Source organism: Chenopodium album, chromosome 26 (assembly GCF_948465745.1).
Source record: "Chenopodium album chromosome 26, dcCheAlbu1.1, whole genome shotgun sequence".
Classification (NCBI taxonomy): domain Eukaryota; kingdom Viridiplantae; phylum Streptophyta; class Magnoliopsida; order Caryophyllales; family Amaranthaceae; genus Chenopodium; species Chenopodium album.
The window spans coordinates 31,232,836-31,304,924 of NC_137859.1; the positions used below are offsets into that span (position 1 = coordinate 31,232,836).

General features: G+C 34.0%; 6 protein-coding genes across 11 annotated transcripts in view; 5 read left to right on the forward strand and 1 right to left on the reverse strand.

Moving 5' to 3' along the window:
• The first annotated feature begins 1,896 nt into the window (after positions 1–1,896).
• On the forward strand, positions 1,897–8,989 carry LOC145616480 (carotene epsilon-monooxygenase, chloroplastic-like). Its single transcript, XM_081671209.1, has 10 exons — positions 1,897–2,437; positions 3,346–3,642; positions 3,730–3,927; positions 5,740–5,841; positions 5,950–6,090; positions 6,181–6,288; positions 6,937–7,019; positions 7,180–7,342; positions 8,126–8,185; positions 8,695–8,989. Exons 1-9 carry the CDS (start codon positions 1,952–1,954, stop codon positions 8,177–8,179), a joined length of 1,632 nt encoding a protein of 543 aa, XP_081527335.1. The 5' UTR covers positions 1,897–1,951; the 3' UTR covers positions 8,180–8,185; positions 8,695–8,989.
• A 1,974-nt stretch (positions 8,990–10,963) lies between these two features.
• On the forward strand, positions 10,964–14,146 carry LOC145617240 (nicotinate N-methyltransferase 1-like). The gene is made up of 3 exons (XM_081671932.1): positions 10,964–11,850; positions 12,155–12,219; positions 13,593–14,146. The coding sequence occupies exons 1-3, from the start codon at positions 11,070–11,072 to the stop codon at positions 13,890–13,892; spliced, it is 1,146 nt and encodes a 381-aa protein (XP_081528058.1). The 5' UTR covers positions 10,964–11,069; the 3' UTR covers positions 13,893–14,146.
• Positions 14,147–22,667: 8,521 nt separating this feature from the next.
• Positions 22,668–27,182, forward strand: LOC145617478 (uncharacterized). Of its 4 annotated transcripts, none has more exons than XR_014107741.1 (5): positions 22,668–22,922; positions 23,327–24,896; positions 26,236–26,348; positions 26,579–26,794; positions 26,898–27,182. XR_014107741.1 is itself a non-coding variant. In XM_081672181.1 (3 exons), the coding sequence occupies exons 1-2, from the start codon at positions 22,901–22,903 to the stop codon at positions 24,886–24,888; spliced, it is 1,584 nt and encodes a 527-aa protein (XP_081528307.1). In that variant the 5' UTR covers positions 22,668–22,900; the 3' UTR covers positions 24,889–24,896; positions 26,236–27,182. The 4 variants fall into 4 exon arrangements, 1 of the variants encoding a protein (XP_081528307.1); XR_014107742.1 differs by having other exon boundaries at positions 23,327–24,891; XR_014107740.1 differs by having other exon boundaries at positions 26,236–26,794.
• A 10,732-nt stretch (positions 27,183–37,914) lies between these two features.
• Positions 37,915–39,005, reverse strand: LOC145617017 (uncharacterized). Its single transcript, XM_081671723.1, has 3 exons — positions 38,854–39,005; positions 38,562–38,801; positions 37,915–38,467 (listed from the first exon to the last, which is right to left on the reverse strand). The coding sequence occupies exons 1-3, from the start codon at positions 39,003–39,005 to the stop codon at positions 37,915–37,917; spliced, it is 945 nt and encodes a 314-aa protein (XP_081527849.1).
• An 8,105-nt stretch (positions 39,006–47,110) lies between these two features.
• On the forward strand, positions 47,111–53,042 carry LOC145617902 (uncharacterized). 3 transcript variants are annotated; one of them, XM_081672662.1, is made up of 10 exons: positions 47,111–47,318; positions 47,403–47,463; positions 47,769–47,822; positions 48,314–48,397; positions 48,623–48,703; positions 49,739–49,795; positions 50,054–50,131; positions 52,046–52,229; positions 52,319–52,514; positions 52,618–53,042. In XM_081672662.1, the coding sequence occupies exons 2-10, from the start codon at positions 47,432–47,434 to the stop codon at positions 52,728–52,730; spliced, it is 879 nt and encodes a 292-aa protein (XP_081528788.1). In that variant the 5' UTR covers positions 47,111–47,318; positions 47,403–47,431; the 3' UTR covers positions 52,731–53,042. The 3 variants fall into 3 exon arrangements, with proteins under 3 accessions (XP_081528788.1, XP_081528787.1, XP_081528789.1); XM_081672661.1 differs by having other exon boundaries at positions 47,403–47,459; XM_081672663.1 differs by having other exon boundaries at positions 47,403–47,459; positions 48,623–48,692.
• An 18,300-nt stretch (positions 53,043–71,342) lies between these two features.
• Positions 71,343–72,089, forward strand: part of LOC145618590 (uncharacterized) — a 2,646-nt gene continuing 1,899 nt past the window's right edge. Inside the window, exons 1-2 of the mRNA XM_081673366.1 lie at positions 71,343–71,484; positions 71,598–71,663. Of these exons, the coding sequence (XP_081529492.1) occupies positions 71,378–71,484; positions 71,598–71,663 (173 nt within the window). The 5' untranslated portion in view covers positions 71,343–71,377. The remainder of the gene's footprint in view (positions 71,485–71,597; positions 71,664–72,089) is intronic.

Below are 72,089 nucleotides of genomic sequence, written 5' to 3' on the forward strand. Positions count from 1 at the left end.
ACACATTAATATAGGGTATCTCTATTTTTGTAGTTTGCTGACAAATTTTGAATTTATAATTGAGTTAGAATCCCTTTTTCTAGTAGGAAATGAAAAAATCATTTTATAGATTAACAAATGAAGATTCAAGAGAATATAGAAGATTCTAATTTTTAATATACAATTAAAACTTTTTTAGTTTGGTGATTTTCTATTTGCAACTATAAATTTTTAGTGGAATTGATTTAGAAATTTAAATAGTTAAAAATCACTGATTTATGGTGTGCTCTATTCACATGATTTTTACTTATCTAAACTTATATGATCTTATCTGAACTTATTAAACCTTATTAATACTTTATTTTAATTGTAATTTGAACTTAGGTACCCGTTAACTGAATTTAGGTATTCGTTAACTGAACTTAGGTATCCGTTATTGAACTGAACTTATTTGAACTTGTTAGACCTGAACTAAGTAAAAAAAAAGATGAATAGAATATTCCCTTACTATGAGATATCCATTATTGAACTGGAATTATTTGAACTTATTAGACCTGAAATAAATAAAAATAAGGTGAATAAAACAGACCCTTACTAGCTATGTCTAGGTTGTTCGTTATTTTTAATCTTTTTTAATCAGTAATCTTGTAAAGTAAGAAGAGGGACCCTACTGAGCCGGCACCTCTCACAGGTTTAGCCAGCCCAGCTCTACTGATCATCGCTTGGCATTTTGTAGTTGATGGGGCTCGAACTCGTGACCTCGAAGTCATAAGGTGAGTTCCCCTCCAACTCCACCAAGCAAAAACTTGATTTTCGAATCTAATATCAATATATGTACTCCCTCCGTTTCTTATTTCTTGCAACGAAGGAGGGTAGCGCGGTTCCCAAGTCAAAACTTTTTAAGCATACTTAATAAAATATAAGGGCATGTAAATGATGTAATTAAGGAGGAGAGAGGGTGAATAATTAATCCAACTAAAAAAGCAATTAAGCAACCAAAGTCAAGCACCACCACCGATGAACGCACGCCACCCACAACCATCACCCAAACCACCAGTCTACCACCCAGACTCGTGCCACCAAACCCACGAAACCACAAAAACCACCCCTCCACCCCTGCGAAACTAACGACACCACCAGATCTAGACCCACCGACACCACCAACACCAACTAAACCACTAGATCTAGTACCACCAAAACCACCCAGATGCACGCCCCAAACCTACGAAACTACCAAAACCCTTCATCTATCCTTGCGAAACCACCGAAACCACCGATACCAACACAACCAAGACCAACAAACCCACCCAACGAAACCACCGACACCACCAAAACCAGCAAACCCACCAACGAACCCACCGAACCCACCTAGCACAAACCACCGACGACCCACCAAAAAGAAAAAAATTACCAATCCCGACAAACCACCAAATCCCGACAAACCACCAAATCCACTAAGAATGGTGAACCACCAAACTCGATGAACCACCAATCCCGACACCACTGATGACCCACCAAAGCCACTAACAATCAGAGTTGAAGAAAATCCACCAAACTAGTGATTTGATTATTATATATGAGAGATGAGAGATGCATGAAGAAGATGAAATGAGAGATGGAGGAGGAGAGAGAAAGATAATAGGTTTGATTTTTGGGTCTGATTTTTGGGTGTGATTTCATTGATATGTAATCTAGATTAGGATTATAATGGGTTGTAATTATGTGTAGCATTATGTGTTAACAATTTTTTAGTAAGGGTATATTGGTCATTTTGACAGCAAAAAGTTTTCAAACAAGGAAAAATATGAGTTTGTTGCAAGAAATGTGAACCACCCAAAATGACAAATGTTGCAAGAAATAAGAAACGGAGGAGGAAGTATATAAAGATATTGATAATATTACTCGTGTATTCGTACTATACTACTATGTAACCCCCCCAAACCCAATCCAAACCACCACAAAAAATCAAGCAATGTCCTCTTTCTCTTCTTTCTCTTTCACCCATTTCTCTGTCTTCCCCAAACCCACCTCACCTCGTTTCCACCCCATCAAATTCTCCCTCTCCCAACCACCACAACCACCACCTAACCCAAAACCCACCAAACCCGAACCCAAATTCAAGTCATGGGTTAGCCCAGATTGGCTCACTTCCTTATCCCGAACACTAACCTTCACCCAAGACGATTCCGGCATACCCATTGCCAGTGCTAAGCTCGAGGATGTTTCTGAGCTTCTTGGTGGTGCCCTCTTTCTTCCTTTGTTTAAATGGATGAATACTTATGGACCCATTTACCGTTTAGCTGCCGGACCCCGGAATTTCGTGGTTGTCAGTGATCCTGCTATTGCTAAGCATGTTTTGAGGAATTATGGGACCAAATATGCTAAGGGTCTTGTTGCTGAGGTTTCTGAGTTCCTTTTTGGGTCTGGTTTCGCCATTGCCGAAGGCTCGCTTTGGACGGTAACTTTGTTCTGTTTTTCAATAATTGAGATGATTTTTAAGTTGTTCAGCTTATGTTGTTATTAATGTTATAGTATTGGATTATGTAAATGTGGTTCGAAATTCGAATGTAAGTGGAACTTCGGGGTTACAATCACCATTAGTTGTGTATCTAGTGACAATTTTGTAATAATCCTAAAATTGAAAGTATCGGTAAAATCCGATTTTTCAAAATTTGGTTGATGTTACATATGATATATATAGTCGTTTTTGTTAAACATGTACTAGTACTAATAGTCTGTAAATGGGAATTGAGATCATTTTTTTGGACTTACATGTTACAATGTTGCATATATAATAAGATATTATAGGTTTTGATGATCTATTTTGAAGTGGTGTCCATACCAATTTCGGGTATTGTGGATTTGACATGGGTACTTAGGTAAATTAAAGAGCCAAACAGCCAAAATGTTGTTGATATATTTGTAGTTGCTAAACATATACTAGGTACTAAAAGTCAGTAGATGAGAATTGAGATCATTTTTTTGGACATAAGATAATTTAGGATTTGATGTTCTAAATTGAAGTGTTTAGTGTTCATACCAATTTCGAGGTATAGAGGATTTGACACGGGTATTTAGTTATTTACTTAAATTAAAGAGTCAAAAGAGCCTATAAATGGAGCCTCCTTTGTTAAGTTTACAAGGATGGATTTTAAGGTACTGATTTCTTTTATCTAAGCTGCACTGCTAAAACTATATAGAGTTTGCATATGTCCTTTGTTAAAGCATGCTCAATTGAGCTTCTATTGTTAGGTATGGAAATTAACATATAAGGGCTAACAAGTGTTGTTTGTTTTCGTAAAGAATCTGCTTACTTTCAAGGGTTGTTGAATGAAGATATTAAGGTAGCAACTAATTTTTTGATAGGCAAGGCGTAGGGCTGTTGTTCCATCACTTCACAAGAGGTATCTCTCAGTAATAGTTGAGCGGGTCTTTTGCAAATGTGCTGAAAGGATGGTGGAGAAGCTGAAAGCCAGTGCAGCCAGTGGTACTTCTGTAAACATGGAGGCCGTATTTTCACAACTTACACTTGATGTCATTGGCCTATCATTATTTAACTACAATTTTGAGTCATTGACTACGGATAGTCCAGTCATTGATGCTGTTTACACTGCACTAAAAGAGGCAGAGAATCGTTCCACTGATATTCTACCGTATTGGAAGGCAAGTTCTTGTTTCCGCAACTTGTTTTTCTTTTGCCTCTGTCCTTGATACTGTATGCCACCATAAATTAATGCTGTTTTCTAACAGGTTAAAGCCTTGTGTAAAGTTGTTCCCAGACAAATAAAAGCTGAAAAAGCAGTTGAAATCATCAGAGACACTGTTGAAGAGCTTATTGCGAAGTGTAAAGAAATTGTCGAAGCTGAAGGTGAAAAGATAGATAATGAAGAATATGTCAATGAAGCTGATCCAAGTATATTACGTTTCTTGCTGGCTAGCAGGGAGGAGGTACGTTGATATTAAGTTACTTTCATACTTACATTACCTAGCTTCTAAAATCCTATTTATTTGATAGAGTATTGCCAACTTATTAAATAATAACCTAAATTGGTCTCACTAACTAGTAGTAAGGGCAAGAAAGGGTCGAACCCATGAAAGACATTGACTTAACCACCAAACACTGTTGTGTTACTTGTGTACATAAACTAAGTCAAATATGGTGCGAAAAGGATTTTTAATCCTGTAATCCTAATTACTAATTCAAAGCAGCTTTTTTGGGAAATAATGGGAATTATAATGACAAGAAAGCCTAAATTAAGGACTACACTGCTCAACCTGATCACAAGATTGCAATTAGACATGGGGGAAATAGGACTTTTGGGGATATTTTAGGAGAAGTAATTCAAGATACCCAAACTACCCTTTTGAGCTAGAAGGGTTAGCTTGAATCATGATTGAAATTGCTGAAATTGTCTTTTATAATGATTAAATACAAGTTTCCAAAACTAATACTCCTAATAAGTGAAAGTAATAAATATTCTAACCACAAACTAAGACAAAATGCCTAGAGAAACCAACAGTTTTAAAAAGAGAGTAGAGGGGTATATATAATTATATATAGTCTCTTGGTAACTCTGTTGGCAAAAACAAGAAAAACATAAGCTGCTACAAAGGTAGCACGGACGTGCAAAAGTGGCATGGAAGGCATGCAGAAGCTTTGAAGATTTGATTCCTGAACAGGAGGTATGTTTGGGCGCGATGACTTAGCTATGAAACATGCTGAAGTAAAATCTTTAAATCAGTAGCTTGCTGCTCCTTCTGCCGTATATGCACACATGCTTTTTGTACGTTTCCTTTCAAAATCGATTCGAGAAGAGATTGAGGTGAATCCAAAAATCCAAACACTTCAATTGCACTTAAAACAATGAAACACCCTGTAAAGGACAACAAACACAAATTGCACGAAATAGAGAAATAATGGTCTGAAGAGGTTGAGTCTCACAAAAATAAAGGCCAAAATACACTCTAAATTCAGACATATAAGTATATAACAAGGCATCAAACTCCCCAATGCCTTGTTATTGCCTGCAGCATGCTCATGCCACTTTTGGCACGTCTGTAGTGCTCTGTAGAAGCTTGAAATTTTCTTTGTGCATCAGAATATGGTTTTCCAAATTATGACTTGTTATTCAAGTATTTTACACTTCAGATATATCTTCTTAATTTCAGGCAAGAAATTTTTGTTGCTTGAAAATTTTCAGGCATAAGTGCTATGTTAGAGGCGATATGCCATTTTCTTGTCGTTTCTTCTTTTCAGAACTATGTGATTACTTTAGGAGCCAAACATACTATAAAGTTATCCACTGCTAATTGCTGCTCTTTCTTCAACTCCTTGATACATATACCCTAGAAAAGCCGCCAACTAATGGTGTGAACTACTTTATCGTTTCCCACCCTTCTCGTATATTACTTATCTATGAGCATTATATTCATAGGCATGGCTGCATGGGTATATTGATTACTTTGTTTGGAATACTCACAGTAGATGGTTTTATTGTCATGACCGTGCTCTGCTTAAGGTTAATAGTTTAATATGTTCCTGTTGAAGGGTTAATGTGAGTGTGACAATTTTAAATGATATGGTAAGATATCTTCTTGTAAAAAGAAAGCTTTTTAAAGTTTCTTGGATGCATGGACTAAGGACCGCGCTTTATTCGTCTATATTCTTTCAAGCTCATCTGGATGCCCACCTCAGTTTATTAATACATTTTCCTCGGACTCCAATCTTTCTCAAGTTTCATGTATGGTACATGACTGCAGGTATCAAGCATACAACTGCGAGATGACCTCTTGTCAATGCTAGTTGCTGGGCATGAAACCACTGGTTCAGTGTTAACATGGACAGCGTATCTTTTAAGTAAGGTACTAACTTGCATCTGTTTATCTTAAGACAAATCTGGGATGAAATGTTTTTATAGACCGAACTTGGTTGAGGGGTCAATCGAGAAATGTTTCTGTCACTCTTTTCAGGATCCTTCATCTTTGTCAAAAGCGAAACAAGAAGTCGACAATGTTCTCCAAGGAAGGCTTCCTTCCTACGAAGATACCAAAGAACTCAAATTTTTGACACGTTGCATATTAGAGTCAATGCGTCTGTATCCACATCCTCCAGTAGGTCCTCAATCTGGTCATGCAATATAGACTCATTCCTAATATGTAAATAGACTACTTAAAGAATTCTCTGTATCACTGTTGGTTAAGGTTTTGATCAGAAGAGCTCAAGTTGATGACACCCTTCCTGGAAATTACAAGGTCAATCCAGGTCAAGATATAATGATATCAGTATACAATATTCATCATTCATCCCAGGTATAGATCATTATTCTTTTTGTGGACAATTCTTACCCAGTTACTCTTTGTACACACTACACAGTAACAACAATTTTAATTTTTCACTTTTATTATTTTATTTAATTTTTCATAGTTAAGCTATAATTTATATTTCTTGTTTATTCGGGAAATGCACACTTAATGTAATGAACTATCTTTAACTGTTTTAGTAGCTACACTGTTTCAGTGGATATTAAGAAATTAAAATATCAAGCCTTTCCAGCTCTTAGTTTTAGTTAGTTACATTCAGCATGAGAAGTTATAACTTCAATCATGAAAGAATGCATTCAGCCTTAACCTCCTTATTGAACTCATATTTACACTCTGGAACCCATGTATATTGAATCAATTTGAAGCACTTTCATTATTATTTATTTAAAGTTTTAGCTGCTGTATAAACAATTTTTATTTGTATAGGAGCTAAGTAGTTCCGTTGTACATGAACTTCTGTTTCCTTGTGGTCAGTTGGTCATGTTTATCACGCTATCAGCTTTGTACATGAACTTCTCTTTCCTTGTGAATTGTGATTTTGTATTAATTTGTAATTATACTGTATTAAGGTAGCTATTCCTTAGCAATCCAGTATTTCTACTTATTGGGTTTGTTTCATGTGCTCTGTCTGAAAAGGTGTGGGAAAGGGCTGAAGAGTTTGTTCCAGAAAGGTTTGATTTGGAGGGTCCAGTTCCTAATGAATCAAACACTGATTTCAGGTACACATCTTGTTAGCCTTTTTATTGAAATGATTTTTATGCTTATAGCCTTTTGAATTTCAGAAAAACTAGCTAGCAGAATATAGTATATTCCACATCAAAATCCGCTGGTCGTAACTGATGACATTTGGCATTTACATTTTCTGATCTTTCTTTTCAGATTTATACCATTTAGTGGAGGGCCTCGTAAATGTGTAGGTGATCAGTTTGCTTTGTTGGAAGCAATTGTAGCTCTTGCAATCCTTCTTCAGAACATGGATTTTGAGCTGATCCCAGATCAGGACATTACTATGACCACTGGAGCAACTATCCATACAACAAATGTAATTCTCTTCTTCCATAGATCCATTTGCACGCTGGAATCATTTTGCAAAATTACCTTTTTTTTTCTTTTAATTATTAATTTCAAATTCAAAAGACAGAGGAGTTTTGTGACTGAGACATCTGCTGTCCTAAAAAACCTAATTCATGTATGACCTTACTATCTTCATCTTTCAGAGATTATTATTCTTGTGGCCAAGCACAAGTTGCATGATGATGTTTTATCCTTGCTGGGGAAAATTTAGTTAACATTTGCTTGATATATATCAATATTGCTAAGTGAGAGACACTAAATTCAGCATTCTACACGCTTGTATGTCCATAATATTCTGGTTACAGCCACATTTAAAAACCTTGTAAGTCGGTGTTATCTTATTCAGTTATTTAAATCAATTTGTTTCTTACCATTCCATGGATTGGTCAAATCTTGCTGAAGTATCATGGTCTGTTAACAGTGTAACCTATAAAGCATCATGCTCTTCCTTATCTGTGACTGCCTTCCAAAAGATGTTATTCTTGTATCTAATTGTGGGATGGTATTCACTTACTCAACATAAGGGGTCTTTTGTTTTGCTGGTGTTGGGAAAAGAGTATTAAACAGTAGTTTATAGTCTTTTGACATATCTGACACATTAGATCTATAGAAGAGCTCATAAGATTTTAAAAATACAAGTAATTTTTATGTGAAGTTTCGGTGTAAAACCCTCGTCACAACCATGTGTTTTTTTCCTGACATTCATAGCATTTGTGTTAGGACTAATACAAGTAATTTGATTCTGTTGCAGGGCTTGTACATGAGAGTGACTGAACGTGCAAAAGAATCTATACTTGCTACATGATTGTAGGTAATAACATACTGTTATATAATGGAGCTAGTGGATAGATTTCAGATGATAGATGTCAGATTGATAGTAATCAATATGCTTATGCAGTTATGCCTAGGGAAAAAGTGCTGGTCTCCTGATTTAGTTATTACTTGCTCTTATTTACTTGTAATTATATTTCACTAGATCTTTCACGATTCCACTTATCCCTTGATTGGCTTCATGAATGCTCACAAAAGTTCAAAAATCCTTGCCAATTGATCCACTAGAGTATTGATTGTGGAGTATCAAGCTAATTAGTATTCCATAATATTTAAACCGATGTTTACATTTGTGCATGCATGAGTATTTCAGTTTCATTTCTAATTAGTATGTTATGTTTTTTGAGCTGCATGTAATTTTTTGCACCTCGCATTTTTAAACTATAGTTTTTGCCCATGGTGCTATCTGGCCTTCCCCTCCCCAACTCTCTTTCTATTTCATTTATTTTGTTTATTATTTCCTGCTTTCTGCAATTCTGCTGAAATCAGTACACGTCAAGCTTGTCATTTTCTTGGATGTTCATCATCAAATGAGCTGCTTGTTTCATGCCGTGGAATGCATTTGTTCTTCCATCTTACAACTGAAGTGTTCTGTTGCGTTGTCAAGACCATTTGGAGCTTTTAAATCTCAATTGCTGCTGCAAAGCGGAGTAACCTCAACTACCAACAGTTGATCATTAGTGAACAATAAGAGATTATATCCCATCAAACGGATTAGATGTGTAAAAAATAGAAAATAACTACATAATTTAAGATTCTTGTATACATATTTTTACATTCAAAATAGTTCAGCCATAATTATAAATTTATATTGAGTCTTCCCAAGTCATGGAACATAAAAGAAATGTGACATACTTTGTACATACTACATACTTCATACAGTATAAATTTAGGACACAAAGGGTACATTATAAAATCCTACTTGCATTATCTTCATATTTCAGACATGTTTATTGATCTCAAATACTAATGACTAAGCACAAAGGACTAAAGGAGTGAGACAATGAAAGTAGCTTGAACTCACCAAGGACAAAGATTTGAAACACAATTTCGCGGCTATGGTGGCAGATTCATCCTAGTAGAAAGATCAAGGGAGTGACTTTTCACGCTGTTTGTTTCCTACACTCTTACATGAAGCCCTTTCAATGGGTTGTTTCAAGTAGTTTTCATAATTGAATGCCAACTTATATGATAAAGCCCTTTCTTTTCCACCCATTGAAGTCAACTCTACTACTTGTATAAGGTATTGTCCTTTGGCTTGCCACCTTAGAAATTTAAAGTATTTTAAACTACAAATGCTCTCATTGGTTGGCTACACCACCTTGTAGCTTGCATGTAATAATTTGTACCTATAATTATCCAACATTAATTTCTTTTTGAATATTAGTTTTTCCAAATTTGCCGTGTTGAACTAAAATTGCTTGCAAGCAAATTAATTATTTTGCTCTCCAAAATTCTTAAGGTAAAGCTACATTTTTATCATAAAATACAACGGAGTACTTGTTTTTTATTTTTCTTTTTTTCATTTTAAGAGTCTCCTCAAATCAGAAGGAAAGCTCTAACCAATGTTCCTTACTCTCACGAAAGCAGATAAAATGACAAGCAATGAAGATAATGGAAAGATAAAAAGAGAGTAATGCACTAGTTTTGGTGGCTGTTAATAACTAAAACTAGTTTTGGTTGCAAACGTAAGAAATCCATCTTGTTAGGAGTACCAATAAATTTAGAATACACAGTATGATTTTTTGTGCAATTGAGCATTTAAAACGTGCATGATCCACAATTTAGTCTACAGGACTCTACACAGGCACGCAGCATGCATGTACTGATTGAGACATTGGGTGAGGGGTAGTACCAATTTGAACGTTTGAAGTACAAACTATACCAACTAATTATATTAAGTGTATATACTTCCTCCGTTAATGGTTATTTGCAACAAAGGAATATTTTATATTTCACAAATAATAACCCTTTGTTGCAAATAACCATTAACGGAGGAAGTATATTCATCTCTAGTGTAAGTTTTACGTCATTAGCTCGGAATATTTGAGATTGATCTAAATTCATAGAGAGATTTTGAAAATTAAATGCATTAACTCTATAAATATATGATGTATATGAGAAAATCTTGTCAATTTAGATAGATTATTGAACGTACTTCTAAAAATTATTATAATATGGAAACCTCAGGGAGTTAAACCTATACGGAGTATATAAATAGTAAAAAATGGAAAAAAAAAATGGATTATGAAAATATAACATTAATTACACTGTTTTGCACGTGATTTTACGATATCAAATACTCCATCTGTCCCTAATTGTTTGCTCCACTTGCCTTTTTTAGGTGTCCCTTAAAGATTGCTCTATACTACTTTTGGCATGTTTTTCCACTTGCACTCTTACTATCTCTCTACTCATTGATAATTGTATCAACCCATGTGCATCATTTTTTGCCGAAGCCTTAATACAGTAAATTTATGGTTTGGGACAAACAATTGGAGAGAGAGAGGGAGTAAGAAATAATTAAATACTGCATTACACATCGAAACAGATGTGCACCCCAAGTTTTGCGTTTAGAATTTGTAATCCAATTTAAGCTTTTAACCTAGATATTTTTTTGGCTTTTTTGGATAAATTGTACTATCAACTGCAAATCCGTGACATCTATAAATCTGTTGGCTGACACAGAGGCCCATCATTTTGTTTTGATTAGCACATCTCACACACTCACACACTCACACGAGCGAAAATCTTTCTATTTTCCTCTTTTGACTCATTCATTAGTAATACTCGTACTCCATTTTCACATCTTCATCGTACACTATTTCCCACTAAATCATACGGAGTAGTTAACAAAACAGATAATGTCGCCTGAAAAATCCACAACCACCGCAGTACAGCCGGAAATCGATGACACATCCGAAGCTCGAAACGAAGCAAGAATAAAAATCATGGAGCTAGCTAACATGATAAGCATACCCATGGCATTAAACGCCGTCGTACGCCTCAAAGTGCCCGCCGCAATCTGGTCATCCGGCGCCAACACCCCTCTCACCGCCGCCGATATCATCCCTCTTATCCTCCCCAACAACCCCCACGCCGATGCCGATAACCTCGGCCGCCTCCTCCGCCTTCTCACCACCTACGGCGTGTTTTCCGAGCACCCACCGGCCGCCGGCGACGGTCGCCGGAGATACTCATTGACGGACGTCGGCCGGACTTTGGTCCCCGGCGGCGGAGGTGGTGGTGGCGGTGGTGATGATGGGTTGTCGTACGGGGAGTACGTGCTGCAGCACCACCAGGATGCGTTGGTTCGGGCGTGGACGTTGGTGGATCATGCGGTGGTGGGGCCGACGTCGAAGACCCCGTTCGAGGTTGCGAATGGGGAGCCGGCGTATGATTACTACGGGAGGAATGATGAGATGAATGAGCTGATGCAACGGGCAATGGCCGGGGTGTCGGTACCGTTTATGAAGGCGGTTGTTGGTGGTGGGTATGATGGGTTTGATGGGGTGGTGAGATTGGTTGATGTGGGTGGGAGTGCTGGTGATTGTTTGAAGATGATTATGAGTAAGTATAGTTGTATTAAGGAAGGGATTAACTTTGAACTTCCTGAGGTTGTTGCTCAAGCTCCTCAAATCCCAGGTTAGTTCTCTAATTTTAGTCTTTGAATTGATAGATAAATTAAAAATTTGATAATTAAGTCCTAATCTTGGTTGATTTGTGTGTTGAAGGAGTCATTTGAGTCTTAATCAGATGACAGAATCAACTAGTTCAATTTCAGGTTATTGATCACAAAAATTGAAAGTAAAATTTAGTGTCATAACTCATAATGCAGTGTTAAGGAGGGATTATACATTATAGTTATACCTTATTATGATGATAGTTGTAACTATATTGTAGCGACGAAAGAAGTGATAATTGTTACTTGTGACTTTGTGAGTTGTAGGTGTGACTCATGTAGGCGGAGACATGTTCAAGTCGATTCCTTCGGGTGATGCAATCTTCATGAAGGTATCAATTGTCTTCTTCAACCTTTTTTTACACACTAGTAATATCTGTTTTGTATAATTTTCTACATCTATACAAATTTGTTCACATGAATTGTCTACCTCTATTACATGGCCATTGCAACATTTATTGTTGAAATTAGACTTATATGCATATTAGAGGTGTATGACAATTCGATAAAAAGACAAGCTACTACTAATTATTGGGGTCATGGGGACTACTTATCCATAGGGTGTATTGTTTATGTTCATTTGTTCAAAACTTACTACCACTAATGTAGGATAATTCATGTACTCTTGATTTATCATAGACATTATAGAGTTTCGCCAACGTGTCCATGGTAGAAGGAATTCCTTATAAACGAGTCTAGTTCTGTGAGGATGATGCCATTTGCTTAATATTCTGCTCTGGCTATTAGCTATGGGCTTGCCCCAGTTTCTCATAGTGCGAAACTTGTATTTACCCATTAGCTATAATGCTCTTTGCTCTTTAACCCTTGAGTAAGTTTAACCATAGCGTATGTGGAATCTTTCAGCTGTTTTGGGTAGTGATGTTATAAACTTTGAGCTTATCGTTTGCAATCAACATAGGATATTCGATTTGACAGAACGTGTAGTGTAAGTGTGTAACCAGTTTGTTTGACAACAACGTTGGTGAACTAGATGCTTAAACTTACACTGCCTGCATTATTTAAATCTTACAGTTTAGTATCTGACATAAAGAGATTAGAAAAATAAAAATCTTTAAGTATCACATGTTTTGGTTGGAATTGTTGCCATTTAATATCTTATCTTCGCGGCTGTTTGTTTTGATGGTTGAATTAGTGAGCTCATGATGTAGGAATGAGACCACAAATCTGTATAAAATATTGTACTTTTAGAGGTGATTAACAAATTTGACTGTTCTTACACCTCTAATCTTGTTCATGAAAAGGCACCATATTTCTTTTGTTTTATGAAATGGTTTTTGAATTTGGGTGTTTGTACGCATTTACTTATTCTCTAGCTCAATTGATCCTTGTTTTGATATACTGCAATACAACCCGCTTTAAGCAATTGGTGCACCAGAATGCACATAGCAGTCTTAAATCCGGCCTCTAATGATGTCATTGTAAATTGGATTGCTGACCATCATTTTACACTTATGATTGGAATTGATTCTTTCACTAGATGAAAGTATTTCTGAAAAAACATTTAAATAGTGAACTATGGTAATATGGTATGTGTAAGTATTAATCTCATTGATTGAGGTTTTGAAACCTGTAGTATGTTGGGAGGAAAAGAGTAGCACTTCTATGTATGGAAGAGTCAGATACCCCTAATTTGGATCAAACTTGTTCTTGGAATATGAATATGGCATAAGCTAATTTTGTGCAGTGGGTACTAACAACATGGAGTGACGATGAAATCAAGCTGATCATGAAAAACTGTTACGAGGCTCTTCCTGCAGGAGGAAAATTGATTGCCTGTGAGCCAGTGTTACCTGATACCTCAGATGACAGTCATCGGACACGAGCCCTCCTTTCCGGAGACATATTTGTCATGACAATCTATGGGGCTAAAGGCAGGCACAGGATGGAGGAAGAGTACCGACAGCTCGGAATCTCTGCAGGTTTTCCACATTTCAGGGCAGTACACATTGACTACTTCTTCACCGTCCTTGAATTCCAAAAATGATTCTTGTAATAGGTAATTGGGGTTACATTTCATGTTTAGAGATGTTACATACACAGTGGAACTGCCTTAATAATAGATCAGATGTATTGTACTATCATCCTCTTCATTAGTCATAAATCTTTTCACAGCACTATTGGAGTTTTGGTGCCTTGATTAGTTGGCTCTATCACACTCCCAATTTATGTATACAATGTGAAATGTATTAATTCAGTGGCCTTTTATGCAATTTATTTTGGGTCTGAATTTTATTTTCACCTCTGTATTGTGTCTGTACTTGTTATTGTGCATAACTAATCTGATTAGGGACTTAAGAACACGACTTGTAATTAATCAAAGTGGACGAACAAAAAATTTTCTATGAGACAAATCAACTACGGAGTATTGAACAAATAGTTAATTTTACCCCTAGTTGGCCTAGTATATGAAGTACAGAGAAGTAGTCTTTAACAAATATGTTCTGTTACAAATTGTAGCCCAGGAAGTTGTGTTCTTAATGCATGCATGTCAACTTTCAACAAGATTAATGAATTGATGTTAACCATTGAACACTAGGATATAGCACAATTGTCATATTTTTACAACTCAGCGGGATGCTAGTTCTCCTAAATTTCCAAAGCTCTTCTGTCGTTTTTTTCCGGACTTTTTTCCTTCTGCATCAGCCATACATAGCAGTAGTTAAGCCATCATATGAGTAGAAAGTATTGAAGTATATGCCTCAGCTGCTAGTCATGAAGAATTGATCACAGGCCTAGCTGCTTATTTACTTCAGTCAGCTGAACCAGATGATGTTCCAGGTCATCAATCCGAGACACAAGAATCTCAGACATGTCATCAATCTGTGTGCAATGACATGTCAGCAGGAGTAACAACAGATTCTGTTATTCTTCATAACAGAATTGATTCTGTTTTGTAACTGATTTCAGTTAGATATTCTGAGCTGTAATAATTAGAGTATTAGCTGTAATATTCTAGTATAAAAACACAGTTGTATAACTCATGTAATTCATTGAAAACATTTTGGCTTATTTTTCAATCAATAAAATTTGCTCCTGCTTTTCTCTCTAATTTCTTCTTCTCATTTTTCATGTTTTAGAAGTTCTTCATTTTCTGAGAACTTCATCATGGTATCAGAGCCTGCACGATTAGGAATTTGATTTGTTTCCGCGATTTTTCAGTCATTGAAATTGATTTGTTTTCATCTGTTCAAACTCAAGAAGAGTTTATAAATTTGTTGATTGATTTACAAATTCAAGAAGAATTTGTCGTTTTTTTTGAATCGATTTTATCGAGTTTTTGCTTGAATCATCAATGGCAGCACAAAATATTCCATTGATGCAGGATCCTTCTAGTGTATACTTTATTCATCCCTCTGAAAACCCAGCAAATCCCTTGGTTTCAGAGAAGTTTAATGGAGAAGGGTATTCAGAATGGAAAAGGGGTGTTCTCCTAGCTTTAGCAATCAAGAATAAGGTATGTTTCATTGATGGGTCTTTACCCAAACATTCTGATACAACTAGTCCTGAGTTTAAAGCTTGGGATCGTTGTAATAGCATGGTTATGTCATATTTGCTTCGATCATTGGGTTCTGGTTTAGCAAAGAGTGTGTTGTTTCTTGCAACTGCAAGAGAAATATGGAAATATCTTGAAGACAGATATTCTGTAACTTCAGGACCTCAGTTCTATGGATTACAGCAGAGTTTGGGTGAAGTTGTGTAAGGTGAAAGTAGTATTGCTGATTTCTTCACAAAATTGAAAGTGATTTGGGATGAATTGAGCAGTGCAAGTCCTATTCCAGTTTGTAGTTGTAGTGGATGCACTTGTAATCTCACTCAAAAGTTCTTGAAGATTCAACAAGAAGAAAGGCTTGTTCAATTGTTAATGAAGTTGAATAACAAGCATAGTTCAGTGAGAACTAATATTTTGATGATGAACCCTTTGCCTAGCATTTCTATGGCATACAGGTTGTTAATTCAAGATGAGAAACAACAACAAATGACTTTTCAGTCAGAAGAAAGAGCAATGGCCTTTGCTGTTACAGAAGATAGAAGAGGCAGTTATGCTGGAAATTCAGGTTACATCAAGCCTTATAGACAGAAAACCTTAGTGGGACCTGGAAACAACAAGATTGTTGTACACAAGAAGAATTCTCTTTACTGTGAACATTGCAGAATGGGTGGACATACAATTGATAGATGCTGGAAACTTCATGGGTATCCTCCAAATTTTATGAATAAAGGAAAGGGCAAAAGTTTTGCTGCTGTTGCTCAAGGTGAAGATGAAAATGATGATGATGGTGTTACACACATCACAGCAGACCAGTATCAGCAATTCCTTGATTACTGCAAGAATTCTGAGCAAGAACAAGCTGCACATGCTGCAAATATGGCAGGTACATGTCTGATCACTTGTTCTAATACTAGATGGATCATAGATAGTGGAGCAACAGATCATATATGCAATAATCTAGATTGGTTTGAAAACTATTCTATTTTTGACAAGAATATCAGAACAATTACAATTGCTGATGGAAAAAAGGCAGACATTAAACACATAGGAGATGTTAGAATTGGGAATGGCATCTTACTTAAAAATGTTCTGCATGTCCCAGGATTTCAGTTTAATCTGATTTCTACTCATAAACTATGTAAAGAATTGTGTTGTGACATAGTTTTTACACATGATAAGTGTATGATCCAGGGTCATTCTCAGAGAAATTCAGTGGTTCTTGGTAGAGTTGACTCAGGCTTGTATGCAGTTACAGACCAGATTGGTGTAGAGGATAAGAAGTTTCTTGAGAAGACAGAACATGAAGCTCTTGTGTCAATAAATGAGGATACAAAACTCTGGCATTTAAGATTAGGACATTTGCCCTTTGACAAGTTACATATTGTAAATAAGGCATTGCCTAAAATAGGGAAGAATTGTGATGTGTTTTGTCAAGTCTGTCCTAAGGCAAAACAAAGTAGAAAATCCTTTCCTACTAGTATTTCTAAGACTAGTGAGTGTTTTGAATTGTTGCATATTGATGTATGGGGTCCTTATAGAGTAAACACTCATGATGGTTGTAGTTATTTTCTCACCATTGTGGATGATTTTACAAGAAATACATGGACTTTTCTGATGAAAAATAAAAGTGATTCAGTTGAAATTCTGTCCAATTTTTTTATCTTTGTTTATACACAATACAAGCTGAAAGTGAAGTGTATAAGGACAGATAATGCAAAAGAGTTGTGTGAAGGAAAAATTTTGAGTGTTTATCTTTCCAATGGAATTAAACACCAAAAGAGTTGTGCTGATACACCTCAGCAAAATGGGACTGTTGAAAGAAAACATAGACATTTACTTGAGACAGCTAGGGCACTTTACTTTCAGTCTAGACTACCTAAAAGGTTCTGGGGTGAGTGTTTATTGACAGCCACTTACCTAATTAATAGAATGCCTTTGAGTTCTATTGATTTTGAGGTGCCATATGAGAAACTGAATGGTGTTAAGGTTGATTTGGACCATTTGAGGGTTTTTGGGTGTCTTGGTTATGTTTCAACACTTAAGGTCAATAGATCTAAGTTTGATCCAAAAGCTGTTCCATGTGTTCTGATTGGTTATCCACCAAATCAGAAAGCATATAAAATGCTGAACTTAGAAACTTCAAAAATAATTGTTTCTAAGGATGTTACTTTTCATGAAAAACACCTACCCTTTCATCTTTCTACAACCAAACACAAGCCTGACCCATTTTTCTACCCACAAACACAAATTTTGACCTAGACACATTTTTTGAATATCCTGATGCTCTCTTATACCCAGAATCAGAATCTGATACTGATTCTAATTTTTCTGATCATTCTTCTGAAACTCCACAAAATTCTCAACCTGAACCCTCAAACACAATTCCTGAATCATCAAACACTACAATCACAACCTCTATACCTACACAAAATTCTGAATCTAGCAGACAATCATCAAGACCCCACAAAGATCCATTTTGGATGAAAGATTATGTGTGTCCTGTTCCTGATTCTAGACAACATTGGTGTAATGTTGTTCAGTTTGATGAGTTGCCTATTTCTCATAAAGCTTTGGTGACTGAGGTTATAAAGGAAGTAGAACCTGTCAGCTTTTTAGAGGCTTCACAAGATCAAAGATGGGTTGATGCCATGCAAAAGGAAGTAGATGCTTTGACAGCAAATCATACTTGGATACTTACTGATCTTCCTAAGGGCAAAAAGGCAATAGGGTGTAAATGGGTATTCAAGGTGAAGTTAAAAAAGGATGGTACAGTAGAGAGATTCAAGGCTAGACTTGTGGCAAAGGGGTTCACTCAGAAGTTTGGAGTGGATCATGATGAAACTTTCTCACCAGTTGTCAAACTCTCAACTGTAAGGTGCTTGATTTCCATTGCAGTGAAGAATAATTGGATGATTCATCAACTAGACATTAATAATGCCTTTTTGCATGGAGATTTGAAAGAAGAAGTATGTATGAAAATGCCTGAGGGTCTTCCAAACCCAGACAACAAAGTTTGTAAACTTGAGAAGTCTTTGTATGGTTTAAAGCAGGCTAGCAGACAATGGTTTGCTAAGTTGACAGCTGAGCTACTTTCTATGGGTTTTTGTCAGTCCAAAAATGATTACTCCCTGTTTCTCAAAGATACTCTTGGAGCAAAGACTATAGTTGCTGTGTATGTAGATGATATACTTGTTACTGGACCTGACAGTGTTGTGGTACAAGCTCTTAAGGATAATCTCCATCACAAGTTCAGTATAAAGGACCTGGGAGAAATGAACTATTTCCTTGGCATTGAGGTTTCAAGGATTGCTACTGGTGTTATTCTCACACAAAGAAAGTTTACTAAAGAGCTGCTGCTTGGATGTGAACTGGATGTTTCAAAGATAGCAAAAACTCCCTTGCCTGTTTCTTTAAAGCTCAGAGCAGAAGATTCACCACCTTTTCATGATCCTGCTTTTTACAGATGTCTAGTGGGTAAACTCAATTTTTTGACTCATACCAGGCCAGATCTGAGTTATGCAGTTCAAACTTTAAGTCAATATTTGCATAATCCAAGAGTGTCTCACTTTAAAGCCCTACATCATCTTCTCAGATATGTTGCCTTTACTGCTGGTCAGGGCATCATGATACAGTCTGATAATACTTTGATTCTACAAGGTTATTCAGACTCAGATTGGGCAGCTTGTCCAGATACTAGACGATCTGTCACTGGTTTTGTAATGCTTCTTGGTCAGAGTCCTATTTCATGGAAATCTAAGAAACAAGGCACTATTTCTAAGTCTTCTTCAGAAGCTGAATATAGGGCCATGGCTGCAGCTGCCTCTGAGATCACTTGGCTAGTTAGGTTGTTACAAGAGTTGGGTGTTGATGTTCCAGGTCCTGTGATTCTCAGATGTGATAATATGTTAGCAATTCATATTGGAAAGAATCTTGTTCATCATGAAAGGACTAAGCATATTGAATTGGAATGTCATTTTACAAGGGAGAAGGTATTGGAAGGTTTGATTGAATTGGTTTATGTCCCTACTAAAGAGCAGCTAGCTGACATTTTTACTAAGATTTTGTCAGTATCTCAGCATAATGAGCTCATATCCAAGCTAGGAATGCTTGATTCACAACCATCCTCTAGCTTGAGGGGGGGTATTGAAGTATATGCCTCAGCTGCCAGTCATGAAGAATTGATCACAGGCCTAGCTGCTTATTTACTTCAGTCAGCTGAACCAGATGATGTTCCAGGTCATCAATCCGAGACACAAGAATCTCAGACATGTCATCAATCTGTGTGCAATGACATGTCAGCAGGAGTAACAACAGATTCTGTTATTCTTCATAACAGAATTGATTCTGTTTTGTAACTGATTTCAGTTAGATATTCTGAGCTGTAATAATTAGAGTATTAGCTGTAATATTCTAGTATAAAAACACAGTTGTATAACTCATGTAATTCATTGAAAACATTTTGGCTTATTTTTCAATCAATAAAATTTGCTCCTGCTTTTCTCTCTAATTTCTTCTTCTCATTTTTCATGTTTTAGAAGTTCTTCATTTTCTGAGAACTTCATCAGAAAGTCAAATTAAAATAGGGTGCACTTGAGTGAACTCCGGAGCAACGTCTGCCAGCCATTCATCTTTGCTGTATGGGTTTGGAGTTAGAGTCAGCGAGTCACACTTGGGTTTGGATACTAGAGTCATTAACTCGATTTATGAGTGTTAAAAGTTAAGCTTACGATTTAAGGAGAAGGATTTCCTTTGTTATACGAAGTGTTTGCATTTTAAATAGTGGCAAATGGGTGTAGCGTAGGAGAGCTTTGGTGGTGCGTTCGTGGGTGACTGATACTTAGTGATGCCATGAGGTGTAGGGGAGTGTGGTGATGGTTTAGATTTTGGTCAGGTGAAGTTTAGTGAGGGGCCCAGATGCCCAGTAACATATTTGATGACAGAATATGTTAACTGGTGTTGATTTAGTATTTTTTAAAAAAAAATCGCTTTTTGTTGAGAAACATGATTGAATTGAACTTCACATGTGGTAATTAAAGTCAATGAAGACTTTACTAAGTACAATAATTTGTATAAATTACAATAATGTATATTATTTTATTCAATTATTTTGGCTATATAAATGAAAGTTCACGCATTGTGAACTTGAGGTTGGAAAACAAAAGAAAGAGTTTTCCTACCATTCTACTACTTGCTTCCTATCTTCATCCCCTCACTGATAAATATCTAACTATCAGTAAAATATTTTTAACATTTTTTTTTTATTGTGTTAATTGTCAAAAGGTTTTTTTTTTAGAATGTTTCATTTGAAATATGATCACGACTTTTTAATCTAGTATAGAAAGTAGAAAAGATTGTTAAAAAGACACAATAAATTCAAAATAGCATCTTGCTAATTTGCTACGAAATATTATTGACTTTCGCCTTAACGGGATTTTTTTTAAGAAAAATGTTTTTTTTTTACATTTTAGTAAATTTTTTCCCTTAATATTAGCAAACAAATAAAAATAAAATATTGACACACCATGAAATTTATTAACTTTTTTTTTTATGAAATTTATTAACTTATTGATGAATGATAAATGGAAGATTTTAGTCAAATTTTTTCACCTAATATATACTTATTGATGAATGATAGATTGATGATTTTTAAGAATTGTGATAAACTATTTATCGTAATGTTTATTTATCTTGTTTTGTTTTTGCAACCCGTGCAATAATTAGTCACCCTTTAACTTATAATTTAGAAGATTCGTCCTGTTTTAATAGTCAAAAGATTCTAAATGAGAACATTATTGTAAAACGAAGAGAGTATAATTCAAGTGGGATCCATTGATTCAAAAATCACTAAGGAAGCTCCACAGGTGAATGCCAAGTTTCTAACTACTTCATCCCTCTTTTTTTTATGACAAATAAACTAGCCATTACTATTCATCTAAAAACTAATTAGTAGCTTTTAAACCTTAATTAATTAGGTAAACCCTAGCACCACCTTCCCACCACCATTGCACCAACTCCGGTGACCCCCTTTAGCCCCTTAACACCTCGACAGCTCCTCCACCATGAAACCCACTCCCTACGCTCAATCCCCCACCATGAAACCCACCCTCCCGTTCCCCCACCACAAGATCCACCCTCTTCCTGTTCCCCCACCACGATTTCCACCTCTATTATGCTTCCCCGACACACAATTCCCACCCCCTTTCCTTCCATCACCACAAAACCCATCTTCCTCCCATTCCCCACAACGAAACAAAGCCCTATTACGTGGCTGAGCTGTTTTTGGGGTCTAGAAGAAGGGAGGGGGCGGTATTTGAGGTTGAGGAAAGTAAAGGGATGGGTTTTAAGGGTTGGGGCAAAGGGAGGGACAATAATTGCGATGGATTTCGCGGTGGGAGTGAGTTTCGTGGTGGATGACCAAGAGGGGGTGGATTTCGTGGTGCAAAAGCTACCGAAGGTGGTAAAGGAGGGTTGTTAGAGGTGGTGCAAGGGTTTATTTGATTAATTAAGGTTTAAAAGCTATTAATTGCAATTTGGATGAATAATGATGTCATTAAGAGTTTAAGTATGCTGATAAAAAAAAAAAGGTAATAGTTACTAGAATTGATCTGTTTTAGGGTAGTAATTAATAACTTTTTTTTTAGGGATAATAATTCACAAAGACCCTCTTTTTGAGGTAGTAATTAACAAATTTTCCTTTATATAATTGCATTTTTAATTTATATTATCGTAGTAGTATACTAGATTAAAATCCCGTGCAATGCACGGTTGTTAATAAATATTTTTGACAATAGTAGTATAAAATACTCCGTATAAAGTTATGAAAGATGTGCAAAAATATTTCATTTATGTATATATAGAATATGATTGTTAAAGTGGATAATGTATGATTAGTTTACTTAAAGATTTTGCAAAAAAAAAAAAAAAAAAAAAAAAAGCGAAAGTGGCGGGAAATTTTTTTACCAAGTAATGACAAGTGTTATTGGATATTCGCTTTTAGTATAAGTTAATAGATTTATCATAGAATATAAATTAATGTATTTTAATTCGGATTTTTAGATTGGATTCAAATAACCGATTTTATTTCAGATTGGATTAGATTGAAATAATAATTCGGATCGGATCGAAAAATGGAAAATCGAATTATATTTCGGATCGGATTGGATTTGGTCTCATCTAAATCGAAAATCGAACGAACACTCCTATTCGAGACCCACAAAAACGGATGGAGTTTGGGTAGGGTTTACAGATCAGATCGAAAATTGTTAGGAATCCTTCCACCTCACTCTCAAAACTGATAAAAAAAAAGTAAAAAACTGTGAGGAAATGGAGTGAACTGGCCGTAGATCTTAGATGACTGTAACCTTTTTCTGTATTATTATTTTGACAATGGAGAAAACATACACGAAATAAGGCTACACTCCCTAAAAAGTAAAACTCCTAACTATTAGTGAGAAAGTGAGGAATTACTCCATCTTCCAGATACTCTGTCTCTGATTTGAGCAATGAAGATGGCGACAAAATCTGGTAATCTTCTTCACTGCAATTCTTTTTACAATTTCTTCACCTCTGTACTTGGATTTCGTTGTTTTTCCAATTGCTCTAAATTTCTTGATGTTGATGACCCCAAATTATTTCTGAAATTTGTTAGACAACAATCCAAATTAGGGTTTACTAATGTTGAAATCCCCCTTTCCCATTGAAATCGATGCGCCCTCTTCCTTGTATAATTGATTTCTGTATGTTATTGAGTGGCATGTCCAAGATTAAACCCAACCCCCCTTTCTCCACTGTCATTTCTCTTTACAGACAACTCCATTTCTTGGGTCTGAGTCCCTTACCATCCTTGCTAATTGCTACTGTCGTTTGAACTTTGTTGATTTGGGGTTCTCTGTTCTCGCTAACATTATTAAACTTGGTTTTCAACCTAGGGCCTGTTCATATTTACTTAATTTCAGTTCAGTTCAGCTCAGCTCCAATCAGTTCAGTTCAGTTCCAATCAGTTCAGCTCTCAATTTCCCTCTCACATAAAATATTCATTTCAGCTCAATTCAATTCAGTTCAGTTCCATTCAGTTCAGTTCAGCTCCAATCAGTTCAGTTCAGCTCAGTTCAGTAAATATGAACAGACCCCTAATATTGTCACCTTTACTACTCTCATCAACGGCTATATTCATACTCATCACTTGGACAAAGCTGTTCATTTGTTGGATAAAATTCTCAAGCTTGGCCTCCAACCCACATTAGTCACCTATGGTTCTATCTTCAAAGGTCTTTGTAGGTCCGGTGATAATGCCGGTGCTCTCGAACTCCTTAGAAAGATGGAGTCTTATGGACATTGTACGCCTAATGTTGTCATTTATAGCACTATTATTGATAGTCTCTGTAAAGACCAGTTATTACCTCAGGCTCTCCGCCTTTTCAAGGAGATGAAAGTAAAGGCAATATCCCCTAATGCTGTCACCTATAATACGTTAATTCGAGGTATGTGCACTTTGGGGCAACAGAAGGAGGCTCAAGAAATGCTCACTGAGATGTTGAGGAACAACATAACTCCTACCATTGAGACTTACAACATGTTGATTGATATGTATTGTAAAGATGGCAAGGTTGGTCAAGCACGGGACATTTTTGTTCGCATGACTGAGAGAGGATATGTTCCCGATATCATCACTTACAACACTTTGTTAGATGGATATTGTTTACGCGGTGAGATGGATGAGGCAGAAAATCTTATGGATTTCATAGTTAAAAATGGCTGCAAACCTGATGTAGTTACTCACAGCAGCTTAATCAATGGCTATTGCAAGTCTAAAAAGATTGACAAAGCTCTTTGTCTGCTCCAAGAGATGTATTATAACGGATTAACCCCTAATGTTATCACGTACAGCACTCTTATAGATGCTTTGTGCAAAGACAATCAGCTCAAGCTTGCACACCAGTTTTTCAAGGAAATGGAAGTTTATGGACTAAAGCCACATGTAATAACTTGGAATTCATTGCTTGATGGCATGTGTAAGAATGCACAAATAGATGAGGCATTTGCATTAATGAAGGATATGGAGAATACTGGAGTGGTCCCTGATATTATTACATACAATATCCTAATGGATGGTTTGTGTGAAGCTAATCGCCTTAGAGAAGCGCTGGATATTTTCACTTCTCTGCCCGCGAAGTACTTACAGCTCAATGTATTCAGTTATAATATAATTGTAAAAGGATATTGCAAAGAGGGTTTGCTTGATGAAGCTACTAGTCTTGTAGAGGAAATGGAGGTCAACGGGTGTTCACCTGATGAGTGTACCTACAACACTGTTATTAAAGGATATCTTTATGGCAAGGATGTCAGCAAGGCATTGGAACTAGTCAGTACCATGAGAAGTAAAGGGTTTGCTGCAGATGCTCACACAGCTTCTTCATTTCTTAGCTTCATTACTGATCGTGCTGTTAGCGATTCAGACAAGGCTTTGCTTCGAAAGTATTTGGAGATATGAATTGTAAGGTATTTGACTTTTGATAATTTTAAATTATGGTTTATGTTTAGATTCTACTTCTCTGATTATCTATAGTTTTATATGATATTACGATGTTACTACATTACTTGCATTGTGTAGTACTCCCTCCGTCCTAAATTACATTCCTCTTTCTAGCATTAATTCCTCACATAATAGAGAGAAAGAGGAATGTAATTTAGGGACGGAGGGAGTACTGAGGTTGAAATTTGAACTTTATGATTATGGTTCACACTTTTTTTTTTTTTTTTTTAAACATTAGTGGAGTATTACATTTAGAGGCTTGCCAATAACATCATGTATCTTTTTTTTTTTTTTTTTTTTTTTAGTAATTGTTGCATCAAGTTTCTAATACTTGTCACTCTTGGCATGTCTCTTCTAGTTATATTGCCCTTGCCCCCCTCCCCCTCCCCGACCCTCCGTTTCCGTGGTTATGCTTTCTTCCATAAGTGAAACTATAAGTGTTGAGGCTATAATTCCTGACATTACTAATTACTAATTCATATAAGAGCTGCAGTTTCCCTAGCTCCTGATATGGTGAGTAATTAGTATATTGGATAGAGTTGTATCAGATGGTGTGCTTAAATTACCTTTTATTCAGTCTTGTAATAATCAGTTTGTTATTGATTTTTAGCTAATGTGAATTCTTAAGATAGAAATATACTTTAGGCCTAGTTGATACGCCTAGCTAGCTCTGTCCTAAGAGATTTGTTGATCATTCAAAGACTTAAATTGCTAAATTACAGAACAGTTCCTCACGGTAATAATAGTCGCTTGTTTGGAGAAATCAGAGTATGCTTCAGTGGAGAAGAGCTCCAAACTCCAAAGGGAAAGAAGTAAATGAAAATATAGGAGAAAGATTAATCGTCAAATCTAGGAGAAAGATTAATCATCAAATCTAATATAAAGAGAGAAGAGCTCCAAACTCCAAAGGGAAAGAAGTAATGAAAATATAGGAGAAAGATTAATCGTCAAATCTGATATAATTTACTCGTGTGTGTATATATATACTGTATAATACATTAATACAGCATTAAAAAAGGGTTTTTTTTTTTTTATTTCTAAGATTTTTTTTTCATAACCTAAATTTGTGCTGAGATTATAGCGTTTCATTCTAGGAAATAATACTGGTTAAAATTAGTGGTTGTATACGATACTACTAAAGCATATTTATTCCAAAAAAGAGTATAAACCAAAAAAAAAAAAATGAGAAGAATAAATTGTTTTGTGAAAAAAAATTGTGACTATAATTGTTCAATTTAGTTCATGTCCATGTCTACACGGCGTAGTATTTTTCGTTAATTTGTTCATCCATTTCAATTTTCGCAGTAGCCAACAGTCCAACACTAGCAGTTGTCGTGTCTGATTGTGAGAAGTGACAGTGACGATGATGAGAAGCAAAGCTCTTCTTTTTCTTGGTTCTGCATTTTCCTCTATTATTGGTAATCTTCCTCCTTTTTTCCCTCTTTCTTTATGCTTTTTGATTTTGACTATGATGATGTTAGACAACAATCCAAGTTACGGTTTACTAATGTTGAATTTCTCCTTTATCTTTTCGATCATATGAAATTGATTCGCCCACTTCCTGGTATTATCGATTTCAATCAACTGTTTCATCCATTTGTAAGATTAAACCCAACCCCCCTTTCTCCATTGTCATTTCTCTTTACAGGCAGCTCTACTTCTTAGGTGTTCGTCCAGATCATAATTCCCTTAACATTCTGGCTAATTACTGCTGTCACTTAGGCAATCTTCATTTTGGGTTGTCATTTATAACTCCATCATCGATGGTCTCTGTAAAGACCAGTTATTACCTCAGGCTCTCCATCTTTTCAAGGAGATGAAAGTTTTACACTGATGTAAATTGACTCTGCATCCTATATTTTCGGTATGTTATTGAAATCGTTTATTCGTCTCTTTTTTTATCTATATTATGTGTCTTTTAATCCTGCTGATTTGATTAGTTGATTCTCTTGTGCCTCAATTTACAGGTGAAATTCATCCTACAGATGTAATTATCTTTCATTGCCCGTCCACATGTCGAATGCTTACAATGTGATGAGTATTTGGACATTTTCTACAATGAAGAAGAGTAGATGGCAGTGAAGACGATGTTATCTATATGTGACTAAGTGACTAATTAACGTGTAGATAGACTTATTGTTGCTAATCAAATCAGAATAATAGCCTAATTTGCATCATTTTCCTTTCTCGGAAACAATTAATAATATCCATGTATGTTCATTCCACTTTTATGTAGGGTTCGTTTGGTTTATCATAACACATTTTCCATAGAACATGTTTTATTTTCTTAAAGAAAACATTTTTTCAAGGAAAACCAGAGTTACAAATTTTCTTTCTTTGTTTCTTTATAAGAAAAGCGAGTAAAGAGGAGGGAGGAAATACATGTTTTCACCCCTTCATGACCATGTAACAGAAAATGAGAGAGAATGGAAAAATAATTTTGTATGAAAATATTTTACATAAGTCAAAACACACCTGTAATACCTGCAAGCCTTTCTAAAACTGCAAATTGCAAAAACGTGTTACAAGTATTTAGGAACGATAAAGTATTATTCATACCATAAAATGTAATGTGTCAATGAACCATCACATATTGGTGACGTTTTGAAAGAAAAAAAAAATTAGTGACGTTTTAGGACTTTGGCTTTTGCTAAAAGAGAAAAGATAATCCTACTTTAAGCCTAGTCAAATTGTTATTACAACTAATTAATGACTCTTGAAGTAATTTAAAAAAAAAAAAGTAATTTATATACTACTCCCGCCGTCCCTAAATTACATTCCTCTTTGGAAATTTACACGGGAATTAAGGAGGGAAGAATAAGACAAATAATAATAATTAGATAATGCAATGGGAAGTACAAAGATAGAGTAGTTATTACTATGACATGTCATCAATCCTTTGCAAAAAAAAAGGACCAATCACATGCTCCTAATTGAATTTTTTTAACCAATCATATTTATTGTAATTTGACACAAGGATTTTGAGTGAGATTAGGTAAGGATGAGTGAGAAAGCATTAAATATAAAACAGAAAAAGAGAGTTGATTTACTAAAAAAAAACTTACCAAAAATAGAAAGAAGGAATGTAATTTTGGAATACCAAAAATAGAAAGGAGGAATGTAATTTAGGGACGGAGGGAGTAGTATTTTTTTTTTGAAACCCCGTTTAGGGTGATTTATATACTAGTGTATATATATATACTAGTGGTATATAAATATTGTAAGATGTGTAATCGAAAATGACCTTCTTCAGCTGACAGTTCTAAGATAATCTAGCTTAACATTTTTTGATAATTTAATTTTTACATTTTTGGTAAAGCATACATTTAGGAATAAGCAGAGAGGTTCCACTGGTATCAAGTAATATGCCATCTAAGGTACCAAGGTATATCTCTAACCCAACTTTTAAAGATGCTTTATTTCTATCTTTTATGAAATTTTTTTGAAATTTGTCTTATCTTTTTCAATTTCTATATTACCATATACAAAATCTATTAACTTTTTTTTTCCCCTTCTTGCTGTTTTCCTTTCTTAATTGTTAAATAAATGTGCATGTACTAGCAAATACTGTTTTTTTTTTTTTTTTTTTTCCCCTCCTATTAGTGCCACAATTGTCAGTACTGCACTAATTTTGTACTGCAAAGGAAAAAAAAAGGGCACTACTTTTACCTACTTTAACTAATAATTACAGCGTCTGAAGATTTTTTTTTTTTTTTGGTTATTTCACTAATGTACTTATATTTGTATACCATATTACATTTGTTATATTCCCTACTAATTTGCTCTTTTTGTTTCACACTTATGATCTAGAGAGACTGCCCTCTGTTCGTAATTAGTTGTGACGTGCCCTTCTTCATAATGATTGTCACATTGATCTAGGGCCTGTTCAAATTTACTGAGCTGGACTGAATTGAGCTGAAATGAATATTTTATGAGAGAGGGAAATTAAGAGCTGAACTGAACTAAACTGATTAGAGTTGAACTGAACTGAACTGATTGAAGTTGAACTGAACTGAAATTAAGTAAATGTGAACAGGCCCTAGTCTCGTGTAGCATGGGTAAACTAGAATATCCAATGGTGAACTATGGTCCAGAAGAAGCATCATTTAGTGGTACCTTAACCTCTCTAGTCCTTAATTGGTTAGCACCATATTTACCACAGTTGATGTTACAAAATGGTCTTAGTACATTTTTTTAAAGATAAAGAGAAGAATCCTATTAAACAAAACACATACATTTCAGAAGACAATTAACCCTGTTACAGGTTGCACGTTAATTACTCTATAGTTTACTAGTTTATTTGTAGTTAAAGAATATACCTAGGCAACCTAGCTAGAATAGTTTACAAATGAGTCAAAAGAAAGCAACAAAAAGTCATGAAACATGGCAAAAGCTAAATTAAAAAATCCAGTTTAAACTTGAAATTCAAACAGTTAAGGTAGGGAATGATGATGCTTCTTCTGGACGGTGACTCGTGGGGCTAACCAAAGGGCAACAAAGTGGTTAGATGATCGCGTTTTGTGTAAAAAAAAAAAAAAAAAAAACATGTACTATATGATTTAATAAAAAGATGAATGAAAGATGCACATAATCTGCCGGATTTGGATTGGCTATCAGTCATCAAATTAGGATTTACAGGGCCGTTTCTGACATTTTAAACAGCAGTACGGTATATATTATATCACATGGACTGTCTAAGCTCTAATGAAAATGCAAGGGCTTTCTATAAAAAAAAACAATTCCTCAAAAAAAAAAAAAAAAAAAAAGTCATTACGTAATCAAGAAATGCACCAAATACTAACAGGATATACCCTCGTACCAGTAATAACCAAAAGGTTCCGACAGAAAATATGCTTAAGAAATGAGAAAATCTATTCAATGGAACAAAAACAGCAAAAATTTCTGATGAAAAGGTTCTAAATAGAATTTTATAATTTAGCCAGAAAGTTAATGAAATGTATATGTATTTATTTCAAAAATACTCTTAGCTGATTTGATAATTAGTGTTACTTAGGTATGGAGTGATGCTACAGTTATAGGACCACATCTTATGCTTTCTTGTCCCATTCCCCACTTCACTTGATCTTTAAATTTTACTCACATTAGTTTTCCTTATTATTAGTGATAAATAGACTTGATAAAACTAGTCCAACTCGAATTGGGCACCCATTTGGCCTAATTCAAACTCAAAATTTGTATGATAAAAACCAAATTGAATAACTTACGAAGTATTATCCAACGAAAATTCTACAATAAACGTCATGTACCACTATGTACTACTAAAGCAGCGTACTGCTATGTACCACTAAAATTTTTATATTTTCTTTCTTATATTTTTAATTAAAATATTTTACATCAATTTTTTTAATTAAATTTATTAAAAATATTTTCATATCATCAATTTTATTTACACCGTACAACTAATCAAAATTTTTGAAAATTATTATATATATATATATATATATTTTTTAAAAGCTAATATTTGTTTCATATCATCAATATTAATTTAAATAAAACAAGATATTTTTTACACTGTTCAACTAATTAAATTTTTTCAAATAAAAATTTCTAAATTTATTTAGCTTTTTTAAAATCTAATATTTGTATGTACATAGCATTACACGTCATGTACGGTAGACTCTCCCATAAATTAATAACAAACAAGAAAATGGTAAAAAAAAATAAAAATAAAAGGGGTTGGGGGATTACGTAATCAAGAAAAACATATATATATATATATATATATATATATATATATATATATATATATACATATATACATATATACATATATATATATATACATATATACATATATATATATATATACATATATATATACATATATATATATATATATATATATACATATATATATATATATATATATATATATATATATATAATTTAATAATATATAGCAGTATTTGTCATGTACTGTAAACTCTCCCATTATCCAAATATATCCTCAACGGAATCTAATCCAATTAATAAACTCGTTGTAAACTTAAATAAGAAGCTCACATCTCACCAATTAACTAATTTGAAGTTTTGAACAATCTAATGGAATTGAAAAATCATGCCATTGTTAATGTTGTGAACAAAGAAAATTTATTCCGTTTTTAACAATACCAATGTTTCTAAACAAAATTCTCCTTCCTATACTAAAAGTCAAAATAAAACCCACTTTCTTTTGACCTTTTCATTTCCATAGTCTCAATTGTTAGAGTATATATGAAGATTTAAAATTATAAATTTTACGAACAAATGAACACAATAGTATATTAGTATGTATGTTGGACCTAGACTAATTCATCCTAAGATCTTCCTAGTAATTAATTTAAAAATAATGGGGGGTTGAAATAGTAGGAATTTAAAAAAAGAGAGAACACCAAATAATAATACGACGTAGTAATGATAATATTAATAACTATAATAATAGAAATAAAGTAGAAATGCTGAGTTGAGAGGAAGAATGGTGTTGTCATAGGGGCATGGCATATGCTTGGGAAGATGCTAAGTAGCAAACCCCACTTCTCTTAACACTTTGCTTTTTCATGTATTACTTTAAACCAAAAAGTGTCTACACACCACTACATAAGTCACCTGTCACCCTCTTTTACATTGCTCTCATTGTCATGACCTATCAAGGGGAGACTTAGACTCCCTCCCTTATATATCTTCACTCAATCCCTCTATGGAGAAACCCTCTAACACACACCTCTTCACCACGTACAAACAACTAACTCCGTCGTCGTCCCACCCCGGCCTTTCTTGGCCGGGGTGTATGTACAATGGGGGTTTAGGTATTATCTCCTTCGGAGGATGGTACTGGTGACGGTGTTGATGTTTTCTTGTCCTCTCCTAGTCCATTAAAATTACGTGATGGACTATGAGAAATTTGAGCTGGAAATGATTCAAATAAATAACAGCGCTTCTCACCTTATCCGGTGAGGAGCGCGACTTTTTTCCTACTCTATATAGGGCAACTTGGATCCTTTGGCATTATTCGCTTCCTCCGACGATTCTTATCTATCTCTCAAATCTTATTATCTCTTCATGCTTTAAATGAAGTGGGCCTCGAGGAAATTTTCAAAAGGGCAAGGCAGATTATGTTTATTCCCTCTGCTACACCTTCTATATCTCTATATTATTATTGTAGTCTTTTATAAAAACTAAATGTAGTAAATTTTAAATCATGGTAAAATAAAGAACCATGAATTGTGTATGTTTTTGGGTTAAAGAGTGTGTTTTTGTCTTTATTTTTAACAACTCATGTACCAATAATTGTAAGCCTGTGGCTATGCGATGTACTCGTAATTTCTAGAGGATTATTAATTGAGTGGTTTTGTTTTTGTTTTGTGTGCTATTTAATTTGTTTCAATTGGTCAATAAGTAGTGTTTGTTTGATGAATTAATGGCTTCTCTTTGTATTCTGTTGATCCAATCTACTGTCAGTCTGTTTCACTAAAGTTGTAGAAGGATATTGTATTCTGTTGATCCAATACTAATATTTTACTAAAAAAAAAAGATAGGAAATTAAATAAAAGTTAAAAGGGTTTAACATATAACTACTGGTCAATGGTCATGCATTCCTTAAGTTGAAGTCATTGTTGGGGGTAGGGTACCCGATACTAGAGATAGAATTTGTCAATTATAGAGAGATTAGAGAGAATAGAGTAGTGTAATTTGTATTAGCGTATGCACAAGTATATAATTATATATACAACCTAAAGAGATTAGGGCTCGTAACCTAACAACGGCCCATTAGCTATACATTATATCGCATATTCTTAGGTGCACACTCATGCACCTAGAATTAGGTGTTTCAACAGTACAATATGAACATTAGCTTTTCAGAAAGTGAACATAGGTATAAAAAAATATGAACATTAGCTTTTCAGAAAGTGAACATAAGCATAAAAATGTGTGATTTTCGATTTCATATGTGGTGACTTTGTGATTAATTTTGATTGATTAGGTTATGCTACCTTCGTTAACATTTAGTTGCAACTTTGGGGTATTACTTGAGAGACATAAAATATTCTCAAGTTGCAACTAAATGTTAACGGAGGTAGTATATGATTTTCTTAATTCTAACGAATTGAATTTTATCTGATTTTCTGCATTTTTTTTTATCAATGAATATAATCATGCAAAATATGAACATATGCATAGGCTCCCTTAAATGTGAACATTAGCTTTTCAGAAAGTGAACATATGCATAAAAAAAATGAACTTATGCATTTCAGAATGTGAGCATAACATTTCAAAATATGAACGTAAGCATTGGTTTTCTTAAAGTGAATATAAGCATTTAAAAACATATACGTAAAAAAATATGAACATAAACCTTTAAGAAAGACAACATATGTATAAACAGATTTAATTAATATTTCATGAACAACACTACTACATGTTTACATTATGAATATTTGAAATTATATGTGAACATATAAAATATTATTATGAATATAATGCATTTAATTATTAACATTAAAATTTTAAGAAACAAAAAATAATATGATTATCAAACATATGCATTATAAGTATTTAATGTTCATAATTTTTTTACTTGTTCATTTTTTATTATTAAATGTTCATTTTTTTCATGTTCATAATTTTTTTACTAAATGTTCATATTTGTTTACTAAATGTTCATTTTTTAGAGCATAGTATTGATTTTTTTTTTTACGTTGTTGCACCTATCTAAGGTGCACAAGGGTGCACCTTAGAAATACCCCCCCCCCAAGTTGGACCATGCAAATCACAAATGCCCAACTTGCCAAGTAGATACAAGAATTGTTGTTTGTTCAATGCCTTAGTGAAAAAATCCGTGAGTTGATCCGTCGTTTTCACATATGATGGATTAATAGTGTCGTCCTGAATCGCATCCCTAACATAATGACAGTCAACCTCAATATGCTTAGTATGCTCATGGAACACTAGATTCTGCGCAATGTATAACACCGATTGACTATCAAGAAACAAACTCGTCGCACGTGGATGCGAAACTCCCAAACTGAGAAGTAGAGCCTGTAGGAGTTTATAGGTACTATAATGCGGAAAAACATGAATCATATTCATAAAAGCACCTAATCCCAAGATCGCATGCATAATACACAAGGAAGCGTGAATTCCATGAAGCTATTCGATAGGCAAATGAGGGAGAGAATAGAGCCCCAAGCGTTGCTCCTCTACTTAATCCACGAGATTCGAACGAGCCGTCCACCAATACTAGATTTGTCGAATGAAAGCTAAGGGAAGAATCACGATCACCACCTTTAATGGACAACCGACCACCGCACGAACCACCACCACCACCACAAACCATCGCCGGCGCCGAGGAGGAGGAGAGAGCCGTGAGAGAGAGAGAGAGAGAGAGAGAGAGAGAGAGAGAGAGAGAGAGAGAGAGAGAGAGAGAGAGAGAGAGAGAGAGAGATAGAGGAGTTTGAGAGGGTTAGGATTCGTGTTTGCTAATTAGGGTTTGATCAAACTAATCATTGAATTACACTGAATGTAAAATGCAAACCCTAAGCACCTAGTCTATTTATAATCCCATTATAATTAAACTAGAGTCAGGAAGCCCAAAACCCTCCAACCTTCTCCATATGGTCGACCTTCATAGGGGATAAGACCCATCATGGGCCTCGTCCTCTCGTGCTTGATCTAGGCCCTTTGTGTGACCTTATAAGATCCGTCCAAGTGGGCTTTGGCCTATTTTACTAGCCTAAAGATCATTAGTACCTCTAACTATGATATAACGATGAACCAAATGTACGAACTTTATTATCTCCATAATTTGATCCATTTATATATCTATTAATTGCACACGACGAAGACATAAATCCTTCAGAGCCTTCAACCATTTCAACTCATCTGTGGCATTAGACATTAAACAATACTCTGCCTTTGAAGAATACTTAGCAACAGTTGGTTGCTTCCTAGTTTTCCAAGAGATAGGAGAAGCACCAAGAAATAGCAACCAACCAGAAATCGATCACCTCGTGAGAGGACAACTAGCCCATCTGAGTCACATCAACGTATAATATGTAGATCACAATCAGAGCTCAAAAGGATTCCCTGACCCGGACATCCTTTGAAGTAACGCATCTTACGAAGGGCGGCCTCCCAATGATCTTGACACGGCTGTTGCATAAATTGAGACAAGATATGAACCGCATAAGCCAAAAAGGCCTCGGGAAAGATAAATATATAGATCACACGACCCACAAGACAACGATACATTTCAGGAGTAAAAATAAGAGGAGACTCTGATTTAGCCAGGGTAGAATTCTGCTCAATTGGAGTACCTGCTGGGCGTGCCCCAAGTAAACCAGACTGTGCAATAATATCAAGTGTATATTTCCGCTGACATAAGAATATGCCCTTTGGACTTCGTGCAACCTCAATACCAAGAAAATACTTCAATACACCCAAATCTTTTATGTGAAAGCAGTCAATCAAATATGACTTGAATGATGAAATTGCAGAAGAATCATTCCAGAAATTATCAAGTCATCAATATACACCAAAACACTAAGTAGAATAGACCCAGATTACAGAGTAAATAGAGATTAATCAGAGTACGACTGTAAAAAAACCGTACCTTTTCAGATAGGTAGCCAACTTAGAAAACCAACAACGAGGTGCTTGCCGGAGACCATACAAAGACTTGTGAAGACAGCACACCAAACCCGGTTGAGTACCATGAAAATCAGGCGGGGGGGTGTCATATCAACCTCCTCATCAAGGTCATCGTGGAGAAAGCCGTTGTAAACATCCATTTGGTGCAATTCCCAATTTTTCGCTGCAGCAACAACAAGAAAAGCACGAACAATGATCATTTTAGCAACGGGAGCAAATATCTCGTTATAATCAATACCCTCGACCTGATGGTTACCAAAAATAACGAGACAAGCCTTCAACCTCTCAATAGAGCCAGCAGAATTGAGCTTGACCTTGTAAACCCATCGGCACCCAAGAGCTTTCTTTCCCGGAGGTAATTTCTCCATTACCCATGTTTGATTATTTTCTAATGCAGATATTTCTTTCTGTATTGCCTCTCTCCATCCTGCATCTTTCTAAGCTTCCCTGAAATTACGTGGCTCTACCACTGTATTCACACCTGCAATAAAAACACAATGTCGCACAAAAAATTTATCACAATTCACAAAATGTGCTAAAGGATAGGGAGTACCTGAGGAGCACGGAGTAGGCGATGACGTGAGGAGATAGATGGACTAGAGATAGTGTGAGCAACATAATATTTGTGCCAATTCGAAGGATGCCTAGGACGTTGATCACACCCCAAATCAAGAGGAGGAGAGTTAGTAATAAACAAGGGGCTGCCACCCGGATTGCCCTCAGCAGAATGGTCCGCGGGGTGGTTGCGGTCTGCACTGGCAGCCGCGGGTGGGCTGCGGACCTTGCTGCCAGCAGATGCCGAGGTAGCAACAGAGCCCGAGCTGCAGCTGGCAGAAGCTATACCCAAGTTAGCAGACCTCGAAGCAGCTGTAGCAGTGGAAGAAGAAGGCTCGGGGCTGCAGTCATTAATATCATACCGAATTGAGTTTTCACCAATCTCGGGTACATGCTCAAGATCATCCAAAAAATCAAAATCGATCCCACCATCAACATTAGACACTTTTTCGGTACCAACATGAGAATCATTCGGTTCTTCATTAAGCATAAATGGGAATTCATGTTCATTAAACTTAATATCGCGTGAGACAAAATATCACCCGTCTCTAAGTCATACACCTTCCATCCCTTTTTCCCATGAGGATATCCCAAGAAAACGCACTTTCTACTCCTAGGTGCAAATTTGTCACTCTTGGCTTTTTTATTGTGAGCAAAACAAAGACAACCGAACACCCTTAATGCATCAAAATTAGGTTGTTTGCCAAAAAGAAGTTCATAAGGGGTTTTATTGTCTAACAAACGGGACGGAGTATAATTAATTAAATAAACCGCCTCAAGAAGACACTCTCCCCAAAAAGTTATTCGCAAATTGCCTTGAAACATCAAAGGCCGGCTAACATTTAGGATACATAGGTGTTTTCTCTCTACCCTTCCATTTTGTTGTGGTGTGTCAACACAAGAGGTTTGAAAAAGTATGTCATGTTCATCAAAATAAGAGAGCATGGGTTTGAATTCTGTACCATTATCACTCCGCACACATTTCACAGAGACATCAAATTGACATTTTATCATAGCAAAAAAAAAAAAAAAAAAAAGAAAAAAAAAGAGCAAAAAGAAGAATAAACTTCGGGTTTGTCTTCAATAAATAAACCCAAACACCTCTCGAATAATCATCCACAATAGTAAAAAAATAGTGTGCACCACAGGTAGAAGGTGTCTTATACGACCCCCATAAATCACAATGTATCAATTCAAAAATATGACTAGCTCAACTATCACTAATTAGAAAACTATCCCGTGATTGTTTAGCTTACGGGCACTAACTTAACAATGTTGTCCGACGGATTTCCCACACGACGATGCCACAACTCAAATGTAGAAACCTCTAGATTTGTCACCGCACATGCTTTTGGGATTTGCCGGAAGTAGCATAGTCCATCTATCCGTTCACCGGCTCTAATCAAGCTCCCCAAGTGTTGGTCTTGTATAGCACATAAAGAGTCAGTGAACTGGACAAAACAATGGGAATCATCTATCATTTCAGACACCGATATTAAATTACAAGTTAATGTTGGGACAAATAAAACATTCCTAAGAATTATTCCATCCGCCAAATACACTCGCCCCTCCTTCATAGCCTTAGCATGGGCACCATTCGGGAGACCCACAGGACAAGGAGAAATAGATTGCACATCCATCAAACTAGAAGCATCACCGGTAACATGACGTGAGGCTCTAGTATCCACTATCCAAGACAAAGAAAAAGGCTCATCGGTCATCTTATCTTGTTGCTGATCATTCACCATATTCAAAATCATCCTAACATGTTCGGGTTGAAGGTCAGACAAAAGCAGCAAGAGTGTCTTGGGAGGGCCTGTAAGAAGCCCCAAGTAGGATGCCCATGGAGTTAGCCCGAGCCCTTGGCTTAGTGGACTCCATGACAGCAGCACCCTGTGAAGAAACAGGGGCAACAGCAGCGTGTGAAGTAGGGGCAGCAACATGTGAAGTTCTGTTGCCGTGTGAAGCAGGGGCAGCAACACCCATTTTACCGTAATTTTCCAGCCACCAATTGGGGTAGCCATGAAGGATAAAGCAACCAGAATTTTCGTGGCCCGATCGCTTGTAGTGAGTACAATAGAGCTTCGATTTGTCAATGCGAGAGGGAGGTTGGAAGGAGCGGCGACCATCTCCTTGAAGAGAAAAAACATGAGTCTCAACCTTCTCCATTGTAGCCTTCCCTTGAGCAATCCCACGAGAACGTTCCTCTTGAAGGATCGCTTGATATGCACGGTCTAGGGTCGTCAGGGGCTGCTGAGAAAGAAGATTCGTACGCACAAGAGCATACTTATTATCATCAATACCAAACATAAATTGGTGTATTTTTTCTTCCTCCCTGTCCAATTCACATTTCTCGGCAACGTTGCACGTACACTTGCCGCATTCACAACCATGAGGGGGCTTGAGACGCAATAAATCATCAAAATAACCCATTAATGTTAGTTGTATAATAGTCCTCAACCATCATAGACTTCGATTGTTTGCAAGTAGCAATGGATGTCCGCAATTGTTGGAGACGAGGACCACTAGCCTCGCAATACCTTTTCTCCAAATAAACCCACAACTTCCTTGCCTCCTCAAAGTAAGGAACGGAATTCGCAATTTTGGGGTCGATAGTGCGTAGAATCTTAGAGATTAACATGGAATTAACGGTATCCCAATCAAGCAATCTAATTGCATCAGAAGGTTTAGCAATATATAGTACCGTCAATGAACCCATACTTGCGCCTTGATTTCAATGACAGGGAGATAACATGAGACCGAGCAAGAATATTATCACCCTTTAGGATGACATTAGTGACTTGATTCCCCGGCTGGTCCTCGGCGACGAGGTAATAGGGAGAAGAAGGGTCAATTTTCGTGTCATCCACCATTGTTGATTAGAGAAAAATTTAGAGAAGATTAGAGAAAAAAATTTAGAGTTTAGGGTTTAGTGTTGTTTTGGCTCCGATACCATGTCAATAATAGAGATATTAGAAAGAATAGAGTAGTGTAGTTTGTATTAGCGTATGCACAAGTATAAATACAACCTAGAGAGATTAGGGCTCGTAACCTAACAACGGCCCATTATTAGCTATACATATTATATGGCCTAATAGAATTCCTTTTATTTTCCCAATTCACAATACATGCACTATTTTGATTTACACTATTTATATAATATAACTAGTATGTGTCCCGGGCGATGCCCCGGATTGCTAGTTTGTACTTTGTACTTCTTTAATTTGATAGTTATGTTCAACTGTTGGTATAGCTAGTGTGAAATTCTGGCGTTGCCTTGGATGTTACAATTTTTTTTTGTCACATATGTATTTATTTTCTAATCTTGTGAAAAATAAATAAATTAAAAAACCTCTAATTTAAAAGGAACATATAATGTTAATTATGTGAAAGTTAAAACATTAATAAAAGGCGGTTGAGATGGTAAGTGTACAACCTTTATTTGTTGAAGGTTGCGGGTTCGAATCTAGGCCGAAACATAATTTATTTATTTTGTTAAATGAAGTTGCAAGCTTACGTGTCGCATGTACTTTGAATAGTGATGTGGCATAGTGACATGATGTTATATACATTAAAGAGTGCCACGTGGCACTGTTCCTTTAAAAGGAACGCCTTTTAATATATAGTATAGATTGTATTAGTTTTTATTGTTATTAATATGAGTAGTAAAAATAGATTCCTGATTCTAAGTGTTGTTAAGAGGAAAAAAAGAGGTTATTTCAATGTATGTTTTAATTTTTTAAAAATATAATACGGAGTACATAATACTTCGTATATGTTATTAATGGTCAAAGTCTTTTTGTTGACAAGCATAGGCATAACATAATAATGATACACTGTGGAAAAAGTGTATACAAATATACTCCCTCCTTTTTAAATACTTGTTCTATTTCTCTATGCGCGGAGTTTTTGGAGAATTTGGAAAAAGTAATAAAATATAGAGATAATGGGGTTAATGACTCTATGGAAGGTAAATTCGAGTAAAAGTAATGAAATTGGGTCCCATTAGTTGAGAGTTATGAATTAAATATTTCGGAGTATGATACTTTCCAAATAAGGAAATAAAGCAAGTATTTAAAAACGATCATAAAAAGAAAGGTGGAGTAAGTATTAAAAAAACGGAGGGAGTAACAAAGTAGGAACTTTGAACAAGCCTAGATGTACTTAATACTTGTACTTTTGTTTAACAATTCTTGAACCATTCCCTTTATTCCTGGTGCTACTGCTAAGGTTATTGATTAATTATTCAAGAAATCAAGAGTCAATACTACACAGCTTTTTTGGTCTTCTTTTTGCTTGGTTTGGTAGTTAAATAACATGCTTACATACATTACATGTTTATAATGTGTGTTAGTCGTATCGATTGTATGTACCTTCTTAAGCCAAGCACTAAAATTTCGATCATGATGTAGACCCAATAATCCATCCACAATAGTGTCTTCAGACTTTTTTTTTTCCTTTACTGTATTTTTATTATAATAAGTTTTGTGTAAGGCATACTTATTACATTGTTTCAATAAAAAAGAAAAGCAAACTTACATTAAATTTATTGTAAACGGTTAATATAAAGTATAACTTTAAATTATTACTATGTATCGACTGATGTACCTTCTTAAGCCATGCACTAAAATATATGGCTGAATAAAGTTTATCTAAGAGACCAGTTGTTTGTGACAAGTCTGACAACCGATCTCTGTGCTCGAAATATATAGCTTGGGAAAGGAAAACAAGAAAGGAAAACATACGATTATATAGTATGAATAACATCTAAGAGACATGGTTTTGTAAATAACCTATCTCTTTGATTTTAACAAAAGATATAAGCAAATTGGACTATTGGTTACTGGTTTTGTTTCTATAACAATAGACGTGTTTTTATGCTACATGTAGACTTGTCTGTTTAGGACCTAGAAAAAAGTTTTTTGACCTGTAACCCAATTTAACCCGAACCTGTTTAACCCACAAATTTATGGGTCAAACCCGCCCCGTCGACCCGATTTTATGGGTTTTTATTTATTAAATACATTTATTTGAAAATTAAAATTAGTTTATTAATTAAGTTTGATTGTTTATCTACCATCAGACATTTATTTTATCTCTTTCTCATTTATCTATATCTCATATAACTCTTGTTCAATCCACATCAATCACCTCTACACCAATTATCGATCCAAACTAATTGCATTCGTATAACCCACATCACTGTCATACCACCACTAGTAGAAAAATTGAAAAAGGCAACGCTCATTGGCCACAAGTTTTTGAAAACCGGTGGCTTAATTAAGTGGCGGATGAGGCAAAGAAAAATTGCCACCGGTTCAACCAAACCCGTGGCAAAAATTGGAAAGGCCACCGGTTTGAACCGGTGGCAATAATGAGTTAAAAAAAAACCCGGGCTTAGTTAAAAAAAATAAAAAAATAACGGACCCCCCCTTTATAAACCCCTAACCCTAACTTCTCTCTCCCTCAGCCTCTCTCCTTCACTCTCCCCTCTCCTCCTTCTCTCTCCTGTCTTTTTCTCTCTCCTCTCCTTCTCTCTCCTCTCTTTCTCTATCTCTCCTCCGAACTCACTCTCCTCTCCATCTCTCTCCTCTCTCCTCTCTCCTCTCCACCATCTCGTCTCACCACCACCACCACCACCACACACCACTACTCCGCCGTCTCTCTTCACCCTCGTCTCTCCTTCTCTCTCCTCTCCTCTCCCTCGTCTCTCCTTCTCTCTCCTCACCCTCGTCTCTCCTTCTCTCTCCTCTCCGTCGTCTCGTCTCACCTACCGCCACCACGGCCGCCACCAAGTCCAAACAATAACAACACATTCGCTCAGTGCATCCATGTTTATGGGTTTAATTATTCAAGGTTAGGGTTTATGGGCTTAATTATTTTTGTTAAATGTCTTGATTTTTTTGGGTTTGATTGTTGTAATATTGTTAGGAATTGATGGGTTTAATTGATTTTGATTCGTTTTTTTTTTATTTTTAATTTCTGGGTTTTTTTTTTTATTTTGAATCGATTTTAATTTCTGGGTTTATGGGTGTAATATTGTTAGGAATTCGATTTGAAGTAGATTTTTTTATTTTATTTTTAATTTCTGGGTTTTTTTTTACGAGTTCTTGGTCATCAATTTCTGGGTTTAATCGATTTTGATTCGTTTTTTTTTTTAATTTTAATCGATTTGAAGTCGATTTTTTTGATTTTATTTTTAATTTCTGGGTTTAATCGATTTTGATTCTTTTTTTTTATTATTTTAATCGATTTGAAGTCAATTTTTTTGATTTTAATCGATTTGATTTCATTTAAGTTCTGGGTTTTTTTATTACGAGTTTTTGGTCATCAATTTCTGGTTTGTTTTTTTTATTCTTGGGTTTTTGTTTTTAATTTTTTTGGGTTTTTTTTTCTGGATTTGATTTTATTCGATTATAAAGGGTACATGCAGTTGTTCTTGGTTTTTATTTTTTTTCGCATCTTAATTATTTTAATCGATTTTTTTTTTTTTGGATCAGGTATATTGATTTAGATCTAAAATTAAAGAATCAAGCCGAAGAATCAAGATACAAGAACTTTGATTTTGATGTTGTAGTATTTTTTTTATTTATATTGTAATTTTTTTATATGTTGTAATTGTTCGGTTTATTTTTTTTTAGGAAATACTGATCGATTTTATTGGTCGATCTATATTGTAATTTTTTTTTGATTATATATTATAAATTTTCGATTACATTCATCGATATTGTTTGATTTGTATTTTGATGTTCTAATTTTTTTTTGATTTAATTGTTCTATTATTTTTCTTTTTGAAAAAAGCCAAAAAAAAAAAAATTACATAACATGTACATTGCCACCGGTTAACCGGTGGCATTTATATTTAATACTCGATTTTGCCACCGGTTTTGAACCGGTGGCTTTTTATTTGACTTATTGCCACCCCCCAAATGACCACCGGTTCAAAACCGGTGGCATAGGGGGGTTTTGAACCGGTGCCCAAATGGTTTTTTCGCCTAGTGCACAGATTGATATGTCTACGTACTAATAATATGTCCAATATATTGTAGTCCATATGTATAATTATGTTGGTCTATTTCTTACATTATTTTGGGATGTTAATTATCATTTTATATTAGTTAGAAATTGATGTGTTTTGGTGAAATGGGGAGGATTTAAATTATGTAGTATGTAATGGATAAAAAAATATGAAAAAGTAGAAAAAAAAAAATAGCAAAGTAAGCTTGAAAAATCAGAAATTTTTTAAAATACGCCAAAAAAAAAAATTAAATAAATGTTCTAAACTTGTTGGGTTGACCCAAATCCGAAACTTTAAATAAGGATTGAGCATTTCTCAACCCGTGACCCGAAATGACTCGGGACCTGGAGTGACCCGACCCGACCTACCCGATTAACTAGTCTAGCTACATGTGTTCTTTTTGTTAGCATTTTTTCTTTCTTTTGGGAATGGGGGTACAGTCGTACAAGCGTACAACTCTATTTCTATTTAGCCCCTTGATATGAAATTATAAGTTTTCTTTAATTTAATAATATTTTAGTAATTCTCACATAATCAACCTATAGTGGTCTAATGGATTAACCATAGTTTGATTAATATACGATCGCCACCACACCATCGGACATTCATTGCCACTATTGCTTAGCTCCACCACCCTGCTCCCTAACCCCGCCACCAAAAACCACCCAACCATCACCTAACCTCCCTTTCCCCCTCAATTTCAGATGTTTTGGGGGTGGGGGAAAAGGAGGAAAGAGTCTTAGATGGTGGGGCTGAGGAAGGGGCGTTTTGGTGGTGGGGGTAGGGGAGCTAATGGTGGCAGGGTAGGTGGGGCGGGTAGGGTTAGTTTTAGGTATTACTTCCTCTGTCCTTTAGTTTTGCCTTATTGCTATTATTTGGGTCAAACTTTTAAAACTTTGATCATCAATTGTCATTGATCTATAAGAGCTAATATAGTCATGTGTGATCTTGTTGTGTTCATCTCGTTGTATATATATCTTATTAATATCAAATTTTTAAAATTTTTACATGAATGAAAATAGAGATATATGTGTTTTAAATCACGTCTTAGAGACAAGGTTTCAATAATCACGTATTCTTTTAAAAGTTTTATATATCTTTACAACCCCAAACCACCACTTAACATATTCCATTTAAGATTACGTTAGTGGAGCCAACCATGTTCGCGTTTTTCAAAACTTTTATTATAAGACCATAAAAACATCAAATATTTGATTAAAACACCAATTAATGGATTTTTGAATCGAATTTGTTAGTGGGACTCACCACGTACACGTGCCAATAACCTATTGGTTAAAATAAGAAATAGAAAAATAAGAAATAATCTAAACCCTAACTCAACGCAACCCCACCCCCATCACTAGCCACCCTCCTAGCCTGACCCCCCACCGTTGACAGCCACCCCTCCCCATCCCACCCCACCCCAACCATTGAATTGGCACCCCCCACCCCACCCCACCCCACCCCCACCCCAACCATTGAATTGGCACCCCAAAACACTAGTGAAACCCACCAGAGTCGACCAACAACACGACGCCCCACCCTAGCCCAACCAGAGAAACCCCAACCTAGCCACTACCAGAAAACCGGCAATCTAAACAATTGAAAACCACCCCTCCCTTACCCTTCACCCTTAAACTGGCTGAATTCGACCATGGTAGCCCTCGAATGGTCGATTTCGATGGCTGATGTTGATGGTCGTTTCAAGGGTAGGGAAATGAGGGTGTTTTTTTTATTTTTATTTTTATTTTTTTATGGTAGGCCAAATGAGTTAGGGTGATTTTCGAGGAAGGGTATAGTAAAGGGTGCGTGGAGTCACTAGTTTAGGGGTGGTGGTTGGGCTGATTTTGACGGTCAAGGCGGCTTGGGGTGCCAGCGACTAGGTTATGTTACCGGCGGTAAGGGTCAAGGTGGGGTAGGGCTACCAGCGGTGGGGGTGGGGCTGGGTTACGGTTTAGAATTTTTTTTATTTTTCTAAAAACCAATAAATGAGTGACGCGTGTACATAGTGAATCTCACTAACAAATTCCATCCAAGTATATTGTGAAGTGGTGGTGAAATCCGGTTTTTTTTTTTTAAATTTGTGTTATAATTTTTTTTTGAATTTTTGTGGTATTACTTTGCAAAATTTTCTTTAAATATACAAATAGTCAAAATTATAATTATTTCTTATTTAAATAGTGAAAATAGTCAATGAGTTAAATATTTCAATTATTACTCGAGAACAAAGGGAGTATGACTTTATAGTTCAACAAGAGGTATGTGAAATATGTTAATTAATAAATATGAAATCAATAACTGTAACTAAAGTAGAAACCGCTGATATCACCACCACCTATATGTCACATCTATATCTATATCTATCTATACTTTATTAGTATTTAAAAAGACAAACCACAATCATCTACATGACACATGTCATCATAATTCATCCATATGCCACATAACACATCCATTAATATTTCCTCTTCATAGTCCCTTTTAAAGTAAAAGATAAAATAAAATGTTATTGAATGCTTAAGTCTTTATGCATTCCTAACGTGCAAATTTGAGTAAGAAAACGGAGTGTTCCATTTTCACTATAAAAAAAAAAGTAGTACTCCTCTTTATACCCCTTTTAATGTAAAAGTTAAAATAACAAATTATTGAATGTTAAAATCTTTATGTATTCCTAACTTGCAAATTATAAGTAATTAAATTAAGCAAATTATTACAAAAAATCACCGACACATACAACCCAAATAAGCAACACATTTCAAGAAAAATAAAATGAGCTACAACCCGTTCGTTGAACGGGCCAAAAGGCTAGTTTTACTTAAAAACTAGTTTGTGGACTCGGGCGATGCCCCGGATTTTTACATGCATGGAACTGATCATTAATACATATTGTAATTTATGATTAATATATTTTGTAATTAAATTTGTTGTTCATGTTGTCATTTCCTACATATTAGTATTTTGTATTCAAAAGATTACATAAAATAAAACATAGCTTAGTGGTAAAACACTTAGTTTTAGAATTAGAGGTTATGATTTCAAATCTTGTGGTGAGCATTTTTTTTTTTTATTATAAATGAATGACATATAATGAAGACAAATGGAAGGAAGAGCCACGTGGCGTTATGAGTAGTTTCATGAGTGACGTGGCGTAGTGAGGGGGAGCTTACGTGACACGTGGATGTTGTTGGAAACGCCTTTTAATATATTAGTATAGATTCCTGCCAAAACTATAAGCATCCTCTTACACCTCTTTTTTATTTATTTTTTTTTTTCCTTTTTCTATAAAACTAATGTTTGTAAAAGCTAATTAATTACACATTTTCATAAAAACTTAGTGTTTTTTACTAATTTGACTAACAACACAATTTTCTTAGAGAGAAAAAAATAATTAATTGGTGGCAAACACTTTTATTTTTCCCAATAATGCTAGCATTATTTAAATTTTTTTTATTTTAAATATGAATTTAAATATAATATTTAATCTCTTCCACTCTGTAATATATATAACTAGCTTAGACCCCGTGCCATGCACATTAAGTCTAATTTTTTATTTTTCAATTTTTTTTTAAAAAAAAATTAAAACAATTATATCTAACAAATAAAAAAGAAAAATAAAAAAATGATTAGAAAAGAAAGGAGGGTTATAGAGGGAAAAATATCACCACAATGTGACTCCTAATGCCTATTTTAATATTCCATCCGTTTTTAAATATTTGTTCCACTTTTCTTTTGCGGCCGTTTTTAAATATTTGCTACATTTCCTTATTTGAAAATCTTTTATAATATTTTATTCATTTCTCTCAACTAATAGGACTCAATTCTTTATACAATTTCTCCTAAAACTCCGCGCATGGAGAAATAGAGCAAGTATTTAAAAACGAAGGGAGTATTAAGTTATTGATAATAATTTTTTGCTAAAACCGTGCATGCACAAGATTAATCTAATGAAAGAATAAAGAAATACGCGAAAAACCGCGAGAGCTCGCTAATGAACTCCCACGCGGCCACGCTATTTATATACTGTATCACGCAATTAACGCTTTTTTCTCAATGACTCTACTTTGATCACACTTTGCCCTTTTCTGTTAAACTCCAAAACTCAGCAATTGTGAAGCTCGAGTAAGCGGACGTTGATGGCAGAATTCGTCAACACTGAAATGCATCTAGGGTTTGGCTATTTTCTTTGAATTCCTCTTTGAATTTATATCTTAAATTGTTCCGTTTGATTAATTTTACTATGAATTTCTGCTAGTGCTGAATCTCAGCGAATTAAGGCGGACAATGACAGCGACAGCGACATGGATCTATAGTTTGTATCTCATCTTTGATTCCGCTAATTTGCATCAAATTTATGCTATAATTTTGTAAAATTTGTGTAATTTATTTCATAATTTTTGATTTTTTTTTTCTAAAATTTTGGTGTTGTTTTGGTAATTTTGCGTTAAATTGATGCTATGAACTTGATATTTCGCTAATTGATTGTGGATATCTTGAAAATCAAGTCTAAAAAGAGTGTTTGATTTTAATAATTGCTCTGTTTTCCATTCTACAAGTTGATTGTGCTTTTGTCGATAATAATTGTTGAATTATTATTGCTAATTTGAGATCATAATTTCAGTGACGACATCGTTTTACCAGGGCGTCAGCTTTCCCCTTCATCTGTATCCTCACTGTAAGCTCATATATAATTTCAGCTCCCTTTGTTTTTGGAATATATTTTATGCAATTGATCTCCAATGCTTGTTTGATTTGATTCAAAATATTTATTGATTGAATTCCTTGTGTGTGTGAGCACTCGGGAGTGTCTAAATGTGATTGTGTGGTTAGAAGTGTCAAAAACTGACCTAATTGATTGGAAGAACGACTTGTATGGAACTATGCATGCAGTAATTTAGTATAACTTATTGACTTCAATCTAAAATCAACCTGACTTGACTTCACCGAACTCGACCTGCACACAAAAATTGACATCTCTATGTGTGGCTATCAATTACGTAGTATATTTGTTGTGGATTGTGTAACTGTAACCTGCTACCGGAACTTTTACTTTTTATAAATTGGGTTTGTTGTTAAGAAAATAAGCTAATATCGAAAGAACTCATGTTAACTATGATTGTTAATTATTTTTTGCTGCTTCTTATGGATAACTTGACATTATTTCAGCAAGGATCCCTCAGCTCCACATTCATTGTCGCGGCGTCTTCATCCTGACATGGAACAGCAAGAACAATATGCTGCGTTCTTATAGTAATGCTTTCCACAAAGATACTTTTTCTCTTGATTGAATTATTTATTTTATGTAAGCTGAGATTCTTTGACAATGTAGTTTGACCAGTGCCCAACTTGTAAATTAACTCTGTTAATGACTCTTAATTATTGTATGTGTTGTTTATCATGTTTGAATAACCTGACTAACAGCTTTTTTTTTATTTTATTTTGCTGCTTTGTTTGCATGATTTGACATTATACTAGCCAACATCCTCCTGCACCATTGTTGTGGTCAACTCTTCATCCTGTCAAAGAATTGCCAGAATATTCTCCTGTAAGTTCATGGTAAGCCCATTACAAACGCAATTTGTCTTTTGCCGTTTAGCATGGATGGGCACTGGGCAGACTAGCTGATTGCTTTGTTTACTATTCACCCATTAGATTTTAAATTCCTTCTTCACAACTTGTCATCAGATTAGTCTGTTTTTGTGAATTTATAACATCTGTTATACTCAAATTGAGCTTTTGTATTAGTGAGTTTGTTCTTTCTCTCTGTAGCTTGTAGCTTGACCATTTCCAACTCCGACAATGAGAGTTAAACAACTTGTAGGTAGAACCATCTATTATCTTTGTTTAATCACTCTTAATAATTTTTATGTGGCATTATCATCTATGGATAGGCTTATAAATAGTTTTACATCTGTTAACTAATTATCTTGTCTTCATATTATTCACATTAGCATTGGATAGTTTCTTTTTTCCTCATGTATGATATAAAAATTTATTGTTTCTACAATGAACTTGTAAGTTTGTAACTAGTTTAGCAGACATCTATTGAAAGAGGTTGTGAGCTGCTGACCATCGTTGATAAGCTACGAAGTTCTTAGGTGACTTGCTAAAATGAAATACTTTTGAACTGGAATCTGATCATTAAAAGACAAAAAAAAAAAAGTGGAATCAACCAAAATTTTTGTCTCCATTACTCTTGCTGTCTCTATTTGATTAGAGAGTTGTTTTATACTGCTTATTTGACATAAATTTTAGAGATGTCTTCATAAATTTTAGAGATGTTCTTCTGAAATTATGGTCTTCCTTCATAGGAGGGCAACAGTGATATATGATTATACACATTCTTACATTAAACCCACAACAGCAACACATGTTGGCACATTGTATCTTGATTGTTTTGTATTTAATTTTCCATCTTGGAATGGTAGTCTCGTCAAAATTTTCTGCGCTGTTCTGTATTTATCAATTGAGTTCTTTTTTATTTATGTGAGTTTATCATCATAACTTTTCTTCTGCCCCTTGAATTGTATTTATTCTTATAAAATTGATTACTTGATTTTGCTAATATGGTTTTGTTCGTTCACTATGCAGCGACCTGACCTTTGCCTCTACTTTTGACAGTGAGAACGGCAATGATGATGGGTATAGGTTGTCAATTATCTCTGTTTTGATTGAATCACCCACCATTTTGACCTAACTTGCTAATAATTGTTGTATCCTGCTTGTAAAAATTATGCTGTATATTGGGCTCTTTTGTTTTTCTAATATTTTTTTAAAAAAATAGTTTTTCTAATTAAAACATAGTATAGGAGCAATTGTGGAAGCAATAAAGTACTTGTATGGCAATTAATTTCTTTGCTCTTTTCTTCAATGTGTATTTATTTTATTTTATTTTCTATTTCACAGCTCTGACGACTCTGATTCTTGCTACGTGGAATTAAATAGATCCACCCAAATGCAGCCACTTGATCCTCATGCTGCAGCGTACGCCTTCAACGTCATTTTAATAACTGTTTCATCTAGTTGATTATATGTTTGGTTTTAGTTGATTTTGATTGTTTGCTTAGCTATGTAATGTATGTTTTCATTATTGAAGGTGTTTGTTTCTTTGTGGTGTTCAGACTATTGTGTCAACATATGCCTGACCTTGGTGTGGACATAGAATAGGAATTGGACCTGGAGGGAGAGAATGGAGCTTACACTATCCGCTAAAACAACAATCAAGACCTTAGTTCATTTCTACCTCTTGTTAAGCGAAAACAGCTTGATGTTAGGGTTTTACTTTTCCAATAAGATTAGAGCGTGTAATTGAGTGGGCCAATGTCATGTGGGATGAGTAAAATGTATGCTTTGGACTTATCATATTAGGTACCTCTTTTAAGTTTTCGCATACATATTGCCAACAAAATGTCAATTTTAAAATAGAGAAAAAAATAACTGTGGCCTTGAGACCATATCTTGACATTTGGACACTTCTCAACCACGTCACCATGTCCTTGATTGAAATATTTCTTGTAAGACTCCTGGATCCATAACCGAGTTAGATTTATTCGAGTCTGAGCATCATGAGTTTGTTTAATACCCATGTACAGTTGTCCTACTTTGCATTATGTTTTACGATGGGAAAGGAGTAAGTATGCATCTGTGTGAAAATGGATAAACTTATGCATGAGATCAACTTGCACGGCTGTTAGCTTGTCAAGGCTATAAATTATTAATAGAGGCTCTTTTTGTATATGAGATGCCTAAGTCAAAAGTCCATGATTTTACTTTTCAAATTTTACTAGTAGTGAGTTTGTGACGTTGTGTAGACATCTCTTGTAAAAATTTGCCTGGTGACCGAGCAGCGAGCATGGCTGATATGCTGTAGAGTGGAGACCTCTTAGGTGACATGCTAAGCATAGTCTAAAACACTTATGTTTTTGAATAAGCATGTTGTTCTAAAATATGCTTTGTACATAAAAGGGAACAATAACATTGAATCTAATAAAACCAATGCAACAGAATGTCACTGCTTTTAATTAAAAAGTATCATTGATGTGCAACGTAGGCGGTACATTATGTGGAGGAGCTTTAATAATGTTGATTTGCCAGCCCATTTTTTCATTTCTTGCTTCTTCCAGTGGAAAAGACCAAACAGGATCAGGCCAATTTAGTAACGGAGAGAAATAAATAGAAATATGATCTGCCATCAACTTAATAAAGAACCGCACCTAGGTTTTTATACGCCTCGCCTATGCTTCAGATTTTTTCCTGAAAGAAATTGTTGCCAGGACTCAAGCATGTGTTTGCAGTATAAGATCAGTCCTCCACTGGGAAGAATAAATTAATTTGATCCATTTTTTTCTTCTTTTATATTAACTATTTGATCCATCTTTTTCTTTTACATTAATTAGTTGATCCATATTTTTCTTTGATATTAATTATTTGATCCATTTCAATGCACTCCTATAAATTATTTGATAGTGTGATTGAGTAATGATTGCCAGACCTAATACTGGTGTTAGCAGGATTAGACCATGCCTCGACCTGGGAAATTTCATCCACAGAATTGCTCAATATATGATGTGATTAACAATCTTTTTATTCATTTGCTTTTATTAATGTTTTCCCGTAGCATCATTGTTTGTCATAAGAAGCTTTGCTCATGGGTTACCCATTAGCTTACAAAATTGTTCTCATAAGAATGCTAGACATAACAGAAACACAAAATAGATTTTTATAATCAGATTATCTTTAATAAAAGATGTAAATTATTGATGAAGAGAAATGCAATGCTGATTAAAATATTTATGTTTGTCTGGTTGAATCATATATTTTTGTTTATTGTTTTCAACTTTGTTCATACACTGTTTCAGCTTTTCCTCTGATTTTGGTGCTTCTTTTTCGTTATTTCAGAAGTGATGAACTGGAAGGGGAAAATAACACCACCAGTGGATTGTTTGATTTAGAGCTCGCAAGAAAGAAGTTTTTATGTGCCGTTATGGAACCTCAGCACTCAGACTCAGAAAATGAGATGAATTTGTTTGATCATGAACGTAGATGTTTTGATCTGGCTTTGGCCTTTCTCAAAGAGACGAAGGTTTTGTTCTCCCACCTCGATTTTTCTCCTTTATTATCTGTCATTTCTAATTCTTGACTTCTTAGTTTTCTTGTTCCAAATAATATTAGGGCGATGAGTATAAGTTTGTGCGGCTTGTTACAATGTGCCCTTTAACTACAACAAAAGGTTGGGGCACTCATACATACTTTTTTGCTCATCTCAAAGAAACAAATTCTTCTCCAGAACTCTTTTTTGCCGAGGTGGTGCTTGCACCAGTAAATTCTGTACACTGTTGTAAAGTGGATCCTAGTTCCTTTTCTCTTGGTAAGCTATTGTTTACTTTCATTTTACTGTGTTATAGTGTATCTAGCAACCTCTGCTATCTTGTTAATTTGGTTTGTTGGTTCTCTTGTGCCTCTATTTACAGGTAAAGCTCCTTTCCAGTTTGAATTGATTTCTCATTGCCCGCACGTCAAGTGTTTTGAGTGCGTTGATCATTGTAACTACGAGTTTGAAAGTGTTATTGAGGTCAGCGGATGATCTAGAAGATTTAGAATCTTGCTCTAGGACTTATCTGGATTCTTTTGTCTATTTGAAGGGCCTGTGTTGATTACTGTTGTGAACTTGTTTAATAGCACGTACTCGGCACTCTGGATAGTTTTGGACCTGTATAGGCTATGTTGAGACTTTTCTTTTATGTTACTCATGTATGCTGAATGACATCAGGTATTTAGTCTTTTGATTCAAAGGCTCCCTATCTACTGAAGCCTGATTAATTTTCCCATTAATTAGCAGAAGCCTTGAAAATATTTGATTTGATGAAAATCAGTTTAGTGGATCATATTTCTTCAACGATGGCATGTTGCATATTTGATGCTATAAATTTTATACGTACTATATTTTATTATTGTGTTGTGACATGTCCTTTTTATTTTTTCTCACTAATTCCCTTATTCAGCTCACCCATATTTTGCTTCCAGTTTGTCTCATCATTCGCACCTTTCTTTTCTAGAGGTTTGCTCAATTGCTAGTGGTTGGCATTCAAAATGGATGCAAGACCTAGTTATTGAGACAATAGTGAATAGCCTAACTTGGGTCAAGGTTGAAAGGGTTTTTTTCGTTAGGCAGGACCTTTAATGGATGAGCAAGTCGGGCATTTCTCTAGCCATTTAAGTGTTTTAACTCGTAATAGACAATTTGAACACCCAAACTGAATATACTATTGGGAAACTCCACTAACCATGTTTAATTATTATTGTTTGATGCCTCTGTAATTAACAAAACAAAAGTAGCTATGCTTGAACTTGTCACATTATGTCTTGATATGAGTTTAAGGACCATTCAATATCAATGTATCACCAAATTTACTGCAAACCATCCAAATATAGGGATAAATATACTTGACTTAAACTTAAGCGAAACTTGTTAATTTTGCTACTAATATAAACAACCACTTCTTTCATTAGTACTAATTATATTACATAACGATTTAAACAAACTAAATTGCATACAAATACACTCTAAAATATAAGGAGTACTTCTAATCAAGGAATGTTAGGAATAATAATTTCATTCATTGATGCACATGTCATATAGCATACACCGTCGCCTTGTATAGAATTAACGGCCGGTTGATCACTTTCCAAATACTTGAAGGCTAACTTTTCTTTGTCTTCATGAATCACTACGGTGAATCCAATAACACAAACAGTATGTCTTATGATTTTTGTATTACCAAACTCGTCCTTGAATTCACGATGAACACCATTGCTTACATATACTTCTTCCACACCCGGTTTGTAAGTGATACTCGGGAAAAAAGAACCAAAAACTGGCCCATGACGCTTCAAGTATACAGAAACTTTCTTCAGATTGTCCTTTCGATTTGGATCTTCGCTGTTTACTCCAAGACGAGTACAACCCGAAACCGAAAATGGCTAAAAACACAAAAATAAAAAAAATTAGAAATGAGATCATAATTTCAAAGAAATGCTTTAAAAAAAATAAAGAACTTTTCGTATGGTTATTGGGACCTAAAATAATGATACCAAGTTTATTTTTTGACACCACACAATCTCATTTTATTAAATTAAGGAGAAACAGGCTTCAAATCAACCATTACACTGCTAGAAATCTCTTGAGGGTACTCCTCAAGCCACACCACTAACCAACCCACAAATATACCAGTACGGAATACTGTACAATCATGCGATATGATACATTTTACTGCATTTATTATTATGAGCCCTGACCAATTTTTAATCGGAATTTAGCTCAACCTTTTTTTTTTTTTTTTTCCAAAAAAAGTTATTATATGAGGTAATTTTTGATAATATTGAACTTTAACAAAGTTAATAATGACAAAAAGTCCAAACATAAAACTAAAATAAGATATTACCCATTTTTACAAAAGAAACATGCTCACATAAATCAACAAGAGAAATAATATCCTTTATCACATAGTCAAAGTCAGCAGGAGGAGTGAGTCCCTACTACAACGTAGGTAAAATTGTACGTATTACTTAGAGAGGAGCAACATTTAAAAACTACAAGTAGTATCTATGCTTTTTAAGTAAAAAAACAAGTTAGAAAGGGAAAAACAAACAGCAATTTTAAGCGGCATTGAACCAAGGCCTACCCAACTACGCTTCTATCATAATCATGCACATTACCACTAAACTAACCCACAAATATACTACTATATAATCATGCGATATTATACATTTTACTGCATTTTTATTATCAGGCCCTGCCTAATTTTTAATCGGAATTTAGCTTAACCTTTTTTTTAACATTCTTTTTTTTTATTTTTTTATTTTAGGTGTTTTTTGCCAAAAAAAGTTATTATCTAAGGTAGTTTTTGATAAAATTGAACTTTAATAAAGTTTATGATGACAAAAAATCCAAAAATAAAAATAATTACCCAAGATGAATCTTCTGCCAAAACCAAGCCCTTTGAGTGGGAATTCACAATGGACGAAATCAATCTTGATGGCTTGCAAGGAGGCGTGAACATGTTTACTAGTTGATGAACGTTAACACGAACTAGGTCCTTTGCCCGTTGATCGTTATTGTCGGACCAAATTTTTTGGAAATGAGTTTCCAAAAGGGGACAAAGAGAATGATGCCTGCAACTCACTAAAACAATTAGAAATATAAGTGTGATTAGTATATAATAAAAAATAATATATAAGTTAATATAAAACTAAGGAACTATAAAAAAACACTTACTAGGATGAACTTCATTTTGATTTCGAACCACGGGTAATATTGTAATATCGTTATATACACGATTGTACCATGACTTTTCACGGTCATGTAGAATTATGACCATGATGATTAAAAGTGTAAAAGTTTTCAAAAGTTTAAAGAAAGTTGGGGAAAAAATAAGCAAACCCCTCAAAGGCCTCAACTAAGTTAAGGGTAGAAAGAACGGAAAGGTGTAACCACCTTGAAGATGTAGAAACTAGAAAGATAGAAGTAATAAAAATTGAAGTGCTACAGTGACATTTATAGGAGTAAAGAAGTGCTTTAAGTTTAGGGTAGAAAATATCACAAAAAAAAAAAAGTTAAGGGTAGAAAGAACAAAAGAGTTTAACCAATTTGAAGATGTAGAAATTTAGAAGTAATAAAGATAAAGATTGAACAGTAATATTTATAAAGCCTAGAAAATATTAAAGAACCATGCATGTACTTTGTAATTGGTAGATAATAAATGTATACGTACTTGAGTAGCTTATACGGTTAAGTATTGGCGCATAGCTGCTATTTACTTGTCAAGTAAATAGCAGCTTTACGACAAAAAAATGTTGATTTTTTTTTCCTAGTGGTACAATATTTGTACCATTATTATCTGTAATAGCTATAAATAGTACCAATAAAATAGCTTATACTCTAGTAGTACATAAAAAATTCCACTGTAAGTATAATGGTACATTAAAAATACCACTGTAGCAATAAAAAAATCTCAAAAACTAAGTGAATTTACCAATTAACCCTCCTATATGCATCTTAAACATATAGGAGCTATGCGCCTAGTTGCACTACTTATACATGTAGGTCTTTTGTAATTTCTTGAATAAGAGTAGCTAAAATAGCATGTTGTAAAGTTCTGCGAAGCATTAACTAAAAATTATGATTTTTGAAAGTAAGTATGCGTGATTAAGTAACTTACAGAGTAGGAGTATACTTTATGATCTGTTATTTCACATTTTTTGCTATTTTTGCACTAGTATAGTTACGCAACCATAGGTCAAGAAATTTCTATTGTAAATGGAATCGGGCAACAATGTTGCGTCTCTCGGCTATGGTACTACGACTCATTAAATTATAGATACGATTTTAAATAGTAAAATTTTAATATTTTTACTCCTTTATGGTTTAGGTCACGGTCTTACAAGAAAACATACCTAATTTGCTTCACATATCCTACTCTTAAAAAAAAAGAACAAAAAAAGGTTTAATGTTGTATTTACTCCATATCATTTCTATTACTACCTCCGTTACATATTAGTTGCAACTTTGGAATATTTTATCTCTCACAAATATTGCCCAAAGTTACAACTAATATGTAACGGAGGTAGTAACTATTACTAAAACAGATGTTGTTGACGTCAATATTGTCCATGTGTCGCTTTCTCAATAAAAAATTCCCACCTAAATGGAATGATGATGTCATCATTTTTTTTTTGGGTAGAGTTATCATATTTTAACAATTTTTTTTTATATTATATTGGAAGTTTCTATATTACAACTAAAACCTATCAATATATTGTAGGAAATTGAAACAATTTTAAATAGTACACTAATAAATAACCTCCTACATTGAACTATGGATTAGACAATGCTGAACAGATAATATATCATAATTTTGATGAAAATAAAAAATTTTAAAATTACAAAATATACGTACGTAATTCTTATTTATGTTCATGCATAATAGCGATTTATTTTTAAAATGTACAAATTAAAAATAGGCTTTATAAATTGTGCATCACACGGGTTCTAACTTAGTTTACTTTTCAAAACATCAAATGAATTAAGTTAATGCGGAGCAAGTTTAAACGATTTAATATACTTTTAGTGCTCTACTTTAAAATTGGCTGAACGAAAAATGTATATACAACCCAACGACGATGGATCTAGGAATTCAATATAGACTGTGCTAAAATTTAAAAACTTATACTATATCCGTTAAATGTTATGTGCAACTTTAAAATATTTTATATTTCAAAAATAATATCCCAAAATTGAACATAACATTTAACGGAGGTATTACATAAATTTATTTAACATTTGACTTCTGTGACAATGAATAAAAAAGGTACACTTATACGAGTGCAGCTTCGATTTATTACTATGTTTTGGGATCATGGGGTTGGCCATCCCTCGGATCCGTCCTTGGTACTATTTCTGTTTCATATTATTTACAATGATTTGACATAAAATATGAGTTGATCGTTGTAAATAATATCAAATAGAGGTAGTATTAAAAAAAATAGAGTCGTAGTTGTCAAACTGTCAATGATATAATCAAATAAGCATAATTAAGGGCTTGTTCGGTATAGTTTTTGGTTTTCAATTTCATATTTTTTATTTTAAAATAAAAACCAAAAACAAGAAATAAGAAAAAGATGTTTCCACTTTTCTGTTGTGAGTTTTTTGAAATTATCATAATTTTTATAAATTTAACTATTTTTTATTCATTATCAAACTCTAAAATGTGAGTTTTGTAGCATTATCTAAAGTCTGAGGCCTCTGAGCTTGACATAGGTAGCTAGTAAATTCAATATTGGTAATTTGTTGCTAATTTATCTAGTAGCGTTTAAATTATTGGGTATGCCTAGGGATGTAAGCTCAACTCAAATAAGAGTAATATATAGGCAAATTCCCAATGGTAATCCGCTACCTTTTTAGTTTCTCAACAGTAATCTTCAATTTTTCATATTAGCAAAAATATTCCCCAATTTTTAATAAGTCATTAAACATGACATTATTTAGGGCCTGTTCTCTTACGTTGAAATTCAGTTCAGTTCAGTTCAGTTCAGCTCAGTTCAGTTCAGTTCAGTTCAGCTCCTAATTTCCTTCTCTTATAAAATATTCATTTCAGTTCAATTCAGTTCAGTTGAGTTCAGTTCAGTTCAGTTCAGTTCAGCTGAGTTCAGTTCAGTTCAATTCAGTTCAGCTGAGTTCAGTCAATGAGAACAGGCCCTAAGTTAAAAAATTTATATAAAAAAAAAAAAGTTAATTCACAATAATTAAGGTTAAAGTGGCAATATATGGGTAATAAGATTGCTAACCATGGTCAAAATAGAATATTAGGGAGAAGCATATACTCTGTATCTCTTTATTTACTGTTGCCACCAAACAACTTAATTACACCGTCCATCTATCCTACAGTACTACGGAGTATCTCTGACAACATTGATACTCTATTGATCTGCGTCATAAATGAACTCTTTTTTTTTTTTTTTTACTGAAGATCGATAACGACTGGAATATAATTGAAGCTGCTCTTTTGAAGGGTTTTGTGGGGATAATTAATATCAAGCTATACTCTCATGCATCTTAGTGGGGAAACTTCAACGTCAGCTTTTGGGGTTATCCTTAAAGACATCAGACACATTTAGCCTTCTGTTTTGTAAAAACTAAAAAGGGGTAATCAGCACATTGCTTAGTTAAGGCTAGCAAAGGTTATAATGGGATGCTTGTGTGGTTGGTTATGCTTAATTATGATTTGCATTTGCTTAGCTTATGCTATTAATTGTAGTGGTTGATTTAAAATTTTAATAATCCTTAATTATACCTTTTTTTTTTTGCTTTTTTTTTTATCACGTTGAATTATGCTATTATTAATTTATTATCACGTTTATATAGATTTAGCTAACTATGCTAGTTAACCTAGGTTAGGATCATCTAACAGAAAATCCTCATTTAGATGAATGTAACTCTTTTTAACTTAGTAATGTCATTTTTAATGACTTATTAGAACTTATGGGTTATTTTTGATGATATAAAAAATTGGGGATGACCGTTGAGAAGCTTAAAAAGTAGGGGCAGGATTACCATTGGAAATTTCTCTAAGATATATTACTAGGTGTGGCTAGGGATGTAAGGTCGTCAACTTATATGAGATATAATTCCAGTGAAAATTAGAGGCAAGGTTATATTAAGAATTGTGTCACGTACCTAACAAAAATTGCCTAACAAAACCACTACTATGTAGATAGACAAGGATCGACTTCCAAGAGACTATGGTTTAACTAATTAAATAGACTCAAATAAATACTAAGCAAGTAACCAAAACAATACTAAGAATTAATAACTAAGGAACTAATTAAAGCGATTATTTCTAAGTAATATGATAAATCAAATGCTAAAAACGTCCAAGATCAAGCATCACCACGAATACAATAATGCAACAGGTGTTCTACCCTTAACATATAATTCAACTGATTCACGAGGAAAAGTAATCCCTAAACAGTACCAATGGTCTCTCCCGAATTATCAATGGCTTCTTTAATCAAATACAATCAAGTCTACTTTTGTGGAATCATGTAATTAAATTTAAGACCTTGAACACATTACTCTAACTTCCTAATCATCTATTCAACTATTCCCGTAAACTTTCAAGCTCTTGATTGATTTATTCAAACTCGCCAAAACCCAACTTCTAAAAAGGTTTTGAAAACTATAAGGTATATATTTGCATGTTTTCCTTAAGATTCTAAAAAGGTTTTGAAAAGAAAAAGTAATGAAAACTAGAAGGTTTAATGTATTGTATTACTCTAGGGGTGTAAATGAGCCGATACATTTGTGAACTACTCGGGAATAAGCTCGGTCAAAACTCGTTTATTAAGCTAACAAACAAGCTTGAACAAAAATCTCAAGCTTGTCAAATAGGTGAACAAAGCTTGAACAACATCATGTTCAACTCGGTAATGTTAATGAACAAATCGTTTAAGTCAATTTATAAGTTTTTTCACGCCCAATTAAAATTCGAAAATTTTATATATCTTTTATTCATACATCCCTACCTTATAAAAAGTGGAAGAAATCTCTTATGAATAGTGTGAAGACCATTTTAACCCTAAAAATGTTTATTTACATTTATACCCCTATTTTAATTTTGACGCCTATGACCTCCTTCCTTTCTCCTCTGTGTTTTTTTTACTGATTCATCTTCTTCTTTCAACACTTTACATTCTCAAGCCTCAATAACGTCTCTTCGTTCCATTTCCTCTCTCTATTCACATCTTTTTCCATCATATTCTCCTATCCTCTGTTGGCATAGGTTATTTTCCTATCCTATTTCGTTTTAGTTTATAATTTTATGAAATTTAATACACTACACGAAGATCTTCGTATCTATGTTTTAAGATTTGTTTAATTTTTTTTCTTTTGAATATTTTGGTTGTGATTTTGGTTAGATCTATGTGGGTATTTTATGTGGGTTTAATTTTGCAATTATAATTGTTTTTGGGTTGATTGTTTTAATCGATTTGTGATTTGGGTTAGATATGATTGGATGTGCTGGGAAAGACTACATTTGTTAGAAGGCATCTTCTTGGTGAATTTTAGAAGAAATGTGAACAAAAGTTTTGTTAATTGTTGCTACCTGATTTTAGAGGTGAATATTTTGATGATTGAGACTTGAGAGTGTATGTTTTGATTGTACAACTACTATTGGTGTCGAAGTTCATCCGATCCATTGGATTTCCATAATTTCCCCCTCCGTTAAAATTATGTATAAGAAAGATTAGCCATCATAGCGCAGCAACAGTAAAAGGAATAAGTCAATTACTAACTAAATAGCTAATATCAACACCTAAAGCATTGTACACTGATTAGATTTTACAAGCCAACTAATTAGAGTTCTTTTTTTAAAGAAAAAATTCTGGTTTCTGGTTTAGAAATCTGGAAACTTAGTTAATATAGTCTGTGATTTAACATAATCCTATTTTTTATGGAGGAGGTTGTTAGGGAACTTATAATGTGATACTTCGTGTAATACCTATATACTTGAATTTGGTTTTTTTGATAAGATTGTACTTTTTGGGGAAATTTTGTTGTTGACAATAATCCAAATAGGGAAAATATGTTAAATACACGGCCGTAGATGGGAATGAATGAATAATAAATCAATAAGTCACTTACTTTGTTTTTCAAGATGAGTTCTCATGTACAAAGTAATCTTCTTTTTATGCTACATACTTTCAGTTACTCTTCACATACTATTATTCATTTCATGTGTGATTCTTTAGGTTGCTGAGACACCACAAGTCCACAAGATAATGCTCCGGAGGTTGAGACATATGTAAAATACAAATACCCAACAATGATGAAAACTCAAGGTGGATTTAAACTGCGTGTTATGGAAGGTTAACTTACCGGCCGATTCATAGATTTGTAAAGGGTTTTGGAATTTAAGTTTGTTTATGTCTATTAATTGACATTAAGCATAATGTGTACATATTCCTTTTGATTGGATATGGAGAAATGGATAGGAATTATTGAGTTTGTGATAATTTTAAGCTTATGAAATTTTATTAACATACAAATTAAGTATATAACTTCTTTTTTTTAATGCTCATGAAAGGGCTATATAGAGTATTCTAATTTTCTGTCTATTAATTTTAACAGCTAATGGTGAAAAGAAAAGGCTCAAAAGAAAATGAGTGGGATGAAAGAATAGACAAAAGAAGAAACCACAACAGCATGCATCACTTAATGCTCTTAACAATTAGCTTCCTCTCACTTTTATAAGAGCAATTTTGATGTCAAGAACAATGTAGCAAGAAAATGTTGTAATTTAGGAACCTACTTATTATTTAATTGATTTTACACTATCGTTATGGAGCAATTTTGCAAATTACGAGGTCCAAGCGCATAACTCTCCTATAATGGCTAACTATACCGCGCGCATCGCGCGCGTGAACTCCCCTAGTATTTGTGAAAAGTACTAATTATTTCTTCATGTAAAAGCATGAAAACTCCGTCATTACCTTTTTCTTTAGAAAGCATATAAAAATCTTATATAAAATTAAATGGATGTGTTAAAACTTGAAAGAAACCATTTTTTTAATAATAAATTAAGGCTTGTTTATTTAATCAAGCCTGATTTAGACCCGTTCAAGCTCGAACTTAAACTCAAAATGCAAACAAGTACGTTCGTGAACAAAGCTCGAACAAGCCAAATTCTTAACGAGCCCAACTCGAACAAGATTTTTAAAAGCTCGTTCAAGCTCGAGATGGTTCAAACATGAATAGTTCTTATCAAGCTTTGCTCGAACAGATTATAACTCGGCTCAACCCGGATCATTTGCTGCCTTAATTACTGTAATTTGGTGTTAGTATTTAGAGATTTGTTAAAAAAATATGAAAGAGAAAAAAAAAAGTTAAGGAAGGAAAAAAAAAAAAAGAAGAAGCTGACACGTGTTCATGCTTGAAAAAAAAATGATGTCAGCGGTTGTTATTTTACTAATATTTATATATAGATAGAACCTCCTCCTTAAAAAATTGAAATTCCATAAGCCTACTCACATTAGGCAATAAACAAACGGCCATCTTCCGTAACTTGTGAACCGGTGCGTCTTAGAACACAAATTTCGTACACAAAACCATTACATGGCCTAGATTGAGAGTATAATGTCCCGAGACTAAGCATGCTTATCAAAATTGACCAAATTCTCTTCAAACACTTCTTCATCTCAAACCAAAAAACTTAAGCAATTCTAAAAAAAATAAAATTACATCAAGAATTTCTAAACTTAAGCAATTCGTGGTGATGCGAATAATGGAGTGAATTCTAATATCAAGTGGGAGAAGATTTGGCACCTTCAATTCGGGCCCCTCAAAGAATCAAATTTTTATTGTGGTTGGCTTGTGGTAATAAGCTTATGACCAATACAAATAGATTCTTGAGGCACTTAACTACGGATTCACAATGTTATGTCTGCGGATTTGTAGAAGAGAATGTCAATCACATTCTGAAGGAGTGTTGTAGAAAAATAAAAATGTCTTTTCGAAACCAAACCCGATGATGAACAACCTTTTACCGTCATTATTGGTTGGATTGAGTATCTATTCAACATATTTCATAAACCAACCTAATTCTTAGCCCATTTCCCCACACCATAACTTACTTTTCACTTTTCGTATCCACATCACAAAATCGAGCTCAGCTGATTTTGTGGCCCTACAATTTTGATCCAAATGTAATTTGGTTGGATAGGTCTTTCAATAAGCTTTCCAACGGTATATCAGAAGCCCAATTCCGATTTGAAACTAAGAAGATATGAGCAAAACACTAAACTTGACCCAAAACCGACACCCTTTCACTGAAACGTCAATATCTTAAAATCTACAAATGATTTTGACCTGATTCTAATTGGGTTAGAAATTAGACTTGATAAGCTTTCCAACGATTTATTATATGCCTTATTGTGGATTACTGATCAAAAGTTATCATAGTTTTAAAAACGGGTAAAACCTGGAATTACCGCGCAACAACTAAATTGCCGCGTCGCGACAATTGCTGACGTGTCACGGTGCCTGGTATCGTGACACGGTATTTTGAACCATGTCGCGGTATGAACCTGGACGCATTTTTAGGAAAACTGTACACCGCGACACGGTGTGCTATACCGTGCCACGGTGAACTAGTGTCGTGGCATGGTATATGGTGGACTAGTGTCGTTTCACGATAAACATACCGTGACGCTGGATTTTTTTACGTACTCTCCGCGTACAGCTCTTCACGTGCTTTATTAGTTTAGTTGTATTTAGGGCAAAACTTTATGCCGCGCCCCGGTAGATAATGCAATGATACGGTGCCCTGTGACCGTGTCACGACGCCCAAATTAGGATTTATCCGCAGCTCTAGGGTTCCGTGCATCCCCATATTCATTTCCTCTACAAATACCCCCTCCTCTTTGCAGTTCGGGACACCAAAAATATTCTCTCTTCCTCTCTTCTACACAAAAAATTTAGTAGTTCTTTCTTCTCTCTTCTATGCTCTAGCCTAAACACTAGCCTACCCTATTCTTTCATAATACCTCCCTTAAGTACTCCAATGAGTCCGTACTTTACCTAAGGTTATGTCCTTAAACCACGGCGTGAAAGGTAGAATTGTTTTAGGGTTTAGCCCCAAATCAACTCTATTTAATTTAATTATATTATTACTTTATTAAATTTCCTTGAAGTTACTAACGCGTTTATTGTTTTTATAGTTGCAAGCAAGCAAAATCAAAGTAAGGAATCATAAACCTTTTAAATATATTATTTTTCTAACGATTTTTATATTGTTGGATTATTATTAAATTGCTTCCAATATTAATGTTTATTCTATTGTTATTATGATTACCATATTGCATGATAAATGGAATATGTAATTGAAAATCACGCCTAATAAGATAACTTAGTCGACCGGTTTAGGTTCCGTTTTAATCTTGTTGTTAATTAAAGTGATCACAATATTTTAGAATTATATGTTGCATTAATATTTAACCAATTTAGCCTAATAATAGTTTGGAGCAAATTAAATCTTTGTTTGCATGTCTTTGAGATTGCAGGAATGCTTTTCACAAAAAGAATCGAGTAGAGGCCAATACGGGCGAATGTGACTCCATGACTCACTTCGTACCATCATCCCCGATCCTCCTTTTGTGATTCCGAATCATATGGAGTTAGTAATCTCATGGATTATGAATGGGGTGTAACCTTCACGGGTCAATCGTTGTTGTATATCGTTGTTTCTTATTCGTGGTTGCCTTAAATGATCCGTGAACGGTTTACAAGTTCCTTAAAAAACTTGTTGGCGGCTACGCTATACCTACTTTAATTTCCTTGTCCCTAATCGTTGTCCCTAGTCTTTTATGTCAATTCTTACTTCCTAAGAGTGCCAAGCATATTCACACATGCTTAACGCAGGCGCACTTTAAGCGACGCCTACAAGTGTCTTGCCGCAATTTTAGTATGGATAAAGATGGGAATTGATATTGATTCTTCTAAGAAAAACTCTTTGTTCCAGAATTGTTTGCTAGAGAATCTAAGCACGCAGACTAAGCAAGGATATGAAGATTGGTAGCTGATCTTTGCTACCACCTATTGGTGGCTATGGAGATGGAGAAATGAGCGTAGCTTTGAGAGTCAAGCTGTTGTTCCAGTCGACCAATTGAGCTTTATCATGGCAAGAGTTGGAGATATTCAAAGAGCCTACACAGATAATTTGATGAGTAAGGAACAAAGGAAGCGCAAAAGGGTTGATATCCCTATTCGATGGTCTTTTCCTCGAGAAAATTGGGTGCGTTTAAACACAGATGGGGCTTCGAAGGGTAATCCTAGTCCAGCTGGAGCAGGGGGAGTTATTCGCGGACACAGGGTGAGCTACATGATTTGTTTTCCATGATTTGTGGGGTATGTTCTTGCATGAAAGTAGAATTGTTGACTGTGCTTCGAGGGCTAGCTATAGCATGGAATGGTGCGCACTGAAGAGCTAGTTCAAATTACAGTTGTAATACCCCGTATTTTTGAAACGTATTTTCTAATTAATTAGTATTCTCTTAAAAGGGTATTTTAGTAATTTATTTTACTATTTGAATTTTGGAGCCAAAATGATAATTGAATCTCGATGCTAAAAGTATTTTGAGCTACTAAAGTGGTATTTTGAATCTAGCAAAATTATTTCCTAAATACTACTAAAGTGGTCAGAAATTTTGAGCTATAGAAGCTCAAAATTTCGGCCATCGGGTTGATTTTTGGGTGACTTATTTTGGTAAATTGTATTTTTAATTATCTATTTTAAATCTATTATTTTCCTTAATTTTTATTTCCCATCTACTAAATTTTTTATCATCTTATTTCCCTACCTTATGTCATCCTTGATTATTCCCCAAGTAAACCTCTTTTACCATTTTATATTTCATGACAACACACTTTCCTTAAATTAATTATTCTTAATCACCTTAATATCAAAACTTTCCATACTTCTTTATTCTCTTCTCCAAGTAATTTCTTAATTATTTTTACCATATTTCTTCCTACATTCTCCTACCATAATTCTCTCATTCATGAACCTATAAATACCCTTTCATACCTCTCATATTCTTCACACCAAAACCCAATTCTCTTCTTCTCTCTTCTTCTTCTTTTCCCTAAATCTTTTTATACTTTTCTTCTCCTCTTTTTACACAAATCAGCCTGTGTATCTTTGAAGCCACTTTTCGGGCACTTCTGGTCAGGTTTTAGGGTATTGATGTTTCCCGGAAGATTTTTTCTCTCGAAAAATCCTTGAGGTTAGGCTCAAGAATCACCTGATTCAAAGTTATAGTAAAGAAGTTATGGCCTCTCTAAGTTCCTCCTATTCTTTCTAACGAAAATTCAATTCTATTTAATCCTATTCCTTTACCTTTTTCGTGGTTAGTTTTCTAAAAAAACAAATACCTATTTCAAAGCTACAATTTTATATTAAATTATAATTTTAAAAGAGTGTTACAGTCCATGCACAATAGATTTGAGTTTATGTTGTGATAACCTTGTGGTCATGTTATTTGCAAGGTGTATTCGTGATTGAACTTTGAAAGTGTGAAGTGTTGATTGATAATTCAGAATCAAGGTATGTTTAGGTGGCTAGATACCTTTGAAAGTGATTGATTTGAATAACATATTTTATATGATTTGATTGGTAATTGAATTAAATTGACTTGAATTATGATTAATGAAATAAATTATGTTTAGAGGTATTGATTTTAATTTTTGTTTTAATAAAAGTATTTTGAATGATTGATTTTTAAATCATGTTTTGAATGGTTTGAATTACTTATCATGTTTAAATAAAGGAACTGATTTAAAAGGTTTGTTGCATTAATTAAAAGGTTTTTCAAGGAAGAGTTATTGATTTTGAAAAGTTATTAATATGAGATTTTATTTTCAAGTACTTATTTAAAAAAATTGATTTTGAAAATATGTGGAATTAATTATAAATATGTTTGAATTATATTGGAATTATTGGATATTAAAAGGATTTATTGAATCATTAAATTATTATTATTAAAGCATTACAACTGTTTTGGTAATCCTACTATGCGGATCTGGTCTGATAAGGCCTTAGACTTTGTATGACCGGGTCTTTCCTCAAGAATAGCCTTGTAATATAAGGAGACTAGCTTGGGGTTGTGCACACTTGGGTGAGAAATTGGATATTTAAAGGAATTTGTTTTATTAATTATTTTGAATATTGAATAAGTGGAATTAGTTTTGGTATAATGAGTTGGAATAAGTTAGTGGATTAATTATTGGAATTGGTTTAGAAAGCATGTTTGCAAATAAATTGAGTTTACATTATCTTGCACTTGTCGTACTTAGCATATTTTGCTAATCCGTATTTTTTATTTGTTTTTGTTTGTCCTTTTTACCGTAATGGTAAGCAGTGTTGACTATATTCAGGTGGAGTCATGAATGAGCATATGGGAGTCCCGGGAATTGCTTCACCTAGCTAGTTTAGGAATTTTGGTTTTGTCTTTATTTTGAGTACTCATAACAATGTTACTATTTTTATAAGTATTATTCCCTCCGTTTTTTTTATTTGCATCACTTGTAGATGCGCGGAGTTTTAGGATCGGAGATGAATTAATAATGTGAGTTGATGAATAATTTAATATGGTAAAAATAATATAGGGACCATGAAAGTGAAAATATGTGAGAGTGTAGTGGGGACCATGAGAGAGAGAAATGATAAATTAATTTGAGTGGGATTTAAAGTAAGAATATAGTGTAAAGTTACTATACATAGAACATAGAAGTGATGCAAATAAAAAAAACACCCATAAAAAGAAAGTGATGCAAATAAAAAAATAAGACGGATGGAGTAATAAAAGAAAGTTGAGTTTCCGCTGCAAGTTTTATTATCGAGTTAAGTATTTTGAGTAGCCTTGCGTAATCACGCGGCGGTAATACGCCCAAGCCTATCTATGCGGTATGATTATCTGTATTATACTAATATTTCCGTAGAGGGAGATTTGGGGTGTTATAATAGTAAACTCTGAGACAATTGTTTGCATGTTGGTTGATCCAGCTCCAACCAAATCTCCTTTCTATCATCTCATTCGCTAGACGTGATTGGGATATTACAATAAGCTATTGCTTTAGGGAGGCCAACATGGTGGCTAATTGGCTGGCGAACTATGGAGCAATGTCGGTGTAAAAGCTGATTATCTTTAAGACTGCCCAATGGACCTTCGAAGCGTTTTATTGGAGTACCTACGGGGTGCATGTGACGAGGATGAGGATGGTTCCTGATGGTACTTGAGTTAGCTTCGAGCAAGAATAAAGAGATAAGTAATAATTGTAGAACTTGGTTTGAAAGGGTCTATAATGAATTCAAGTTGTAGAACTTTCTGTTTTATAAGTAATAATTACATACGAATATATGAAATATACTACAGTAAAAAAAATTTCTACTTATAAGTAATAATTACATACGGAGTGTGAAATATACTACAGTAGAAGATTTGATTTAGCTTTCCAAAAAAACAAATATTGACAACTAATAAGTTAAGTAAAAAAATTAAAAATAATATTCTTAACATACAAGTAATTTGTGACATGTGGATGTGGACAGTTTTTTTAAGGAATGAAAGACATATTATAAATTATTTACATTTGTTACAAAAAAAAAAAATTATATATTTATTTCTTAATTTTTTTTAACCAGTAATAGAAGCTACGGGCTTAAATAAGAAAATGTGAATATTAAATCAACAAATAATATTTTCATCATTTTTTAATTTTTTTTCATGTTTTTAAAATCAATTATTCAAAAGTACCGTCCATGGCACGGGAACTAACCTAGTTATCAATAACTATATACTAAAAGACACACCAGCCATGACACGTGTCATCTCCTGGTGTGTCCATAGTATATTTTTTTTTAAAAAAAAATAAAAATTTATTTAAGGAAACAAATAAAATGACAAAGATACAATAATGACAAAGATACAATAATGACAAAGATATGAATATATATTCCCACCATCAATTATCTCACAGAATTAAGGAAACAATAATAATCACCAAGAAAATATTTACTAAATATACCATGATTATCCTAACATATATACAGTGATATATAATTATGCAATTTTTCCCTTAAAAAAAATCTTTGATTTAACAAAAGGAAAATTCAATTTTAAATATGCAGACTTAAGAAGGATATTCTTCAATAAAAGACTTAACAAAGATTAAAATAATAATAATAATAACAATGATAATAATAATAATAATAACAATGATAATAATAATAATAATAATAATAATAATAATAATAATAAAAGGTCAATAGACACACTAGCAATGACACATGTCTATTTCTGGTGTGTCATTAATATATTATTTTTTAATAATTAATTATTACAAAGTATAGTTTATTTAAGGAAATTATTTTTTAAAAAAAGTTTATTTTTGTCAACTATATAAAATGAGCAATAATATTTACCCTTCTTATTCAATTGTGTTCAAGATATTTTAAACAATTTTAATATGTTATGCTATAAAGGTAATTAAAATAACTAACCTATTATATACTAAAAGACACACCAGCAATGACACATGTCATCTTTTAGTGTGTCTTTAATGTATTTTTTTTATAAAATAAATTTTGAAAAAAATGATAGAGAATATACGTAAACTTTTATCTTCCAAAATTTAGGAAAACAATCGTGCAATAACATATTTACCAACTTAGATATCTAATCATATCTTTATATTTCTATATAATTAATTGCTTTCCCTTAAAAAAAAAATATAAGTAATTGCTTTTTAATGTATATAATTATTATTTATACAAAAAAAAAAAAAAAATCATGAATATAATCTTTCAACCTAACATAATTAGCGAATGAAAATTTTTTAAAATGTGAAATCTATTAACTTTACTAAAACAAAATATTGCTGACATCATCAATCCTTAAACTATCCTACGTGTCATTCTCAAATTAAAATTTTCCCTCCAATTCTATGTATGATGTCATAAATTATTAATGATATTTTAACCTACGCTTCTGACTTTAATGTATAATAAAAAGTGTCTATATAAAATTAAATTAACCAAGTTTCTCTCCTAAATTATAGTTTCACATGCCTACTTTGTTTAATGTTTTATCGTGATTTCAATTGTTTTTACTTTCTATAAATGTAAATTATTTTAACATCTAGTTCTAATTTTTCATATACAATATAATGCAACAAAACATAAATTACAACAAATATTAATTCCAATCGTGCATCGCACGGGGATAACCTAGTAAATATTATAAAACAGAAAGTTCTACAACTTGAATTCATTATAGACCCTTTCAAACCAAATTCAAATATTCAAAAAACCGTTATGTTAGTACTATACGTCCACACAACCAACCACCTAATCACTCAAAATTGATCCTTTAATCCGAATTATCTCATAAGATAAATCGGGTAAAAAAAAAAATTTAAAAAAAAAAAAAAAAAAACAAATACTCAATAATGTTAGCAATAACCAAATAGTCAAAATACTCATAGATTAAATGCGAAACTGCAAAAGCAACCAAGGACAGCAAAGTCACCGACTTGGTAAATTGATTTACTCGTACTTGGTAAATCTGGAGATTCGGCAATTGATGTACTGTACTTGTTGATGTGGACATTGATATATTTACTTGAAGCTTTAACCTAGGGGTTGGGAGCTGGTGCAAAGGTTTATAATTAATTAAAGTTTAAAAGCTACTAATTATAGCTTAGACGAATAATGATGTCATTCAAAGATTAAATAGGTTGATTAAGGAAAAAGGTACTGAGTAGTAGTTGTTACAATTAATAAGTTTTAGTGATGATAATTAACAACTTTTTTTATAGGATTAGTAATTCATAAAAGCCCCTTTAGCCTTTTGAGATAGTAATTTACATATTTTCCTTTATGATTCTTCAAAAAAAAAAAAAAAAAAAAAAAAATCACAAATTTACAATGTTTCCTTAATTGAGTTAGTTGAGTTATTTTTTATTTTTTAATTTTATTAAAAAAAGGAAAGTTTAGGAGGAGTAATTTAGGAAAGTGAAATTTATCACCACCCCTTTTCACTTTATATACTGTTGTCATGTGTCTATCACCACCAAAAACAAAAAACAAACCTTGTGAAAAAAAAAAAAAAAACTTGTTCATGGAGAGTGAGGGGAGCAGGGGAACAAAGCAGAAGAAGATGAAGGGCAAGGCAAAGAGTGTGAAGACGAACAATGACAGTGACAGTGACAGTGACATGGATCTATGGTTAACTTTTCTTTTCCGATATTTATTTTATTTTATTTTTTCTGATAAATTTTTAGAGTGGTTTGTTTTGTTGAAATAATTTTGCTAATTTAAAAATTGTTATTTTAATTTAGGGATGAAATTGATCTTCCAGGGTATCAACTTTCTGTTCAACCCCGTTCTTCTCCATCTTCTGCAAGGTGAGTCCTTCAAATTTTGGATCATAACAAATCAAATTATGCCGCATTCTTTCTCTGATAAAGGGTACTTTGTATTGTATTAACCATAATTCAATATATTGATTGGTGAAATTATAATTGAGGGAATGTTTGATGTCCAAGGGAAAATTTAAACTGTATTCCTGAAGATCACCAGATTCACCAACACTATTCCACCAGCAAGAACAACTGAGGATTTTTTTTTTTTAATTTATTTATTTATTTATTTATTTTTAGGGAAGAATAACTGAGGATTTGAGGGAATATATATCATTAAAAATTTGAGTCAGTCGGTAGTTTTTTTTTTTTTTTTTTTGGATAACCAGTCGGTAGCTTTTACTAATTACGTGTTTTGTTTAATAAATCAAGAATAAAACCTCGCCAAACTTAAAGGGAAAGAATTAATAG

Excerpts from the sequence above, each read along its gene's own strand:
- LOC145616480 (XM_081671209.1), top strand. The coding sequence starts at position 1,952 with ATGTCCTCTTTCTCTTCTTTCTCTTTCACCCATTTCTCTGTCTTCCCC. Across the intron at positions 6,289-6,936 it reads ATATTCATCATTCATCCCAG|GTGTGGGAAAGGGCTGAAGA; the intron begins GTATAGATCATT and ends CTGTCTGAAAAG. Across the intron at positions 7,343-8,125 it reads CAACTATCCATACAACAAAT|GGCTTGTACATGAGAGTGAC; the intron begins GTAATTCTCTTC and ends ATTCTGTTGCAG.
- LOC145617240 (XM_081671932.1), top strand. The coding sequence starts at position 11,070 with ATGTCGCCTGAAAAATCCACAACCACCGCAGTACAGCCGGAAATCGAT. Across the intron at positions 11,851-12,154 it reads TCAAGCTCCTCAAATCCCAG|GTGTGACTCATGTAGGCGGA; the intron begins GTTAGTTCTCTA and ends TGTGAGTTGTAG. Across the intron at positions 12,220-13,592 it reads GTGATGCAATCTTCATGAAG|TGGGTACTAACAACATGGAG; the intron begins GTATCAATTGTC and ends AATTTTGTGCAG.
- LOC145617478 (XM_081672181.1), top strand. The coding sequence starts at position 22,901 with ATGAAGATGGCGACAAAATCTG. Across the intron at positions 22,923-23,326 it reads GAAGATGGCGACAAAATCTG|GGCCTGTTCATATTTACTTA; the intron begins GTAATCTTCTTC and ends TTTTCAACCTAG.
- LOC145617017 (XM_081671723.1), bottom strand. The coding sequence starts at position 39,005 with ATGGTGGATGACACGAAAATTGACCCTTCTTCTCCCTATTACCTCGTC. Across the intron at positions 38,802-38,853 it reads TCATTGAAATCAAGGCGCAA|ATTGCTTGATTGGGATACCG; the intron begins GTATGGGTTCAT and ends TGATGCAATTAG. Across the intron at positions 38,468-38,561 it reads TATACAACTAACATTAATGG|GGAGGAAGAAAAAATACACC; the intron begins GTTATTTTGATG and ends TGAATTGGACAG.
- LOC145617902 (XM_081672661.1), top strand. The coding sequence starts at position 47,284 with ATGGCAGAATTCGTCAACACTGAAATGCATCTAGG. Across the intron at positions 49,796-50,053 it reads GGCAATGATGATGGGTATAG|CTCTGACGACTCTGATTCTT; the intron begins GTTGTCAATTAT and ends TCTATTTCACAG. Across the intron at positions 52,230-52,318 it reads CCTTTCTCAAAGAGACGAAG|GGCGATGAGTATAAGTTTGT; the intron begins GTTTTGTTCTCC and ends AAATAATATTAG.